This window comes from Trematomus bernacchii, unplaced genomic scaffold (assembly GCF_902827165.1).
Source record: "Trematomus bernacchii unplaced genomic scaffold, fTreBer1.1, whole genome shotgun sequence".
Lineage (NCBI taxonomy): Eukaryota > Metazoa > Chordata > Actinopteri > Perciformes > Nototheniidae > Trematomus > Trematomus bernacchii.
The window spans coordinates 4,015,067-4,085,898 of record NW_022987573.1 but is presented as its reverse complement, the minus strand read 5'-3'; the positions used below and the strand labels follow the sequence as shown (position 1 = coordinate 4,085,898).

The window sequence follows — 70,832 nt, the reverse complement described above, 5'->3', positions numbered from 1 at the left end:
AAATAACTGGGTTCTTCCTGTGGAGGATTGGCATTCAAATGCAGACTGCTCCTCATGCTCGTGCCCCCAAGATATCACGCCAATTATTTGTCTCTGTGGGAGCAAACTATTTGTGGAAGACCTTCTTAAAATAAGATTGGGGAGTCACAGCCGCTCTACATCCTTTCTGGTTCCTGACTGGACAGTTTATGTGGGCACGTGTCACCTCTCACTGTGACCCCGCAGGCCCATCTAACTACGGCTGTGGGAAGGTAGTGACGTGGCAGAAACTGTACAAGAACAGGCTTTTGGTTTCGTTCACACCCCTGCAGAGAGAATTCAGTCCCACTGTGCAGCTCTGCATCTTCATTTTACAGAGTTAACAGATCTGTTCAAACTGCCCACGGCTCTGTCACACATGCATCCCAACATTTCCTCCGTCACGAATACAAACACACACACACACACACAATTGTTATTTTCTGTAATGGATGCCACAAATAACAAATGGAAAGACTATTCTGTTCTCATTGTATCATTAAACCATAATTATAATACGCTCCGAGTTTTATACGGAAGCCCTTCACAGCCATAGTTTCAACATTTTATCACCTGTTTTCCCATGATAACTAGATCATGACTTTAATTATTGTCATTTCCATTAACTTACAAATATTGTTTTCCAGAGATAATGGGATAAAAGCAATGATTCAAACATTTATTTCCTCCGTTTACACAAGTTAATTTGAGTTGTTTTCCCAAGATTACAAGGTTTATAATGCCATTACCCTGAATTAAAAAACGTTTTCCAGAGAATACAGGATATTGTCTTTTAGGGCAACTACTTCAAACTTATGAAGCATTGCACCTTCTGCTGATCTTGATTTCTATCTTTGTAATCTCCAGAGTTTTTCATTATCTTGGGAAGATAACATTTTACATTTTGAGATATGTTGTGATCTCGATAAATTGAATAAAATTAACTCATCATAAGGGGAAAATTAAGGAAATAAAATGTGTGAACCACTTCTGTAGCTACATTCTCTGGTTTATCCTTTTGTTTTCCATCTCTTTTCAAGACCTTACATTTTTTGAACCTATATTCACTTGCTAATTACAGTAGGTGACTAATTGGACAACCCTCTCTGTGGCTTTGAGTGTGTCATCAGGTTTCACACTGCAATTCAGATGATTTACTTTAATATGAGCAAAACATATACAGCTGAATAGTCTAATATAAAATTGAACATGTGCAGAAAATATGTGCTAGTTAGAGGCTTACTGTTACTACACTCTCAATATAGAAAAGTGAATCCACTTCACACATATGTAATGTAACATTGTGAGCAGAGGCTAGCAAAGACAGTCTGCAATGCACAGAGGCAGTGGGATGTCAGGGGCAGCTGACAAGAGGATGTTAGGTGGGCGAGTGGCATTTCATCATACAATTCATGTACAGTAATCAATGACCACTCACCAGTGAAGGGAAGAGGGCCCGGAGAGAGAGTGAGAGTGCCAGTGGGCATGTCAGATAAAAGCCCTGAAGGAGAAAAACAGGGAACTGGAGGAGGTTGCGTTGAATCTAGCAGGGGGTACGATGGAGGAAAAGTGGGGACGTGTGAAAAAGCACAAACTGTGGGAAAGATTGTGAGATTAAAGTAAGCAGATGATTATGTAAGCAATTACTTGACAGGGGGAGACGCACATAAAAGGCCAGGGAGATGTGCTGATTGAAAAAGCTGAAGAGCTTGCACCTCCTCTCGGCTGTATAATCCATCTCTCGGTGATCGCTCTTCAGATGATCAAAGAAACAGGCATTTCCTACCCTAATTAAATATCTTTTGTGATGACAAAAAAGATGTTCTTTGTCTTTTACATGATGTGTTTTCTTATTTATTAACCTGTCAATGTTCTTCTATGAAAAACTAAAAACCAACACTGTTCAGGATGCATGAGTGAATGTTGTACCTATTACTAGAGCATGCTGGCTTATTGGGGCAAATCTGGTGAGGAAAAAACAAACACCATTAGCCTTGTAGGCCTGGCACCATTCGGGCAGCACTGCAGATGGCTTTGAGAAACAAGCTCCAACATCTACTGCCTGGATTCATGCTCGAGATAAAAAAACAAACAAACAGGAAGTGCTGAGACAAACTGCTTTCAGAGCTGAGCTCAATTTCTCCCTTCGAGGAGGCAATTTATCGAACGCAGAGTGAATTTAAACCCATGAAACAGAGCCAGACGTGATTCATGAGTCACACGTGTAAACAACAGTGTGTAAACCACGCTGCGTGGGACATCAGTTCTGCTAGAGAATTGGATTTATACAAGATTAACGATTCACAGGAATAGAAGATTAGTTACATTCAATAACGAGCTATTCTGACCATTGACTAATTGTATTGTGGGTGCTCTGATGTGCACCAGATTAATGAACATGTGCTGAGTTAGCTCAGACAGAATGCGCTGTCAACCAGACCATGAACACATGGTCGTAGGGCTATACTGTTCCATCTCTTCTTCTTTTATTAAGTAGCCTAGTCTAATTATGGTAACACCAGGTTTTGGAGGTTTTAACTGGGCTTGGATTCTATTCTGCTAATTTAAAATAAACACCAGCCGACAATTTAAATCCTCATTTATCCCATAAATCATGTGGCAAAACAACAACAGCCTACACAGAAAACAGGGCAATCCATCATGAAGCGGAAAGTCATCAATCATTTTCTTTTATTTATTAATAATACTGAAGCTCATTATTTTCAGGTCAAGAGGTGATTTCCTGAAGTCTTCCTTCCGGCCACAGTGATACTAAATCAGCAGTTTTCTAGTACCACCAGGGCGTAGAAGCCTAAAGGTGAAAACCACAGACCAATTTAGCTTTTATTTTAAAAACTCCCTGGATTTGATTGAATTCAACATACCATTTACAGCAAAGGCCAACTTGGGCAGCTCTGCTCTCGCTTAACCACATGAACTAATTACTGACCAACTGTCTACTTTCATCGTCAGACCTTTATAGCAAAACGCTGAAGCCTACATAAGCATCCGTCGACTGACTCAGACTGTACTGAGAGATTAACTACAGTAGGATGATTAATACTATTATTATAGCTGCCCTGCTTTGTAAAATGTAAATTTATAGTTCTGACTCATCCAGAACTCATCAACAGAAACATCACTGGGAGTAGGGAGGACTTTTTACAATAACTATTTCATTAAGAATTTTTTTCTGGGTCAAACAATACTTTTTATTCTGAAAAACAAGCTATGGATAGTGCTACTTGTTTAGCAAACAGAAAGAAAGGATGGAGGATTAAAAGGGGACTGCATCCAGCTTGATTTGGATTCCTGTCGCTCACAGAGTTATTGTGCCATCTGCTGGATTTACAGCAGTGTGTTATCAGTGGGGAGAGGGCTTCATAGGACACAACCAAAGAAAGAAAATGTCTTTATCTACCCTTGGTACAAAATATTAAAAGGTGAGAAGGAATTGCACAAGACAAATGTGATAAAAGAAACTGTCTAAAGTGAGTCTATATGGCTCTATTAATATAGCAAAACATAATGTATTACAGTAGGCTTAATGATAAGACTAACATACTGTAGAACAGAAACGTGTGGGATAAGCATAGGGGTATAACATGTGTTGGGTTGATATAAAAGAAATAACATTACTATAACTACTTATAATTATTATTATTATATGAAATAGTGTAACGTATTGTAGTATAGTTCAGCAGTATAAAAACATATCAATTAGGTTTTGGTCTATAGTATAAACAGCGTGACAACATTTACTTAAAACTTACCTATTTTATTTTTTCAAACATTTAACACAGCCACAGTGTAGTGGCAGTTCATTTGCATCCACATGGACAGCGCTCCGGGGGCGGGGTTGACCCCGGGAGAGGGGCGGGGCAGTTGAGAGGTCAAAGTTGAATTAATTTTGTCTTTTGTGCCAAGCAGAAGAGTGGAGTCCGATCGAACAGCGGCGTCTCTTCCCTCTTCCCCGGATCCTTTTAAAACTCCCTCCCGAACCTCTCCCCTTCCACCCTTGCCACCCTACCCACCCCCTGAACACTCTTCAAGGGACGGATCGGGTAAGTCCTGCAGAAATACGCGTCTTTGTGTCGGTTTGCTCCCGGAGTGAAGGACGGGGATAACTCGGCGCGTTGCCTCGGTACGCTCCGTAGGCCGCGGGATCAGGCTAATTCCTGGATCAGGCGATGCTAGCGACCTGAATGGAAAATAACAGAACCGTGTTTAACTGTATTGCCAATCCTGAGTTAATTGCTAGCCAGTGTATTTTCTAGTGTCTTATTATAGATATGGTGGCCAAATATTCACACAGTTTTTCCTTGTGTATGTTGGTAGTTCGATAGAAATGCTAACGTAGCATTCATTGCTTGCGCGACTAGATGTGATGCTCTTTCTAAAATAGCATCTGCGATGTTATCCTATGAGCCTTAATTTAACTGCTAATGCACACTCGACAAAAAGTAACCATAACATAAAGAGCACGTTATGGTCTTGCATTTCGGTATTTAAACATGTACCTATAAGCTATGTCGCTAAAGCAGTTTTTACGCCAGGTAATAGACACTCCCTCATGGAGACAGTGGGTCATTGTGCTAATGTGAATGAGTGGACCCCGGCCAGTCTAACGTGAATTACTGGACTGAAAAGCCTCATTCTTTTAACATGACTACATAACGTTGTTTAAATACAACACTAGATCAAATCAACACGATGCTGTCTGCATTCATAGTTACATTGACCTGCACTGACAGCAGCTTTTTTAGTAAACAAGGCTTTTTTTCTGTTGTGATGTCCTCATAGTTTCCTGTCACTACATTTGTCCCTGATAGTCACATTTTCCGCTCTATTGCAGACATTCAACCAGTGACCAAAGACCAGCTTTGTGGCCAGTTTAATCGTGGATTCAGCAGCAGAAATGGACTCAAGCCTGGTTGAAGGAGGACTTAATGTCACCTTAACCATCAGGCTACTCATGCATGGGAAGGTGAGTGTGACTACATGCAGTGTTTGAAAATAAGCACAAACATCGCTTTTCCTTGTGCCAGGCACAGAGGCTTTAACACATATTTTTGTTCTCTTTTGTAGGAGGTTGGTAGCATCATTGGCAAGGTAAGTTGTTTTTTTACTGCCAGAAGGATTGCTATCTACATCTTGGCCCTCAGTGTTTTGTAAATATTGTGTATTTGTGCATTCTTCACAGAAAGGAGAGTCTGTTAAGAAGATGAGAGAGGAGGTAAGATATGTTTTGTCTTTATTGTACATATGTGAGTGAACAAGAAGAAGCATGTCCATACTGTTAGTGAATTTGACTCATGCATCATATGATATCCCTGGGTCTGAAGATATTTCCTGTTTTCTTCCCTTTTCCACAGAGTGGTGCTCGCATCAACATCTCAGAGGGGAACTGTCCGGAGAGGATCATAACTCTCGCGGGACCAACCACCTCCATTTTTAAAGCCTTCTCCATGATCATTGAGAAACTGGAGGAGGTAAGATTTACCCGCTTCATCTGATTTCAGACATGTTTTAGCAACTAAATTGACACGTTCAAGTTTTCTTAATCGTCTTGTCGTGTCACTGTTCATTCCAGGACATCAGCACCTCAATGACTAACAGTACAGCCACCAGCAAACCCCCGGTCACCATGCGCCTCGTCGTGCCTGCAAGCCAGTGTGGCTCCCTCATCGGCAAGGGTGGCTGCAAGATCAAGGAAATCAGAGAGGTTTGTCCTCATATTTAATTTTTTGTTCTATATCCAGTGTCTAATCCCTGATTTGTCCTAACATTTGTGGTTTGTTGTGTCTTTGCAGTCTGCAGGAGCTCAGGTACAAGTAGCAGGGGACATGTTGCCCAACTCAACAGAGCGTGCCATCACAGTTGCAGGGACCCCCCAGTCCATTATCGAGTGTGTCAAGCAGATCTGCGTTGTCATGCTTGAGGTACAGACACTATTTATTATGATGCCGCTTTCACTCTGTTTGAAATATGTTGTTATTCAGGGTACACACAAAGTCGTTTGAAAATGCTGGATTTTTTTAAGGTCAGGATTTTCATGAGATAAGAACTTAATTGAGACCTGGGCACCATGGCAGCTCACCTTTATAGACCCACGATGAGTTCTTACTGCAGTGGTCTCGGTTCGAATCCAACTACTTTTAAATATATCTGTTTTATCCAATGAAGCCAAAATGCAATAAACTTAATTCCTCCCCAACATGAAAGTAAAATGAATTTGCCTGCAAATCAAATGTCCCACTTGGAACAATACTTGATTTTCCACATAATCTGGTGTTTCATATACGCAACCACTTACATAAGTGACTCTTTTAATAGATGAAATCTCCTCACGTCTCACACCAGACACAGAGCTAGCTAATCATTAAATAATCATGATCACACCCGTCAATCCGTTGCTATAAATAGCTGTGTAAATAAGTGAAAATGTACAATGACTGATGACTAAAAGAAACTGATTTTTCCCAGTTACATCTGTAGTTACAATTTAGATTTGAGCTTCTGGGGTCTTTGTTGTTTAGGTACCTTGAAAGTGCTTGAGTTTCTTACAAAGCTGTATGGATACTTCTGATGGTTTATTATATTCTTTGATACCTTTTTGATGTGACTTCAATAGTTAATGGTGATATTTCTGTGTTCTTAGTCTCCCCCAAAGGGAGTGACCATCCCGTACAGACCCAAACCCTCAGGCTCTCCTGTCATCTTTGCAGGTGGTCAGGTAAACAACACTTCTTTGTACTCTACATCTGTTGTGTGTGTGCTATTTTTGTCCCTGTAGTGTCTGCTGTTTCGGGGGAAAATATTCTCACTTTTTACTGAAGCACTTCTGGTCGGAGGAATTTGATTATCCTCAGGCTATCATCATAGTGTTTTATGCACTGTCCGTAGCATACCTGGCTCTGTTCTTGTAGCACACCAAGGACAGAGGACTGATTTGAGCACACTGTGACACTGCCACACCCTCCTAAGAGCTGTTCTCTCCTTGCAGGCATACGCTGTCCAAGGGCAGCACGCCATTCCTCAGCCTGATGTAAGTGAAGGGCCCTCTGTAAGTGATCCAATATATTTGAATCTTCGGTCCTCAGGAGCCATGCCACCTTCTTACTTCATCCCACTGACTCTTCATTTTCCAACTCCCATTGCCTGATATCCATTTAACAATTTCAAACATTATTTAACTTTTTAACAACAAAACCTTTTTTTTACCCTTTTTAGGCTAAATCATGAGCTCCATGTTCCATTTCATATTTCTTCTCATCCTCACTACAACCACTTAATTTCAAGATTTCTACTTTGTAATCACTTCTTGATTGTCGCTCATGTTTCGTTTTGTTTGCTCTCCGTGTCCTCCCCTCCTTTGTTTCCACAGCTCACCAAACTTCACCAGCTGGCCATGCAGCAGAGCCCCTTCCCCATTGCACATAGCAACCAGGGCTTCCAAGGTAGGTAGACAGATTGAAAGAGGAAATTGGATTAATATAGATTTGTAACAATCCACCCAGTCAACACTTTCTTTGCATTTCTCCAGCTGGGATGGACGCCTCTGCACAAACTGGCTCTCATGAGCTGACCATTCCAAACGATGTAAGTCTCATTTACTCGGTTTGCAGAAAAACATGGCGCCACTTTTAAGTAGCTTGTTTTGTATCGTTCCTCTTTTTAAAAGTGCTTATTGTTCCTACGTTTTTCTTCTTCTCCCTCAGCTCATTGGCTGCATTATTGGCCGTCAGGGCGCAAAGATCAATGAGATCCGTCAGATGTCAGGGGCTCAGATCAAGATTGCCAACCCTGTGGAGGGCTCCACTGACAGGCAGGTCACCATCACAGGCTCCCACGCCAGCATCAGCCTGGCCGAGTACCTGATCAATGCCAGGTAAGAGGCGTTATGCGACGGCAACACCTCCTCACAGAGCAGCACTAATACAGAAACAGGCAGACTGCTTACTGTGTATCAGAAACTGAAACACTCTAGACATCACCATGTTTTACTGGGGGGCTATAACCAAGAAGAAACTGAGATTACACTTTGTAACAACTCGCCTTTCCGATGTGTAATCAATAGGGGTTGCAAAATTCCGGGAATTTTCAAAGATGGAAACTTTCCATGGGAATAAACTGGGAATTTTCTAAATTGAAGGTTGGCTCTTCATAAGGAACTTAAATATAGTTGGGGAAAGTATATTTTAGCATAATCTTGACTAAAACAAACAGATGCCATTCAAGTACACTTGAATATCCATGCCATTCCTCAATCACATGCACATAGCACACTGCTTACTGCAGTGACCACCAACTGGCGGCCCGCGGGCCACATCCGGCCCGCACGACGGGGGTGACTGTGGCGTTGGCGGAGTGGTTAGTGCGTTCGCCCTCCACTCATATTTTTTTTTACGTCTTGTGAGTAATGTGCAATACCGGAGTCCAACAGAGAGGCAGGAGCTGCGGGACCTTAGCCTAGAAGTAATCCTTCATTAGCGTGAAGAGTCTGCTAAGCTTTATGCGCTCCGCAGAACCTGAGCGTGCTCCACTAGCACCCCCCCCCCCCCGGTCAACAACTTCAACATTCTGGGCTATTTAAAAATCGCTGGCCCGCGATGTCTATTGGATACATTTTGGCCCTTGGACAAATGTAGTTGGTGATCCCTGGCTTACTGCATGGCTATTGAGACTACACCCCCTACAGGCACTGTGCATTCCTCCATCACATGCAGATGATTTCTAGAAGACTGGATCACACTTTTGAGCCCAAAGCACATTTTTGAATGAATGGTGTTGGGGGGGGATGAGTAATATTTAACTCAACATTCATGTTTTTGTTCTTCAGTGAAACAAATGATTGTTCGATAAAATTATTAAAACTTGTTCTGTTCTACTTACAAATACATCTGTTGAAATGTCATGTTTTTGAATTGTATCATTTTGCATGGATGTTTTCTTATGACAAAACAATGTTTATATGTATGCTTGGACACAATTCGATTACATTCCCGTTAATTCCCATTATTCCCATGGAAAGTTTCCAATATGGAATATTTCCAAAATTCCCCAGCTTAACTTCCTATGGAAATGTTCCGCCCCTTTGCAACCCTAGTAATCAATAATCACATCTTTTTATACCATCTTGTTTTTTTACATCTTATTTTAAAATGTTAACACAGCACTTTTATTGTTGTTTTCTGTCTTGCATGCCTTTTTTAAATCTCTCTAAATTGCACTAATCTGTATGAAAGGGGCTTTAAAATGTAAGGGTTATTGGTTAATCACGGGATTAGAGTGGAAATATTGAATGTGTTTATTATTGCCAGAGCATTAGCGAGGACGGGCGGTCCCATTTGGACGGGATAAAAATGTCAGGAGGAAGTGAATAATACAATATTTTCCATGCTCGTGATTTTTCTCTACTTTTGTTATTGCCAAATTGCAAAGGGTAGCTTTTGAAAAGAGAGGATATCCTGCAGAAAATTCAAATAAATTACTATTTAGAATCAAATATGAAGGAATTTAACGCTTCTTGTTCTGTGTTGTGCTCCTCAGGCTCTCTTCTGAAGCTACTGGACTCGCAGCCAACTGACCGGAGGATCTTCATCAGCACCTAACGTAACCCCTCCCCCTACTTTTTACCAAGAGGTCCCTTATTGAACTTAATGCAAAAACCAAGTACTATAAACTCACTGTTTTCTCCTCTTTTTGGTTAGACACCTACTCAGTTGTAATTACCCCATCATCATGATATTGGTATTTTATTTATTTATTATGTTTTTAAATCCCCTTTGCATATAGTTTTTAAAGACTTCCGTTGTATTTTTTCCTCTTATTTTACTGTATATCTGTATGACCTTCTTGATATAGGTAAAACGTTTTGGAAAAATCTGGAAAGGCATAAATAATGTTTTTCTTATGTCAGATTTTTCTTAGAAAATGTACAAAAAATGAAGAAAAAAAGACACACCATAACATTATAGATGGACTGTTCTCTCCCTTTTTAAATATCTATTTATTTTTATTTAATACACAGCTCCGTGTAAGAGTAGAATTCATTGATATTTGCCATCTTCTATTTGAAGCTGTACTTCCTGATGAGGCATTGTGGGTTTAACGGGTTTCAGTGGGTGTGAATGATCTCCAGGTGAAGATGTATGCAGGAAAAACGTAGAAGGTAATTTATCCCTCGTTGAGGGCGGGTTCAAACGAGAATTTTAAGCTAAGTTTTGTCTCACCTCTAATTTGCTGAGTAATTGTTTTGTGTCATTCCTGTGTTTCCATCCGTTTGATTTCTCGATCAGGACTTTTGAGCATTGTTGTGTATTGGATTCTGATAAGGGTGGGTGGGCCTTGGTCACCAGGTGTGGGCCTGAATGAGAGGAAAATATTTTCTTTTCTCTGAAATTACTAAGACCATAGTAATGACGATGATGATGATGATGATAATAATAACATTGAAATGTTTGTTTTAAATAGAGAAAATATTTTTTTTAACTGCAGGGCTGGGGAATGCTGCAAGGGGCAAAACTACAAGACAAATTTGTCTTTATAAGTATATTATGCTGAGGTATTAAATTATGATTAACTAGAAGGAGAATTATAGAATTAACACTAGTTTCCTGCTATCTTTTTTGCCTGGGTCAGATTTTATTTTTTATTATTCTTTGCAGGATGAAGAAACTCACGTTTTTGTGCACGTTTTCAAACTATTGTAGATCTGGTTGCAATTCAATTGTTGAAGAAATGAAATGCAGAAATAAAAAAAAGATGTGAAATGCTTAAACAATCCGTTTTTTCATTTATATGTTGGGATGTTTACTTACTTCGAAAGATAGCTGACACCTTCATTACCCTGTTATCAAGCTCAAGATATATTAATAATCCAGCATGGCTTCTTCCCGTGGGGGATTTCATTTTTTATAAACAACCCGGTGTAAAAGATAAGTTAAGAAAAGACACAGGAACCTTTTGGACATGCGAATCATTGGAAATATCGTTTATTTCTCATTCAGCTGTCTTATGTGATGCAACAGCACAAACTCTAGTATACTGTAGATAAACATCACACAACTTCTTTTTTTTAACCAATACATTATTTATTGTTGCTCATATTTTGCCTTTGATATAATTCCTATGTTACAGGTACAATGTGCAATGCTGTATAAAAACAAAACATTTCTATTTAAACCCAAAGGATACTTACTTACGACTAGTAACCACCACAGAAGTGCTCTATTCCTTATCTGGCTACCTCCGCATCTTAAAGGGTAACGGGAACATCATGAACTACAAGAATCCTTTTGGTTCTTTACTTAAAGGGGAACTCCACAGATTTTACACACTTAAAGTTGTTTAATGCCTTTTTCTTTTATACAACTCTGAAGACTACCATTTCGAAAATGAAAAGTATTCTGGAGGTGTGGAGTTAGAAATGGGTGACTTCATTAGAGCTCTGTAGCCAGCGCTTCATCTCTATCGGAGGGCGACCTTAGCTGCTACTTGCAAAACACAAATCAAAACTCTGGCACAATGGGACTCCCAAAGAATTGATGTTTTGACCTGAAGGGTTCCTTACATCCCACTGTGGCTGTGTGACCATGACTGTTTTGATCCTGATTCTGTTGATATAGGCTTGCATTGAGTTTTCTCCTCCTGGATAAATTAGCAAAACAGTAACCTAACCTTTTCCATTCATCAAATTGTCGCCTTAACCCCAGGATTAAACCTACACAACCTTTAGATCTCAAGCCTAATAGTAAGGTCAAACATGGATGACATTTTTTGCTCCTTTTATAACGCCATGGCTAAACTTTCCTGTAGATTTTTAAATGATAACACTTTTGCTGCTGTACATTTCTCCAATTGAACAACCCTAAGTTGTATTGGAAAATATGCACGACTAAATAGTGCTGTAATATATATATCAGCTTTATGTCCAACAAGATGCATCTTTTAAGAGGGGCGTCTGTAGTCAGATAAATGTATCTTAAAATGGGCCCAAATGGGATTTAAAGTGACTCTCAATTTCCATGTGCATAGGTGGGAGACCAAATATAACTATTATAGAAACGCATGAACCAAAAATAACCTGTTCTCAGATTGTATGTGTGCATTAGACATTTTTCCGGAAAACTCAACTAACGTGAACTCAGAGCTCGGACAGAGAAGTTTTCTACCAATTCTTTAGGGAGTCCCCAAACAACTGCTCTTGGCCGAGATGCATTGTGGGTAATGTAGACGCCAGAAGTAATAATGTGTTGAATAAAGCAGACAATATCTCTGGTCCTGCCGTACTGATTTTGACCTCTTGATCGCTTTTTTTCTTGAACTGTTCTTCGTTAGGCTGACAATGTTACAGGAGTGCAATGCTAAATCGGAGGGGTCTCCTTTACTGAAGCACTAGCACCAGTGTTTGTTGCTTAGATAGTACCTTGGTTACCAATGCTAGTGTATTTCATTACATGAACACACCCTACTAAGAAACAATCAAATAGCCGACAATTTGAGAAACCGGTGAAGCAACACCGGTAATGGCAAAAGTGCATTTTTTTGTGACACAAATGTTCTCCATCCCATCACTAAGATAAGCTTAATAAAAAAACCTCAACCATGTATTTTATGTATTTATAACTCAGTAGTACGAGGGTTAAAAAAAATAATATATTACCTACTGAGAATCCTAATTATGCATCATGATCGACATCGTGGTGAGATTTTCATTCCTTTTTTTTTTCTTGAGTGCTGACATTTATTAACAAAACAAAAGCTCAAGTAATACTTTCAGGATTAAAAAAGTGTAAACTTTCACAAAATATAAAACGGACACATTCAAACCATAAATTATAAACACGTAGTCATGCATTTGTTCACAGGGCTGCATACCATTTAGTCTTACATTTCTATCTTACAAATAAAATAAAGTTAGATATTTCTCATGTGGTATGTAATGGATATTTACATTATTATTCATTAGTATTTGATGCATTAGTGTGTGGAGTATCATGGAGGATGCTCCCAGAGTGAGGATTAGAGTGTTTAAAGGACAACGAGTGTGGTTTCTTGTGCGTGCGTGTGCGTCAGTGGTTGGGTTTCTGCTGAACCGGAGCAGTGGCTAAGGTTACTTCTGTAACTATTTTGCCTAAAACAAAAACCCTACTGAACTTCAATGACATTTATCGGATGTCACAAGCTGCCAAAATATCGGATGTCAGGTTATGACAAATGTCCTATGCCATCCAACAAACTTATGAGACGCCATAAGTCGACTTGTCATAGTCTGAGTGGTGAAGTAGGTGTGATTCCTCATGACAACAGTAATGTACTGCATCACTAGGAGCTGGAGGTCTTTGCTAGCATCCAGCTATCTATGGAGGAGCTGTGTGTGGTGCCTGTGGAGACCCCTGGTAGGGCAGAGGGGGCTGCACCCACGCTCCAGCGCCGGGGGGGCGGCTGGGCTCTCCGCTGCCCGGCTGGTCCAGCTCTGCACTGTCGCAGTCAGAGTCATCACACAGGGCCCGGCTCTGGAGAGAGAGAGAGGGCATGTCATGCAGGAGATGTGTAAAGCAGAATTCAAACCATCTACTTGTGTAAAAATAATCAACAATGCTACGTTAAAAGTACAGGTCCTGCATTTAGCAGAATTGTTTCTTTCGAGCTGGTTGAGGGTTATCTTCTTTATCTACTTTACATACAGTCAGGTAGTTTTCTCCTGTGGTTCCCAACATAGGGGTCGCAAGATAAATCTGGGGGTTGTCAAATAATGAATGTTTTTTAAAACAAAAAGAGGAGACATCGTAGGTAAGTAAAAAATGTTTGACTTTTCTCCAGTTTTTCCTTTTTATAATAGATTTGTAAAAAAACATACGAAAATAATCATCATAAGCACCGCTTTAAATATTGTGTTTACAAAGAGACATTTTATTATTTTATTTGAAAAAGTAATTTAGCATGAATCAAGCCTTTAAAAAAAATGACTTATCGATTAAAGAAATCTTGTTTGATTAACACAAAAACAACCTTTAGTCAACTGACCTACAAAGAAAGGCCAGCCTTAGTAATGTATATCTTTACGTCTCAAACTGTACTTTAAATGTAACCATCTGAGAACTTATAGACAATTCAAATCGGAGAAAGGGTCCAAACCAGAAACCATTACTGTTTTGTAAGGTGTCAAAGGCCAAAGTACACATTTGCCCCAAGGTTAAAATTAAGTATACTTTTTTAGCATTTTCGACCACTGGCTTTTGGAGTATGTTCTTTTACACCAGTCTCAGAGGACGACACAGAAACATGCAACTCCCCATGGTGGAGCTTCTTTACCTCATTAGGATTCCCCCCGGCGTCCAGCGGAGCTTTGGCCGGTCCCAGCGCTCCGTCTCTCTCCGACAGGCCGTCAGCGTTGTCCGCCGGGATCTCTGAGCCCTGAGAGAGGAGGTCGTCGCTGCGATCGTCCAACCTGTCGTCTGTGTTGGTGCTAACCACGTCGGGGGTACCGCTGTGCGAGGGGTCCGTAGTGTGGCCCTCCTCGCCATCCGACACCGACAGGTTCTCTGAGCTGAAGGTGGACACCGACTGGCCCTTGGTGATGCTAGTCGGACGTCTGGAGATATTCAAAACAAAGGGAAACACACAGAGGTTAAACACATGGCAAGCGAGCTAATAATAGTCAGGTTTGAGCATTGACTTTGTGGTGTTTATTGGTTATTATCAGAAATATGTTAAAGATTTAAGAATCACAGATTTGATGATGTGTTAGAATGATGCGAATAAGAAATCATTCTTGTCCTTGGAATAAATCTTAAACTCCGTCAGAGAGGAAAGATTGCTTGAGGACATTTTCCAGTGACGAAGGACAGCAAGTTACTCACCGTCTCCGTGGTAACTCAACTTCACTGTCAACTTCCCCCTCCTCCTCCTCGGATGACACTCCACGCCTCTGTCGGAAACAGGAAATAGGAACAATTGAAAATGACCAAAGTATAACCAGAGGAACACTGAGGGAGTGACCAGCTGGGCGGCTCTGTACCTGTTTGCGTGAGATAGCTGCTCTGTACAGAATGGCTGAGGGAGTGAGGTGCTGACTCCCAATCCCCCCTGATGCTCCACGGGGTAGCCTCACAGCCCCAGCCCCCTCCTCTTTATCCTCCCCATCATGACGTGGAGATCCCAGAGACCCCCTCGCTGCTCCCGCCCCCCTCCCACACGGAGAGTCTGGGCTGCTGGAGAAGGGGAACGACGCTGCGTCCTCGCTCGGCGTGTCGCTGCGTGGAGGCGTTTCTGTGAGATCATCCAGACCGGCGGCCCCTGCCACGGAGCCCCCTAACCCCGCAGAGGCACTGACGCTCCCCCCTCTCTCCAGCCCCCCCACAGAGGGCTCCCCTTTCCCCTGCCCCTCCGCCTGGAGCGTGGTGCAGATGAGGTCGGGGCTGGAGGAGGAGAGCTGCCTCTGCTGCGCTGCAGACGGCTCCAGCAGCTGCTTGGTGGTGTTGGTGCTGCCACTGTTAGCCTGGGCAGTCGCGTCCCTATTAGACTGATTTGCCTTCAGTCCAGCCAGGTCCCCGCTGCTGCCCTTCCCCGGCTTGCGATGGCGGGTCTTTACCCTCCGAGAGCGGCTGGGAGAAGTGGAGCTTCTGTTGGGGCACGCCGGGATGGTGACTTGCATCACAGAGGAGTCCATTTTGGGAATGATTACCTCACACTTGAGAATGTCTGGCCTGAAAGAGTAAGAGGGATTAGTCAACAGCTACATTCCACAAGCGTGATGAATATTCATGTCAGCATCAATGTTTTATTAAATAAGCACTGGAATAAGATCTCACACCTCTTTCCCGAGGGCAGTTTCTGCGGGACGTTTCGCTTCTTGATGAGTTTGTCCATGGTGTTGGAGGAGCTGCTCTGCCTGGAGCTGTGATGCTTGAACAAACCTGGATACTTTTTATCCAAAGACTGCTCTCTCCTGGAAATAAATACCAAAAGACAACAAGCTCTTAACACACTGTGGCTTATTCATCCGTAAAGAATGTATACTCTGTGTTCAAGGGTTTATTTGTACTTCTGCAACTCCTTCTCTTTGAGCTCCAGCTGCAGCATGACGGCGCTCAGCTCCATGTAAAGGTTGTTAGCCCTCTCCAGTTTTCTCTCATAGTGCTCACGAATGTCCAAAGCATGCCTGAGAAGACAAGAGGCTGCTGCTGTCATTGTGCATCCGCATGAGAGACTCCAAATGCTCCACAATAGACATGCACTCAAGGCCATTCTCTCATCCACGTGGGCAGACAAAAGGAATGACACCGAGAAATGGGACACAGTGAAAGTGGCCTTATGCATGTTAGCTAGTCAAATGTACCATCATCCACTGGTTACAACTACATATGTAAGATTTGAGAGTAAAAAAAAAAAGCAGACCTGAGCTCCTCTCTGCGTCGGTTGATCAGTTCCTCATCGAGTCGGTGGATACAAGTACCCTCAGATTTAATCTTCTCAAAGTGCTGTTTCACCTCCTCTCGCCATTCAGCCTGATGAGAGCACAGATCTGTTAACCTTGCCTCGTATCACCATAACGGACTTTAAAACCTCTTCTCTACTGCACGTTGTACACGTCTTATCAATGCTTAAGCCTGTCTGGGTCCATGTGTACATCTGTATATTCAAGTTATTGATGTGTTTTTTGTGTTGAGGCTTGAAAGAAGCAACCGTACCTGAGACTTGAAGTACGTCTCTTGTGGAGTGGACAGCACATCCGCTGCCGCTATATCAAGATGAAGAAGGATCTGACGGAACGAGGGCCTGTTCCTGGGCTTACAGTTCCTGCAAATCCCAGACAGGAAAGACAGCTGTGTACATCTACAATGCACTGCAAAATCAATAAAGTCCTTACACCACAGACTAACTACTGCAACTACTCTCAAACGTTGCTTTTACTTCTCTAATATCCTCGATTTCGGCTCTCTTGTCCTCTCTTCTCTGCTCATTATTTGTTTTTTCCTTGTCCTCCATTCCAAGGCATTACTCACCAGCACTGTCTGAGGAGGATCTTGAAGCCGTCGGGGCAGCTCTCAGGTATGGGCAGCTGCAGGCTGTTGTTCCCCACTCCCCAGATGATGGCAGATGAGTCCACATCTCTGTAAGGGACCTCTCCAGTCAGCATCTCCCACAGCACCACTCCAAAGGACCTTAAAGAGGACATATTATGCTCATTTTCAGGTTCATTTGAGGCAGGCGGGGGGGGGGGGGGGGGTGCTGGTGTTCTAGCCATGTGCCTGCACAAAAACGTATACAACACACTACAGGAAAGGGAACACCCTAAAAAGCACTATGTGATCCCTTTAAAGGTAGTTCAAGTTAATTCCGAAAGTCTCATTAAGGTCAATATCTTTTTAACAGAAGAGATAGAACTATGGTCATAACTTTTATCACGCCTATTTTATCTATAATGCATCATAAAAAAAACGAAATAATGCATTATAATCTACTTATAGCACTGTCTTATCATAGTTCAAGCAATCAAATATTAATAATGCTTTTAACACGAATCACAACACACCTACAGCATTTTTTTATCAAGTATCATTATTCTTCATAATTGCTCCTTAATCACAAAAATACATGTGCGTGTTATAATTGATAATGTTTTTTCTAATGCATTATAATGTGATAATACGTTACTCTAAGTGTTAATTTGGTGCCTTAAGTGAAGTCTATGTATAGACATAGGTGTCATGACAGTAATCACAAATATGTACATACAAATTCACAACAACACTAAAAAAAACAGAAGGCCCCATATCGACACAGGAACTGCTCCCGTACTGTAGTGCAGCATATTATAGATAATTGCTAAATTGCTGCATCAAGTCAAGAGAAAAGTGCTGATGTTTTTGTGAGAGAGAAACAACGTCCCTGGTAATCACACTCACCAGATGTCCACCTTCTCCGACACCGGCTCATTCCGAATGACTTCAGGCGCCATCCAAGCTACGGTGCCGGCGAACGACATCTTGGTGCTTTTGTCCCTGAGCTCCCTCGAGGTGCCGAAGTCAGAGATCTTCACCAGGTCATCGTGTGTGATCAGCATGCTGCAAACGTGGGAATACATGTCCTTTTACATGGCAATAACTAGAAATCAGTTCATTGTATTAGTCTATTTAACGAGGACATTGCACATGAATAAACATTGCTGTAAATACTTCAGAGTTAAGATAAGATAAGATGTACCTTATGAAGAGGCTATTTTTCCGACAACAAAAAACATGCGTACAGTACAGACAGACCGAGGACAGCATAGTGCAATTTACTTGTTTTACAGAGCCATATTTCACCAGCCATTAACTGATTGTGGCTTTCTCAAATAGTTTCTGAGATGGAGTTTGATTTAAGTTTATCTTTAAACAAAGAATGCAAATTGTCTCAAATGTGTTATGCAATCCTGTCTTGCTGCGCCTCTTGTAAATCTATATGCAGTTGTTTTCATGTTGACAAACTGTCACTATATGAACCATAAGGTCTTGTGTTGGCTGATTGAGACTTACTTGGGGGACTTGAGGTCTCGGTGGATGATTTTGTGGAGGTGCAGGTAGTTCATGCCACCTGCTATGCCCATGGACCAGTCCACCATGAGGGAGGGGGCGACTTTCCGGCCTGCCCTCAGCACCTCGTACAGCTGGCCTTGGGCGCAGTACTCCATCAAGATACAGTAACAAGGAGCCTGGGTGCACACGCCCCTGTAGGAAAACATGGCAGTCAGATCACATGGCCCAGGTGAACAGAGAAAGATGTGTATGCAGCTCAAAGATACTGTAGGATATCATGTGTTTCTTCCTCACTTGAAAGTGATGATGTTGGGGTGCTTGAGTTTGCGGAGGTGTTTGATCTCGGTCTCTTTAATGTCTCGCACTTTCTTTACAGCCACGTCGTCTCCGTGGAACTTGCCGAGGAAGACGGCCCCCTGCGCACCGCTGCCCACCCACTGCAGGTCGGAGATCTCCTCAAAGGGAACTTCCCAGGACTCTAAACTCAGACCAATAAGTCCACAAAAAAATGCAATAAATACATGGAGGAGGCATGTAGTGTTATACAGTATTATCACAGGCATTGCAAGAGATAATTGTTTAGCAGCATCCTTTGAGTAATTACCTATTTCATATCCATCAGACATTACAAAGCCTCTAAATGTCAATATGCACTCCTGGCAGAGAGGTGGCTCGCTGAGCAAATGTTAGCTCCATGCTACACATAAGAATGGGCTGGCAGGACACAATGACATCATATGAAGTGCCTGCCATGTTCAAACAAATGCTACACTGATAACTTCTTCAGTAGAATATTACATTTCTGTCCAAAGATGAGGGAACATTTGAGGGAGAAACAATCCACTCATAGTCTAATCTTTCTCTGTCATCTGTCACACTGACGTGAGTTAAACGACTGTGAGTACGGTCGCTGAAGAGAGATGGGCAGAATAAGGACGACAGGCAGATCAATTCTTCATGAGGTCCACTGAAGTGTCGAGATCTGGAGAGCAGCTACGGCGGGGGCAGATGCACAGGATGCCCCCCCCCATCCGGCCAGCTGTGAAAACTCACTGTAGCTGCTACTGTGAATGACCCCCACTCCTCTAGTGAAAATAAAGTGTATTCACTCAAGTACTGCGCTAAAGTACACATTGTATGTTCTCTTACTTCAGTATTTGTTTTTTTGGCTACCTTACACTTTTATTCCACTACATTTTGGATCTAAATATTGTAGTTTTTACGCCACTTCATTGTTATTACAGCTTGATAGTTACTTTAAGATTAGATTTATATTTAAAAAAACATATGATGAGCTTAGACAATATTGTTTAATTAAACAAATGCCTCTTAAACTCTCGAGCTTGTGTCCACAGGTTGTTCCACCACACACAATCCAATGTTAGGCCATCCGATATTTAACAAAACAGAAAGGGAAAGATCAGAAAAGGTTCCCATGAATTTTCTCACAACCCCTTCACCTTATCTTGCCCAACCCCTTAGGTTGGAACACACTAGATAAAACTACAAGTTGATAAAGTAGATCAATGATGTCCTCCTGTACCAGCTAATCATGCATGGATGCATCAACAACAATCTAATGTGTGCTTGTTTTTTGCAGAACGAGTCCCTTTACTTTCAATACTTGAAGTACATTTTACGAACATTACATCTGTGCGGCAGGATTATAAATGAAGAATTTTCACAAGTGATGGAGTATTTTTAATTATATTTTGGTACTTTTACTTAAATAGCATAATGTAATACTTTTCCCATGACTGTGGAGTACAAGCTTCATCTAGAGATTATATACTTATTGTCTAGGGTGTATCTATGTCTATAAAAACCCTACAATGATACATATAGTTAATGAAAGATCAGTTTCATGCTCTGAATTGGAACTATGTTAAATTGCAATATTAAATATCAAATAAATGTTAAATCTAAATAGTCTTTGTTGCATGGCATACGGGTCAGAGAGCTCAGAAGTGTATCACTTGCTGTCACATACCTTCATGGCTGTGTTTGTGTTCAGTGGAGTAGGCCTTTCCAATCATGGTCCAGACCGGCTTAAGGCAGCCAAACAGTCCCTCCAAAAAACCTCCGCTTCCTGATTGCAGCCGAATGTTATCCGACTGGCTCCGAACAGCCCCAGCCTCTGGACTGTGGCCCGCCTCCGCCCCCCCGCCACACTGGCAGGCCTCATGTTCATGTAGTTTTAGCACGCTGTTGTCAAAGTAGGCTGAGGGTCCATCACTGGGGGTGGGGCTGCTGCCGCCCGGAGCCCCCGGTCCACCGGTGTCGATGGACAGCAGGTTGCGGATGACACACTGTGTGGGCGTCAGGTCCGTTTCGGGGGTGCAGGCAGGGGTGTCTCCATCGATTCTTCGATAGGGGGGCTCTGAGATGGGGGTGCTGAAGCCTGACAGGGAGGGGGAAGGGGCGCGGGGCTCATGGATACAGGTCCCACTCATTAGGGGTATCCCCAACACGGCAGGTTAGGGTGGAGGATGGAAAGATGAGACGTTCGCCTGGAGGAGAAGATTTATGATAACATTAGGATGATTTATAGTATATAGTTTAAGTTTTCCATGTAATTTTATACTTCTACTCCACTACATCTGGCAAAAATGTTACTTTATACTCCACCCCTTTGATTTTACATTATGAGTCACTTGAAGATTCAGATCAACAATACAAAATGTAGTCAACAAATACGCATTATTAGAGGTTAAGCTAACACTTTTTAAAACCTCTGTGACATTCACAAGCTACCTGGAATCATATGTAAAAAAAAAAAAATTAAGTATATATTATTCTGAAATAGGCCTACTGTAAGTATGATTACTTTTGCTATTAGTATTTAAGGGCATTTGACTTGTATTTAACTTAAGTAAGAGATCTTCATCCCCAATTAATAATTGTCAGTATAATCATATGTTATATTCAAGTTTGTGAATGCTGACTGCTTATTAGATTTAAAACTGTCGATTATTGTCAGCTCCACAATGCAGCTGGAGCTGGCCAGTGCTGCTGCTCCCTTCACTTCTACTGTCTCCTTTGATCTTTTAAGAAATGACTGGCATTTGCACTAACTTTACTTTTATTCAAACCATGCAAAGCAATCAATGAGTGGAGTCGTGCAGTGAGTTGGGCATCCAGCCAGTCCCCCAGTTTAACCACATCCAGATTCTGTCTGAATCCTGCAGTAAAACCTCTTTCTCTGTGAATGGAAAAGCCATCATGCCCAGTGGAGCCATCAACCAGAGTGGAGTAGGAGGTTTATGAATGAATCTACCAGAGGAGGTTGTGCAGCACACAGTCCATCACCTGTGATTTAACATCAGTATCTGACAACATCTGAGCAAAGCTATACTCTGCAGCTCCATATATCGTGCATCAAGTAAAGAGCATTGTGTGCATCTGAGGAATATGACGAATTGCATAACCACCTCAGTGTGGATGTGTACGTACGTCCCGTGCGTGAGTGCCTGCAAGTGTCTGAGAGAGCGACAAGGAGAGAGAGAGCACATGTACCCAATTCACTCTCACACCAGCTCCATTTCTTGTACTGCACCACTGCACGAGAAGAGCCATGACGACTGAGCGAAATGAAAGTGTGGAAAAAATGGGCAATAAACAACCAGCAGGCCTGTGCAAAGGAGCAGTACTCTCTCTCTCTCACACACACACACACACACACACACACACACACACACACACACACACACACACACACACACACACACACACACACACACACACACACACACACACACACACACACACACACACACACACACACACACACACACACACACACACACACACACACACACACACACACACACCCACACACACACACCACACACACCACCAACGCAGGAAGATCAATCTTTAAATAACCGAGGATGTGATGATGACACTCAGCAGCATCATAACCAACGTGCATGAGCCCGATGCCTACTAGTCCATGCCAAGTGAAACTGCCGCAGCGTCTCAGCGTTTACTCAACGTTGGCACCAACACAAATATTTCGCAATGTGGGCTTTCTTGCTGCACAAATATGATTTTCTAGCTACCATAGACGATGATTCCTTTCTTGGCAGCATCGGTTCAGTGGTGCAGTGTGAGCGGCGTGAACGCTACCGCACCGAGCATCATAACTTAACGTCCTGTGATCCATGATTTCTTATTACACCAGCATTTAACCGTATAGTATGACATTCCCATACCTTTCTGCCTGCTTGATGTCGCGTTGTCAAGTGAAGGGGTGGGCTCGGCTTTCTATTTGTCGGTGTTAATGAGCAGATTGTTGTTTTTCCTCTGCGCGCTGGCTGTTGTATCTCCAGTCCCTGTATCCACGCGTTTCACACAACCGGGATGGATCCCACCGGGCAAATTGTGTTATCAATAACCGAGGACCCATGCAACGTGAGGCGCGCTGGGTTTTTGGGGGGGAGGGAGCTGTCTCTTTCCCAGTGCTGAATTGACGTCACGGAAATGCAAGTTGCGCCGCGAGGGGGCGCTCCCACCACCCTCTGCAAACACACGTGCGCGCACAAACACAGACACAGAAACACACATGCACGCGGCTTCAGTTTTCCATCATAACATCCATTATTTTAATTTGAGCGTTAACCAGTATGATGCTATTTGTTTACACTTAATAACGCTACCTTTATTTAAATTGGCTATCTATATTGTTCTGTAATTGCTCTACATGAATTATTGAACATTGTTTTGTATCTTATTATGTGCCTGTTTTAGTATTGTGTTGTTTCCACCTGATTTGTTCATTCTTTTGTTTTGCAACGAGACCAGGGGAACACAATTGTTCCCCTATTTACTGTACTGCACTCTGTATAGATGGATGATAATACAGTCACTTATCTGATCTGATCTTATCTCTTATCTTACAATGTGTCAGCCAGCATCCACCCTGCTGTTGCTGCTGATGTGTCCTTGAGCAACACACACTGGATCCCTGCCAGCTCGCTCCAGGGAGGCTGGAGTGCAACTGTCTATTTGCTTTGCCCTTCACTGGTGAAGAGGAGGGAAATGCCCATTAAAAACCCTGTAACGCTAAAACATCCCCTGCTCAAATTATAATATTACAGTTTTTAAATGAACACATTTTTATAAATATAATCTCTCACTGTGAAAATAAATCCTACTTGCTAAGTAATCTGTACGTAATAAGCCTAACTACTGTACAGTCCATGAATGTGCTTTCAGTGTTTTTTTGCACCATTTGTATAGTTTACACAACAGACATTTTCCATTTTATTTAATTGTTGGTCATTTGTGCTTTTTACAGTAGTTTATATCATATTCACATACGTTTATGTCTATTTTTTCCAAATACTTGTGTACATGGCAGACTTGTCTGTTCCTTACCTTTATTTATCCAGGTTTGTTTCCCTTGTTCCCAGCAGTTTTGTCTATTTTATGTACAAAGAACTCTTAAAGCATTGCCATAAATGTCTAATATACGTAAACATAGTTGGTCAAGCTGATTTTGATAATGACAGCATTATTATTATGTTTATTTAATCACAAATCATATGCCTAATTTAGTTTAGCTAATGTGGACAAGTTAATACACGGTTTACATGGAGGAAATACATTACCGGAAACATTTGTGTTGATTAAAATTATTTTTCAGTTAAGTAAAGGGACTGTTTGTGTCATCTCAACTCTTTAAAAAAAACCTTTGGTGTGTGTTTTGGGAAAGTGCAGATGTCATGTCGCTCTGTGTCCTGAAGAGGGCAGCATAGCGTCGCTCTGTAGCCGAACTCCGCGCTGTTTGTCCCTCTCGCTTGCTGTAGTCCACACGGCGCGATTACCTGAAAAAGCAACCTAAAAAAGTGTCACAACAACTCAGCATGCACTTTTATCTTGTTGTTTGGAAACACAAAGGACTATAATTGACCACACTACGCAGGACACAATACAAGGTAACTTCTAGCACATATAAAACGAAGAGCTACGGTTTCTGTTGTCATAACGAGGCCGATATCAAACTAGTTAGGTTAGCTTGAGCCAGCTAGCTAACTTTAACTGTTAGTGTAAGGTAGCTAGCTATTTGTTTGCCACTGTCTACTGTTAAGAATGGAAAATATCATCCACTTTTCTGTGTTTACCTGACTGACCCATGGTGTGTTTCCAGTGGTTTCCCCGTGTTGAAGATGTGCTCTCTGGCGCTGTTCCCCGCTCCTCTGCCCGCCGGACAGAGCACTCTGTGCGAGTCCAACAACGAGCTGCTGTCCGGAGGAGGCTCCACGGAAGACCGACTCAAACAGGTCGGATTCAGAGCCTGTGTATGAATATGAATTAATAACGTTAAAAGACATGATGTAGTCTGATTCAAAGCTGTTGGTGTCACTTCACAGACCTTTTAGATATACCATAACCTGAGACATTCACTCATGTACTGTAGGAAGGTTAGTTCACAGCTGAGCCCTTGCTCCTAACCACAGGCTTTCACTCAGGGACCATCATTACATGTTCCTATGAATTACACAACACCAATGCTATTTTCAATACTGTACTTAAACAAAATATGAATGTGACTTATGTGAACCTTTTTGAATAATGATACGAGAGGAATTGAAGATAGAAGATTTTTTCAATAGCTTCCATGTCATGTGATCCAGTCACTCGAGACCGATACCAGATATCATTACTACCCTTTATTTAATTAATATGTTGGTGATAATACAACATACATTATTATTATTATTATTATTATTATTATTATTGAATATTTTTGAAATATTCCACGTCATGTGACATAGTGATGTCCAATTTATTCCAAATATTTTAAGGATAAATAACCTTTTTCTCACAGCATTGGGCACATTTAGATTAGTTATACACAGTACACATTGAAGAGTTGCATGCATGTGATGATATTCTCTCACCTGTCACTGCTTGTGTTTTCGTACTTGCCTGGTAAAAGCTTCATGGTTGTGTGTCTTCTGCAGGAGTCGAGTCCTCTGAGTTTGTATTTTCCCCGAGAGTCTCTGAAGCTCCACTGTCGCACAGAAAGCAGCAGCAAGGCAGCCTTCCTGGACCACTCTGAAACACTGTGGATGAGGAGCGCAGCAGCATGGTACACACACACACACACACACACACACACATACACACACATACACACATACACATACACATACACATACACACACACACACACGATGAAGCCCACAATTATATGCGTGCAAAGTAAGTACACATAACGTATTAAACAACATCTAGTCAAATTGGATCAAACTCCTTTCTTCACACTTTAACAACATACAAAAATATCTGAGCCAGTATTACAACACTGTTTTGCATAAAATCATATAACACTGTATGCTGTAATATCAACATTTTGTCTCATCTTTTACAGACTAAGGTTATTTATGCTTCTTATTTGTCCATTTCAGGCGGGATGGTGGTTTCACAGGGCTACTGGATGAAATTACCAACTCAAATACAGAAGGTACGCCAACATATTCTGATTATTTGAACACTTAATGAAGAGACCCGTCATACCCACTGATGTTTATACATGCCCTCTCCTGTATCTTGTGTCCTTGCAGTGCCTAAATGGATGTCAGTGAGTTCTGGCTTCACGCTGGCGTTGATCCGATGGTTCTCCTCCTTCCACGGCTCCCTGTTTCCTCATCTCACAGTGAGTTATATGTTCTTCACACTTAATTAACAGATAGTTGTTGTGATGCATTTACTGAACATCTTTTCACCTGTCGTTCGCTGTGTAGATGAGCAGTGAGGACATGCTGGCTGAGTTTTCACAAGTGCTCAACTGGTAAGTGTTAAATTGTTTTATCTGTAGTTTAATTTTGCTCTCAAAGGGCAAATAAAGGATTCTATTTATTATGAACAAGTGGTGAGCAGACATACTGGCGACACAGTTTAACTTTAACTGGAATAATTATTTGATTCATATTTGTGAATCATCAGAACATTTATCCTCCACAATTGTGACAATTATAATTTGAAGTAATTTCTTCAAGGTTTCAGGTTTTTAAATGTGAAAATCTCTTGTTTTTGCTTGTATTACATGAAAGCTAACTGAATATCTTTGGGTATTTTAACTGTTGCTTGATTGAAACAAGTTGCCTTCTTGCTTCACCAGGTCGGACTGTGTGGTGCGAGCCTTCGCCTGGCACCCCCACGCAGATAAGTTTGCTCTAGCCCTGCTGGACGACTCCATTAAGATCTACAACCCCAAAAGGTAGTGTCGACGCTGCATATCTGTGATAAAAAAATATATGCAGTGTAGATTATTTGCTGATCAAAGCTCTAAAAAGCAACAATGAAATATGTACACAAATGCAGCTTTATTAGTCCAAAAATAGTAGAGTATTAGTAAACTGTATAAACATGCAGGGCAACAGGCAGCGCCATTAAGAATTTACTAGCCAAGCAGATAAATAATAATTAAGGTAATTTCCATGTCTAGGAAGGTTGAACAAATACATTTGGCCTTAAAGCGAAGCCATTTTGTCATGTCCCAGTAGGGAGTGCAAACCTCTGCCAAGGCTGTAACCAATAATGCATGTATCCCCCCCCACCCCCCATGATTCAAATCCTCTCTATAATTGAATGACTTCCTCCTTGGCCGATGCTACACTCTGTCAGCAAGTTTCATGAAAATCAGGCCAGCGGTTTTATTGTAATTCTGCAACAAACAGCCACAAACAGAACCTCCTTGGCATGGTTAATAAAGCTGTGTGTCGTCAGGACATCTACAAACACAGAATCTGATTTTATGTCCGCCTCCTTGAAAAGCATCGTTCTTATGTTGCTCTGTCATTCTGTGACACTATTCCCCTTACTCTCTCTTGTCCTCGTGTCTCTCAGTGCCACCACCCCCACGCTGAAGCACCGTCTGCAGAAGAGTGTCGCAGCGGTTCAGTGGAAGCCTCTGTGTGCGTCGGCGCTCGCTGTCGCCTGTCAGAACTGTTTACTGGTGTGGCACGTCGACCCCTGCTCCCTGTCCACCAGGTGTGTGAAGTGAAGATGTGTTTAGGGGTTGCTTTTGACCGGTTAGAGGAGACTTGGATTATACTGCACAAGTTAAACTGATTTATTTTAAATTAAGGGCAGCACAATTAAAGAATTGTTATCGAAATTGCAATATGGACTAGTTGGTAAAGGCAAATATGTGAAAATGTCATCCAGAATGAAATATTGTGGGCTAACAACGGTGTTCACCAGACTTAATTCAAAAGTCCTTGTTTGGTACAGATCCTCTCAAAACATTGCACCATGACTTAATCATTATATATTTTTAATGATAAAGTGAATTCTATTTAATAAATTATCATTCTCTCTAATATCGTAAATCAAGTTGCAATTGCTATGCCAACATATATAATGCCAACTAGTGATTTACTCCAAATTATGCTGCCCTATTTTTGATGTTTTCTCTTGTTAACAATTCTATTCACCAAGCGTTAAATCATTTGTTTCCTCATTCAAGTTGACATGGAGTGAAAAATGTATTCTAAATTGATTTTAGGGCTGAAATATTTCTTTAATAATTATTCATTTTATTGTCTATGCTGGTTATTAAACACCGGTACAGACAAAAAAATATTTTCTTCGTTGAACCTCACTGTGTATCCCTGTGCTCCTCTTCCTCTCCAGGCCTTCCTCCGGCTGCGCTCAGGTTCTGTCTCAGCCCGGTCACTCTCCCATCACGTCCATCTCCTGGTCGCCGAGCGGCTCTCTGCTGGTGTCCGCCTCCCCCATGGACACCGCCATGATGGTACGAGGCAATCCATTTATTCTTAAATCGAATTAATCTCACATTCATTGGTTCACAAAGTGTGTGTGTGCTGTGTTGTGTATCTTCAGGTTTGGGACGTGGCTGCAGAGAGCTGTGTGCCTCTTCAGCGTGTCGGAGGGGGGGGGGGTCACCTTCCTGTCCTGGTCCCCTGACGGCAGCCATGTTCTGGCCTCCACGCCCTCAGCCCTGTTCAGGTCAGAGACTTCAGGGATTCAAACGTTTCAAAAACATTTTCTAATCTTACCCTCATTTTAGAGCTACATTAGATACAGTATGTAAAGCTGCCAATGAAGATGTGAAATGCCTTGTGTATTATAATAAAGACTGGCTCTCATGAATATGTTTAAGGTTGTGAGGGATTAGTGGAATAGTCTGAGTGTAACAGGTATTATAAGATAATAACAGGGTTCTTACGGTCATTAAAAACCGGGAGAGGTCATTGAAATTCAAAATGCTAATTCCAGGCCCTGGGAAAGTTATGGAAAACAATATCTTTCCCAAAGTTTTGGAAAAGTCATGGAAATGTAACCAAAGTTGCATCAAATATAATTTATATTGTATCTAATCGCCGAAATAGTAATACTATAATGATAATAAATACTGTATAGTAATGAAACGTAAAATGGCATTTAACTGTCGAGGTATTTTGCTGGTGAGAGATTTTAGTTGCTTTAGCGTGTAGAAGCTAGTAAGCCTACTATTTGATTTGTTTTAGATAGGCACAACATGTTTCATATGCAGACCTTATTTTCCTGTTCCATGTTAAAATAAACCATTTTCAGTGGTACCGCTGAGAAAGAGTAAATATTTTGGTCATGGAAAATTAGGTAAAGGTCATGGAGAAGTCATTGAAAATCATTGGTGAAAAAGTGTATGAACCCTGTAATAAGTGGGCAGTCATTTGAGTTTTTACACTTCGATAATTATCGTGTCTTTCTTCAGGGTTTGGGAAACCAGGATGTGGACCTGTGAGCGATGGCCATGTGTGAAAGGACGCTGCCAGGTAAAACCTGTCTCTCTTTTAAAGTTATTGTAAGTTGGTAGATGTGCAGAATAATGGGCCACTGCTCGCTCTAGAAGGAGAATGTTATTAGTTTTAGCAGTGAAGAACAACCTTAAAAACAGGGTGTTGTAAACAAGAAGGTTGTGTAACTTTATGTTTGTTGTGGAAGCAATGTTACTTCTTTAATAGTCATTGTTAACAGAAATATAATTGAATTTGATCCTTCAGAGAAAAGTTAAAATATTGTTTGTTTATGCTTTTTAATTTTTTTTTTTTTAAGTAAAAATGGTTTAGTTAAATATCAGAACCAACAGTTCAGTTTAAAAAATCTATCTAAATGCTACCAGTGTATCTATTAATACAAAAAACGTATTTTTTTGTTTGTTTTGGTTAGTCTGGCTGTTGGAGTCCAGACGGGAGTCGCCTTCTCTTCACCGTACAGGGGGAGGCGGTCATCTACGCTCTGACCTTCACTGACTCTCCAGGTCATCTCTCTGCTTAACACAAAATATGCAGATGTTTTCTTTTAAAGTTGAAGAAAAAAGTGATTAGTAAAAGTACCAGAAAGAGTTTTGATAAGTTGACTAAAGTTGACCAGTATGATGTCGTTGTTATTCAGCAGGCGTTTCTTCATGCACATCCAAAGGTCCGCAGGCAGCATCGGTGGTGGCCGACCTATCAGAGACGACCTTTAACACGGCAGATGGAGACATCATGTAAGAGCTTTTCATTAAAAACTGATGAGCAGGGCTTCTTAAATCAAATAGAGAAAACAGAAAGACCTTTTGAAGCACAAATAATGATTTTCACAAAGCTTTGATGAGCAGAAATCAGCAGCATTATTCAGAGCATCTTGACTTCCTCTCTGCATGTTACACAACAATCACTCGCTCACCTCTGTCTGATTTGTCTGCCAGTGTTGGAGGAGAGATCCAGTCTTTAGCGTGGGACTCAACAGGAGAGAGGCTGGCGGTGCTTCTCAAGGGTCTGTCTCGCTTTTCTTCTGTTTAATCACGATGAACTCTATCAGTATAATTTATATTTTACATTTTAATAACTCATCTCCATATTTTATCTTTTCTCAGGAGATCCACAAGCAGCAGACCGGCCTGCAGTCATAGCCGTGTTCAAGACGAGAACCAACCCCGTCTTTGAGCTTCTGCCTTGGTTTGTACTCTTATGTGTGGTTGCATTTCATATTTGTGGAGCGCTAAAGTTCTACATATGACAGGGTAGTATTACTAGCTGTACTGAATTTGTAAACGTTTCTCTGTTCTAGTGGTTTTGTTCAAGGGGAGGCCGGCGCTGAGGCCAGACTCATTCAGTTCAGTCCCAACTTCCAGCACGGAGCTCTGCTCACTGTGGTAGGTCTAAACGTTAACATTTTCATACACTTGATAACGTTTAATAATGTGGTGATTTTGGTCCTATATAGGGTTTTCAATTGGTATTAAATTGCATCTTATGTGGTATTGAAAAGTCTCACATTTGATGAACCTTGCAGAAACATACATGAATGATATTGGCTTTTCCAAAGTAACCTTTCTGTCTGTCCTCAGTGTTGGTCCAGTGGAAGAATCACCCACGTGCCTTTCTACTTCCTGAGCACTGGGGTCCCACACTTTGGGCTGGGTGGCAGCCCGTCCCTGCCCCGGCCTCAGGAGAGACCTGCAGACTTCAACCAGTCGCTCTTCACAGAACTCGCCTCTTAACTGTCCCTCACCCACCGTCACACACTCACTCAAGTCATTTTTGTTATCATGGATTGTTAATAAATATGTACATTTCTGCTGAACTGACATGTTTTGCTTCCTTATTTCTCAAAACATTTGAACCAAACATTCAGTTGAAAAAATAATAAAGCCTAACATATCTGCAGTGTCCAATTCAAAATTGATTGTAGTCTTTTAGTTGTGTCGGTAGTGAGTTTAAACAAGAAATGTGACATAACAAAGTATTCTCAAAGCAGACGGTAATAAACTAATCTGGTCACCTCTCCCTCATTGCAATGCAGATAAGATATGTAGGAGCAGCTTGAAGGAAAGATAAGAATATGTTGTGGGTGGTGGCAAAAAGGCTCCAAAAAATCTTAGCTAATCTTCTTTGTTCTTGAACTTTCCAAAGTTGTACTTTTGAATTTCCCAATTTTACACATTGTATAATTTTTTGTTGGCAATGGTGAAGTGTTTTTAATTTGGTATACTAACTGCTAAGACGATATACTTTGACAATTATAGAGGAAGTTTATACTGTATAGAATTATGCCGTATGGACTTGGTAGACAGCACCTTTATATTTTAGGCATTCTTCTTCCCAGTCATCACCTGGTGCCTATACGATTTCCCACAATGCAACTCTTCTACCATCAGTTTTGTGTAGCAGCTACTGTGATATCTTCCAGCAGAGATGATCTGCTATGGACGTCTGGTAAGCTCACTTATAACTCATCAGTGGAGTTGTCCCTTAAATGTCCATTAATCTTGGTTTTTTTCCGCAGTCCTAATAATAATTGTCATTGATTTTATTGTCATCACAATCTGAATTACTAGCATGTTTTTGTGTGTCCTGATTTTGATCTGCATGTGTATGAAATGTTACGTTTGAGAAGCTAATTGTGCTTTATATTATTGAATAAGAATATGTCGCTTTGAAGGCTTAAGTCAAGCTTCTATTACTCCGAACCGACCGGAGAAGAAGCTGGCCACAGTATGAGACGCAGTAACTCAGAATCATAATTACTCTACAAAATACTTGATTTCAGTCAACAAAATGATCTTTATTTATGCCTATTAGTTCAGACACACAGGAGCCATCTGCACCCAGCCCCACCCTGACACAGCAGAACAAATACAGTACTTCTGTTCCTGTTGTTATTAGACTCTCATATTAAACACACACAGTCTTAAACTTTCACACACTCACACACACACTCTCCACTCACAGTCAAGAGTAACTGACCTCATGAAGTATAACAGGAAAAAAAACATTTGAGCACAATTGTTCTGTTGAAAGTAGAAATACGTCCCCACGCTATTTCTGTTTTTATTCAAAACACAATTAAAAATCAACTGCATTCTTAATTCGGTTTTCCTTTTATTTTCCAATTTACATCCATTAGAAGTGTAACAAAACAAAAATGATCATAATAAAATTAATAAAAAAATGTACACGCCCTCACACACACACAGAGACAACCCACCCTGGTTTGTTTTTGAGCGACCCTCCTCTAAGCCCCCTTTGAGGCTTTCCAGAGGAGGCTTTCCAAAGTTGCCCATGTCTCGCCTTCTTTACCCGACTGCACCCCTCCTGCAGGGTGGAGTGTGAGTGTGTGGTGTGAGGCTAGTGGGAATAAGGGTTTGTGAGGGGGGGGGGGGGGGGGGGGGCGTTGGGCGGAGACTGAATTAAAGAACTCATAGCACCTTCTGAAGAGAGAGCAACCCAAAGCATAAATGGCCTTTTAGCCCCAGATCCCAGATTTAAACATTTTCACTTTGTTTTTCAGAGTGAGGTAGCTTTAAACAATCCGGATGGCTACAGTAAAAGAAAAAAAAAAACTCAACTTCTTTAAAAAAAAAATGTGGGGGGGGGGGGATGATAACTGGGCCTTCCTCTGATGGGCAGTCGAGGGGTATCATGGAAACATACATCCCAAAGGTGACCTCACTTTCCAAAAAGTGTTGGTGTGCATATAGACACATGTACACACATAATGTGGAAATATATATAAGACCATCTGGTTGTTTATAAACACAGACTTTTACAACAATAGAACCAAGGATTTATAATACACAGTAAAGGGTTAACTCCTGCTCACGATGGAGAGGCGTGGAGAACCTGGATTTGATTTTACTGATTTTATTTTTGGTCTACACTGATTCAAAATGCCGTATTTGTGTGTCAGGAGGGCAACAGGGAGGGAGGTGGAGTAGGACTGGGACAGAGGCTGTGCGGCTGTTCTGTAGTGGAAAGGGGGCTTCTCTTACTTACAAAGTAAACCCGTCCAGTCCTACCTCAACTCTGCCCATTCAGGTTAGACAATAAATAAGTGACATCAAGTCATGTTTCTGTTCTCCATAACTTGTTCGCTTGGTCCCTCTTCCTCCTGGCTCTGACTCGACCCCGTCAACAGTAGGCCATGGGAAACATGACTGGATCTCAGGAAGCGGGTTGACGGGTTGATGCTGGTGTGGTGTACGGATATTGCCGGTGCCCTTCAGTGCTAACTTCCAGGGAGTACAACTTGGAGAGCACTTTGTTCGTTGTGAGAGAAAAAGTATCAATTTTCTTTTATAAATTTCCAGTCTTCTTTATTGTGGAAGTGTGTGTGTTAATGTTCATGGTTTGAGTTTATTTATTTCCTGCGTTCTTTTTGGGGGGCCATTGTGATATTCCACTTTACAAGAAGCAGACTGCGCCTACTTCCACTCCGAACTCCTGATCCGCTCCTCCGATGTCCATGGGAGCAATGTCCACGAATGGCAGACGGGAGGTTTTCTGTGTTTTGTACTCGATGACGGTCTTGGCCCACCGGTCTGTGTGTCTCTGTTGGGCGGAAATAGAAAAATGGGTTAAGAGAAGTGTTATGGTACAACAAAAATCATTTAAATGTAAAAGCTAGCTACTAAAGTCGAGCTTCCTCTGTCTCTATTTTGCTGCAGTCTGCGCTCACCTTGCAGCCATCCTCCATCACGGTGTAAGTGAAGCGACTGGTGCCCTCGGCGCGGATCTCCACATCGTTGGAGCCCTGCAGCTTCAGAGCCTTCTTCAGGTTGCCAGAGGCCTGGTCCATGTAGGCCACGCTGTTCTTGCAGTGGTAGGTGAGGTTCTGGGTTGCCTCAGTGGACAGGAGCCTCAGGAAGGTCAGCTGAATGCTGCCAGTGTTGGCAACAGGGCCGTCATCAGCGTAGCTGAACTGTAAGATGAAGATTTAGGGATGTCATTAGCACGTTTAGGATCGTTTTTACTATTAAGATCAGTTATACCGAGATTGTAAGTTTACTCACGTGGAATCCTCCATTCATGGTCTCTCCGAACCAGACGTGTTTGCGGTCATTGCTCTTGCTTGTCCACCAGTTCTTCTTTGGCACCTCGGCGATGCTTGGTTTCACGCAGGTCTCTCCAGTCTCCATGTTGCAGAACACCTTGATGGCATCAGCAATGCTGCCCATGTTGGGGTCCACCCAGTAGGTACCTGGAGAGATGAAATCATGAGGTTTAAACGATTGAAGTCTAGAAATAGAGGGCAAGCTTATTGAATGCTTTCCAATCGTAATCTTTCCCCACGGCTGACTTACCGCTCTTCCACTCGGGGTGGCACAGCTTCAGGTCTCTGCAGGTGCGGCCGGGGTTCTTCTGGGTGCCGTCGGGGCTGCGCATGTTCTCGATCTGGTTGTTGAGGGACTTCAGAGTGGAATCCACCTCAACGTCGTGCTGCCTCAGGGAGCTGGAGGCCTCATCGGCCCTCATGTACCTCAGAGGATCGGGGGACTTCTCAGTCTGACCCAGACCGGCGAAGGCAGACATGTCGATGCCGGGGCCGGGAGGACCGGGGGGGCCTGGGGGTCCAGAGTTTCCGGGAGGACCCTGAAGGTTGGAAAGCAGGACATTGATCAGGGAATCAGTTACAGACTGTAGCAAGGCTTGTGGTGATTATGGATTCTTTTATTATTTTGTGGACATACAGCAGGGCCGCTTTCTCCAGAACGTCCACGAGGTCCAGGGGGTCCGATGGGGCCGGGCGTTCCATTTGATCCGTCTTTGCCAGCAGGTCCAGATGGTCCACCAGGTCCCTACAGAAACAGGAAGTGTTCAGGTTAAAGCCAGTAGAAGCTAGCATGTCTGAAATATTGCTCCATTTTCTAAACTGCAGTATATTTCAGAACCATTTGCGGTCTGATTAAGAAAATAAATCTGATTAAGCTATTCAAATGGGCCAGCAGTTCTTCTCTATTACCCCAATCACCCCAGACCCTTTGCCTTATTATGCATGAAGATTATTTGTACGGTGACATTTCTCTTCATTTCCCTTATCAGGCAGCGCTTAGCTAATCGAGGATAGATATTGAAGTCCATTTCAGATCTCAGCAGGAGTGGTTTCACAAATCACCGTCCCTCTGCCCCTCTGCCTCTGTCCTTGCAGAGAGTAATTACAAAATGCCTCGGCTGCCCATCTTATCACAGCGCCGGGTAATTAAAGCACGTGGCCTTTCCTGTCCCAGGCTTCTTCAAGTGATTGGAGAATTACAAAAAGACTAACCTGTGCCCTTCATTACCATCACATATCTCGGGTGTTAAAGCTGCAGGATAGAAATGGAAAAATAGCTTTTTCTCCTCTTTTGCTCTTTGCTTTACTCAGTTTTCTTACCTTAGCTCCGTTTGGTCCGGCAGGTCCAGCGGATCCAGAGTCTCCGTTGGGGCCCTGTTAGGACGGGGACAATAAGATGAGACAGTAGAACAGACAGAGGAAGGGAAGTGACATCAAAAAGAGATTTGGATTATACTTACAGGAGGTCCAGGAAGACCCTGCAGTCCAGTGAATCCACGGTGACCCTTCTGTCCTCTCTCTCCAGTCTCACCAGACTCTCCCTTGTCTCCACGGGGTCCTTGGGGTCCCTGGAGTGAAGATTGAACAAGTATTTAAATGCATGGCTGCACATGTGTAGCACTTTGAATGACCTGAATCTGATCTTAAGTCACATAATGGTTTTGTAGTTGGAGATGAAGATACTCACAGCCATTCCTCGGGCTCCTGCGGGTCCAGATGGTCCTGCAGGTCCTTGAGCGCCCTGAAGGAAGAGACAACAGAGTGGTTAAGTCAAGTAAGAGGACATACACACACATATTGTAGTCTCTGGAATATCTGTGTACTTTATTATTATATTCTAAAGGTATTATTGCAAGTCAATGGTGACATTAGGGTTTTTACCACCTAAGCCAAATAAATGGCAAATGTATTTGACCTCATCTAATGGTTGTATTTCACAGAGGTGGTACCCTGTGAACTTATTTAATTTCTTTAGGCTTTTATGTTGATGTGTATTTATTGTCGGATATAGCTTTTCCAACTTTTGTACAAATATATGGTTATAGTAATCGTCCAAAAGGAATTTAGATGCATATTTTGTATTATAACCTATCATTAACGCCTAATCTTCAGAAAACGATTGAAACAATTGCATATGTATACGGTGTTTGCTACATATTATGTGTTGGAATCCTATGGTACCTCATGTTTAATGATTTTCATGTGACAAATTCTCTAAAAAGTTTATTATAAAGTGAAAATGAATAGTGCCTGTGTAGTATGTAGTATGTTGTATGTTGTGTTACTTACACCCTCTCCTCTGTCTCCCTGCTTTCCGAGGGGTCCGACAGGTCCGGTGGATCCGGGGGCTCCAGTAGCTCCAGGGGCGCCAGCGGGGCCGGTGTTTCCTCTCTCTCCCTACAGGAGGACACAAGGTTAGGACTTACAACTGGTTCTGCAAACCAGCAGGTCTAAAAAAAAACACTTGTCAGACTGTGTGATTTGTTGTCAGATTTTTGTGAGGCTCTCACCTTGATTCCAGCAGATCCATCTCTACCAGGGGGTCCATCTGATCCAGCGGTACCCTGAGATACAGAAACATGTTTGTAATGACATGGCAGGAATGTGATTCAATAACTAAAGATGACAGCATTATTTTCTGAGTATATTGTAATTCCTGTTCCTACATTTCTTTGTTGGTGTCATTGTGTAGTGCTCACCTCTCGTCCAGTCTCTCCAGAAGGTCCACTCAGTCCTGGGGGTCCCACAGGTCCAGGGGGTCCACGGTCGCCAGCAGCACCAGTAGATCCTTGTTTACCAGGCTCTCCCTAAACACAGAGTAAGTTTAGTTTGAAGAACTTTCAAATGTCAAAATAGATTTTATAAGGACAACGTGTTGCTTCAAGCACTTACAGAAGGTCCAGGGAGACCAGCGAAACCTCTCTCTCCACGCTGACCAGGCAGACCTACGATACCACGAGATCCACCCAGACCCATAGATCCTGAAGGTCCATCGGGACCCTAATAGTGAGGAAATAGAAGATGTGAGTCATAACATGTCTTTATTTAGCTGTACTCAGGGTTATTTCTGCATATCCACTGTGATCTATGGCTAGGCAATATGGCTGAAATCCTTAACAGTTTTCAATGAAATGCATTCAGGCCTCGCCTATATCTCAATATAAACAATAAAGAAAAATACATACATTACTTTTTTATATAATTTTAACAATCTCAATTATAATATTGCCCAGCCCTACTGCATGTTCTCTTAAACTTCAGTTTTTGGGTTGAATTCAAACTCACAGGAGGTCCATCCTCTCCAGCCTCTCCTTTCTCTCCATGTGATCCTGGGGGTCCACGGAGCCCACCGTCTCCCTGTCTTCCTGTGAGGCCGGCATCACCACGAACGCCCTTAGGTCCGTCTTTACCAGCAGGCCCAGAAGGACCAGCAGCACCGGGGTTACCCTGCGATGGACAGAGAGAATATCAGTGGGTGAGATCGGAAATACACTCCAAGTCATTTTAGATTGACCCAGTAAATCCATTTCCTCCTCAAAGGTGTTATTGATGAAACACTCACATTGGGACCAGGAGTTCCAACTCTACCAGCAGCACCGGGGAAACCAGTAGCACCCTGAAAAAGAGGACAAGAGTTCAGTAAACACACCCAACCTGTCACTATCATCATCAATTCTTAAGGTTTGTTGGATGTTATCAGATAGCCAGGAATTATTCTGCAATATAAATCATGGTCTAAGGCCTTATATCTCTCTGTATGCGAGTAATAACAATGAACCTTTTTGATTTTGTGACTGCAGATTTGAGATACTTTACCATTTAAAATAATAGCACAAAATCTTATAGGCTTTTTAAGATGTCACAGACGATGATATTTTACTTGTTGTCTACTTAAATTTGTTTCACACTTTGGTCAACCCCAGTTATTATAACATAATGAGTTGTGACAAAGAAACTTGATTTAATGGATTATCAACATATCTGAATAATGGCTTTTCAATTAACTTCGAAATAGTTTCAGTTTCAGTAACTTACAGCAGCTCCCTGAGCACCACGCATTCCTTTAGGTCCAGACACACCAGTGGGTCCCTGAAAAAGAGGAACAACAATGAATATTGATGTTACACTCCAATGATTGTAAAGTACTGCACAGATCCAGAAATATGAGGTAAAGACATTATTTAACTTATTTATTAAGATTAGAGGTACTCACCACAGGTCCAGGGGCTCCAGAGGGTCCCTGAGGTCCGGGAGCACCGCCATCTCCTTTCTGTCCAGACTCTCCAAGCTCTCCCTTAGCACCAGGCTGACCATCTGAACCCTGGATATTTTAAATAGAACAGTTATATTGACTATTTCTGTATTTCAATGATTGTATCTGAACAATAACAGCTGTGGTGACTTTACTTACAGGAGGTCCAGCGAAACCAGCAGGGCCAGGAGGACCGCCCTCTCCACGGTCACCCTGCAGGAAGAAGAGACGTCAGCATGGGGTCATATTTATGCTATACTATTATATTTAATATAAGAAGTTATAGAAGGAACAATGAAATTATAAACTAAGCTAGATAAGATCAATATGAATCTATACACCTTTTTTTACTCACATATGTTACAACCTTTGAGTGACAGTAAGTGTCCTCAACTTCATCTCCTTTGCTGTTGTAAACTATGTATGGTAATGTCTTTATAGAGGAAAGCAGAGCCTCAGTCCTTTGCACCCCCCCTAAGGAGCAGCAGCATGATGCTCAGAGGATGCTATTCAATTTGAGACTTGAATGAAAAGACCAAACAAATCTGCTGCAGTTTATTTGGAAATGTAATCATTTTAATTCCCCTCACAATGTAAAAGAGAGTATGGCATGTTTCTGTTCAATTGAGAAACTTTTAACAGCTTTTTTTTCTTACTCAATAGCTCAGAAAGCCTTTTTTGTCTAGAGCTCCTTCAGATTGGAATAATGACTAATAAATCATCTCTTTCCTGTCTTCTTATTACGGGATCAGTTGTGTAAGTTCATAATAACACGTCGATTATTATGTTTTCTAACTTTATTACTTAATGCTGTCACTGATAAATATATTTTCTATAATCTTTAAATGAATGATCCACTGTATGCTCTGCTTGGAGTTGGTTTTGTGTGTGAGTGTTTTTATTTGTCACTAAGGTATCGACTAATTTCCTATTACCACTTTTAGTCTTACTCTGCTAATATCGTATTAAATATGTTAAGGATCGGCTCAAATGTAAAGTTGTTTCCTCCAGTCTTTCTCCAACATGATTGAGCAAGGTAGATTATTTTGGTAGAACATTCTTCATTAGTAAGATGTCAGTTTCAGACGCAGAGGTACTTACAGGAGCACCACGAGCACCGCCAGCACCATTAGGTCCTGAAGCTCCAGTCTCACCCTGGAAAGTAGAGAACCAGTCAGTCAATCCAAACCAAACAAATCAAATCAATTGATATTATTTCCCTTGAAATATCAAAGGGTCAAACTGTTATTCTCACCTTGGCGCCGTTGGGTCCGGATGGGCCAGGAGGACCAATGGGACCGGTCAAACCCTGAGGGAGATAAGAGCGTTAATACAAGAGAATAGAGGGTTTAAAAGAAGCTTGACTTTGAGATCAAGGATTTATTTTGTACTCACTCTACCACCGTCCTTTCCAGCAGCTCCCTCAGGTCCCTTCTGTCCGTTGTCACCCTGTTGGACAAAGAAGAAAGCTTGATGTTAATATGTTTCAGGGTATAACATGAGCTCCAAGACATAATCAATAATATAATGTTATAAGATAAGAGCATTGTGACAATGATCTGCTACTCACTCTGTCTCCCTTGGCTCCAGTGATGCCACCAGTTCCTCTCTCTCCGGGCATACCCTGCAGGCCGGGGGGTCCCTGAGATCCAGCAGAACCAGATGGTCCAATGGCTCCCTGAAGAACAAATAGATGATAGTGTCAGTGAAATAACTTTAAAACTTGCCTATAAGCTAATAAAGTGTGGACATAATGGTGTGATGTCAAATCTTTCCAGCTTCACATTGAACATAGTGAATAATTCAAATAGCCATGGAAGAGCTGCTCTAGTTTAAACTGGTAGATATGTTGCTATACCTGATAGACAACAAGTACAACTATTAGAATCTAAAGTCTCCACTGACCTTGGGTCCGTCACTTCCAGCTGTACCAGGAATTCCACGAGGTCCCTGCAGACCCTGAGCTCCAGCACCTCCTCTCTCTCCTGGGAAACCACGCTCACCCTGTCAGGAGACAAAAAGAAACTCAATCAACACGAGGATATGAAAATGGCTGCAGATGCTCAGGTAGGAGGTATGAGGTATGAGGTATGAGGAGTGCTTGTTGGGTCATAAGTTGTACCAAGATGGTGATGTTAAAATCAAATTATGTATATGATGCGATATGCTCATGTATAAACAGTATGTGACAGTATGTGTATTACTCTTTACTTTCAAATGAATGTAATGGAGGTTTAACATGGAAACTCACTCTGGGTCCAGAAACACCATTAGCTCCGGCCTCTCCAGGAACTCCCTGCAAACAGAAAGAAACAGCTTTAGTTTTTGAAATCATTGCACACATTTACAATACTCTCTCATAAACGTATGCTGAACTCTCATTGTTATTGTCAGTATAAAAAGACAAGACAAGTCATCTTATACCAAGAGAGAATCTTAGTTATTGATTAACTGGAACAGCTGTGTGGACATTGAGTATTTAGTATTAAATATGTTAGATTAGATTAAGGTGATAAAGATATGGGAAACTTTTTTTCAGCATAGACAGAATATTTGAAGGGTAAATGCGTTTTTACAGCATCCCCTTCACAAAAATCACACAAGTAAATGAGACAGGTTCAAATAACTAACATTACAAGTCCAAATCTATATACATTGACTAAAAAAGACTAATTAAATAAGAAAAATAATAATATAAATAACTGAGAATAGACACTATAACATTAACTAAACTGTAACTTTAAAACACTATAAGAAGATTTGATTCACAGTGCAGGGTTGATGAGTTGATGAGTTGATGAGTTTGTCAGATCTTCAGATGAAACTAATCTCAAGCAACCTTTTTCTTTTCTAAATGTCACTCACCTGGTCTCCGGGCTTTCCACCCTCTCCTGGGGCACCACTGGGTCCAGGCAGACCCTGTAGAACAACAGCAAAGAGAGTTATTATATGATATCTGTACATGTAGACTGGGTCACTATCCAGTGCTGGACAAAGTCATCAGACACTGCCAGCAGTACAGGCACACTGTACAAATATTACAATGAAAACTTCTGCACCTAAAACCTTATTAAAGTCAGATGTATGTATTTAATATTAGAGAAATGTACCCAAAGTGAGAAAGGAAAAAGTAGTCATTGTGAAAAACAGTGTTTCACTATATATGATGTTCCAGTATTAATATTTTTTTTGCTGCGTTAAAGTGTATGTTACTGCTGTGGATGTTTGGTCGTGCTAATTTAAACTGCTTTGTCGGGTAGTTTAGTCTGCCGCAATGCACCATATTTTAGAAGATCATCATATATTTGTAGCGTTGCTGTCCTGGGAGAGTCATTTATTGATTAAAAAGTCAACTGTCCCTGAGTTCAGCTTTGTATTTCTTGTTTTCAGCTGATCCAAGAGGCTTTTTCTCAACTTATAAGTAAAGAAACAATCATCCTTAACATCATAGAGTTATCTATGAGTAACAACCAGATTTAAAATCACCGAATTTGGAGATATATGGCTTTCACTGGACAGGAAGTGTATACAAATCTTTGAAAGTAACTAAAGCCGTCGGACAAATGGAGCTAAAGTAAAATGTCTGCCTCTGAGATGTAGTGCAGTATGAAGTATGAAGGTGCATACAATTGAAATAATCAAGTACTGTGAGCAAATGTACTTAATACATTCCAACACTGTTTTGACCTGGTCTGTACAGCACTTTATAATGTCCAAAGTTTGAAGTCATATTGAAAATAAATCACACTAATATGATATTGTTTTTGTTTGATTTCCAGAGTGTTGTATCTGGGATATTTAACTCACCTGGAATCCATTGGGTCCAGGCTGTCCTTGCTCTCCTCTCTCTCCAGCGGGTCCCTATAATGAACCAAAACACAGGTGATCAGTCAAAGAAGAGACGGTTAAAAGTGTTATCTTATCTCACATCATGTGATTACACTGAAGTACTCACAGCAGGGCCGGAAGGTCCAGCAGATCCAGTCTCACCATCTTTTCCAGAAAGACCCTGTTCAGAGAGAAGTATTTCATTTATGAAAAGTGATCCGGAGATAGAAAATGATGAATCCATTTGGGAGGATTTGATAGAAGGTAAAGTAATAATGGTGAAAATGTACTCACTCTCAGTCCAGGACGACCAACAAGACCTTTCTCTCCTGTCTTTCCAGCTACACCCTGATGAAGAGAAATCACGGTTAATAAACGGTCTTGCTGCAAGGTAAGCAACATGGGTAGGAGTACTGGTGATCTAGCCATAGATGTATTATTACTCCTGCTCTGCTCTTATTAACTCACTCCGGCTCCCTTTGGTCCGGGGAATCCCATCACGCCGGGCTGTCCACGGGCTCCCAGAGGGCCGGGGGGTCCGGGGCGACCGTCATCTCCATTAGATCCCTGTGAAAGTAAAAGGTAAGAAATCAGTACTGAAACTCAGATATCACAATAATGTCATTGATCATCATGTATGTTAAATCTAAGATAGTTATACTAGGGTACACAGTACATGTATTTGTAATAAAGAAGAAAGGCAATGCCACACAATGTACAAAAGCTTTTCAAGATTGTTAAGTTTGAAATCATATGCACAGAAATAGGCCTTTAAAAGCTGCAGTATTTGGGCCAAACTATGTTTACAGGAAACCTTTAAGTCCTCCATCTTTAGATCCAGAAGAATATATACTTTTATATTCTCCTTCTCACACAGGTGTAACATTTATTCATCTTTATTCCCCATATACCCACGTAATACAGGTTACACACCTATGTGTGCTTCTACCCTCAATCTTTTAGCAGTTCAAATGTTTAATTATCTTAAATGTTTCCACCCTTCACTCAATAGAAAGACAGCTATATACATTTGATCTAAGGGAGCTAACAATGTGTACCCTTAACATCAAGAAGGGGTGTATACAACCTTAGAGTAGTCATACAAAGTCTGCTAGTATTGGGGTTTATACCTGCAATAGTTATCATATTTGAAAATTGCTGTCTTGTTTAAATGTTTCTCAGAAAAACCTTTTTAGTGTCAAATGATTTATATGTATTATATCTCGTTCTAATTCATTTCAACGTGTCTAGTTATGAAAGTAAACAACATTTTCACTTTAAAGTGCACTATGCAAATATATATGAATCATAATGCAAGCATATGTAGCTGTTTTGTCTTGGATCTTGTTAAATGAAACCCTGCCACCTTCAATAGGCATGACAGGATTATTATTGGATGGATGATGTACTCACAGGGGCTCCAACTTTGCCTTGAGGTCCAGCATCTCCGGGGCGACCAGTAAGACCCTGTGAAAGGTACAGAGATCTTTAGCATCATGCATCAGATGGGACAAATCTCAGCTAAATCATATAAAACGTATACAACATGAAATCAACACTGTCTGTCAGTTCTTCTGACTCACTCTGGCTCCGGGCAGACCAGCCTCTCCTGTGCGTCCGGGGTCTCCGCCGCTACCTTTGGGCCCAGCAGCACCAGGAACACCTCGCTCACCAAGGGCGCCCTGAAGAAGAAATCAGGCAAGTCAATAACAATCAGGTAGAGATGTATCAGCTAGTTGTATAAACCATAGCAGCATCCTTCTGGCGCTGCAGCTCTCTGGTTCAGGACCCACCTTAGCTCCAGCAAGACCATCCTGTCCTGGGAAACCACGGTTACCGGGAGCTCCCTGGAAACAATCAGAGATACATTTGATTAGATTGTGAATACAATAATTCATAATGTGACTTTCTACCGATGCTGATGACTTACTCTCTCTCCTGGGGGTCCGAGGGGTCCGGCTGTTCCGGGCTCTCCTCTTGCTCCTCTCTTTCCTTCTTCACCAGCGGGTCCAGGGCCACCTAGGGGACCAATAGGGCCCTGTGGAAATGTAGATATGTAAGTAAAACTTCAATGTAGTCTTTTTTCTTTTGAATAGGCTTCACTGTGGTTAAGGTCTAAATAAATCAATGAAGTTAAGTAGGAACAACTCACAAGCTCTCCTTTGGGTCCAGCCTCTCCTTTGAATCCAGGAAGACCAGGGTCTCCCTAAACATGGCAAGAAAGAAGACAACTGTAAATAATCACAACAAAAAGAAGTAGTAAGATTTTGCAGTTTTAGCTTCATTTCTGAGTGACTTACAGACTGTCCCTTTGGTCCCAGAGATCCTGTAGCGCCCTGAGGTCCGGGGGGGCCACGGGGGCCGGGGAAACCAGGAGCACCAGCAATACCAGCACCACCCTTCAGAGAAGAAAGAAACAAAAAAATGTCATTCAAATATAATTCAAAGATTAGCAATACATATTAGATCAGCAATACATATAAATAAACATCAACAATCGTAACTAAATGATTAATAAAATGTGCAGCTGTAGTACTTATAATATGTAACTAGTCAGAAACATGTATTCAATTGTGTATGGCTACAGTTGATGTATTTTGCAGCTAATACTGCACAGACGTGTTCTTGTTTATCAAGAACAGGAAGATGTATGAACTCAGGATATATATATCATTCGTTGAGATTCTGTCTCCCTCTGTTTTACGACACAGCTTGGTTTCACTGAATTAGTATAAAGAATAAAGTAAACAGTCATACATAAATTGCTACAAAACAATGGATGACTTTTTAACCAAAAACTTACAGCAGATCCTTTAGATCCAGGAATACCATCAGTACCAGGGTTACCCTACAAAGACAGAGAAAAGGCAGCGTGTCAACATGAAATCATTCATTAATAACACATTGTCAGAACAGTGCTGCTGAATGTACTGAATAAAAATGAAACTTACAGATGCACCAGAGGGTCCAGGAGATCCGGGGGTGCCGGCCTCTCCGCGAGGTCCCTGTGCTCCTTCAGATCCACGGCCTCCAGTAGGACCAGCTTCTCCCTGACAGGACACAATAACTTCATCAATAACAGGTAGAAAAGTGTTTATTCTACATTTCATTTGGCTCGTAATCCATGTGGCTGAAGATAATGGTGGGATTAGCACCTGTTCTTTCCATTTCAAAAATGTTCCCATACATATTTATGAAAAATGAAGTAATGCAACTGAATATGACTAAAGAATGTTTTTATTGTCTGTTGATTATTATGTGTTTTCTTGTACTTGTACTTGTACTTTTGTGTACTTGTGACTTCAGATGAAAATGTGCTAATTACAAAATCTCGCATAAATCATCTCTTATCTTTTCGAGGTGAATGTATTTTTATGCTTGTTACATAAAGACACAATAATATTTATAATAATGACATGTGTATAAATGCATCCTTGTCTTTCTTGGTGAGTAGTTTGTAAAATATACTAGAGAAGTGTATTATTTGTGTACGAGTAACAGTGGCTACAAGAACCAGACAACAAAGGTCATGGGTTTTTATTATTGAATGTAACCTGACTGAATAAATAGAGATCAACTGTAGGGTTCACTAAGTGATGGTGCAGAAGTGACCCTCACAAGGCTTTGTTGATTTATTTGACTATATCAGTTCTGCTTCAGGAAAACAATTATTTATTTGAATGTGATCTGCACAAACCTTAGATCCTGGGGATCCTGGGAAACCGGGAGCTCCAGCAGGACCAAGAGGTCCCTGTAGACAAAGAAAACATATGCAGGTTAGGATTCATGTCTCATCTCTTTGTTGCTGTGTCATTCAAGGCAAGAATATCAATCAAATGAATGCAAAGCGGGAACTTTGATACTCACAGGAGGACCAGCAGGACCGGGCAGACCATCATTACCACGGGCACCCTGTGGAGTGAAGAGACAGCATAATCAGATGAGTACTTCAAAAATGAAGAAACCATGAAATGATTGTTGTATATAAACATATGGACGCTCTTGTGAGTTAAGGCAGTTTGTGACTCACAGCAGACCCAGCAGCTCCAGAGCGACCCCTCTCACCGGGCAGACCACGGGGTCCCTGCAGAGGAAGATAAGATCCGTCAGTTCATCTTCATCATCATAGAACATATAGCTTCAATGTATAAACCTATTACTTATCCTTAACATCCTATTCTGTTCTTCTTTAATGTCTAAAATAATATGACAGAGCAGAGAAAGCAGTGGAGACTCACCATGGGTCCGGAGGCGCCGTTCTCTCCAGCAGAACCAGACTCTCCCTGATGGGGGAACAAGATTAGAAGTTTAGAACAAGTGATTGGAAAACATGGAAGGAACTGCACACCAATTTGATTTGATATATGCTTTAGAGTTAGAAGTACTCAAATCTTTTGCTTAAGTAAAACTAGTAAAACAGTGTAGAAGAACTTTGCTCCAAGTACAAGTCTGGCTTTTATATGATCAACGGTAAAAGTAAAGTAAGTATAAGCATGAAAATAAACGTATAACACCTAATGTAAAAGTACTTATGAGGCAGAATGTCCCAGTTTAGAATCATATGCTTTACATAATATTACTGGCTAATTATGCATTAACTGGCTATTAGTGATGCATCACTTTAATGTTGCAGATGGTAAAGGTGGAGCTACCTTCACCTACTTCATAAACTGATTGGTAGCTTTAACTATAATAATACATCATAATATATTGGTTGATTTCTATGTTGAAATATTTATCTTAATCTGCAAAGTAACTTGTTTTTCAGTTTTACCAATTAATGTATAGTAAGAAGTACATTTGATTCTGAAATGTAATGAAGTACCTGGTGTTTGTACCTAATGAATTAAGTAGATGCACTTAGTTAGAGTCCATCACTAGTCGTATTTCCTCTATGTGTTATCTTACCTTGGCTCCAGCGGCTCCAGTTTCTCCCTTAGCTCCATCCAGACCAGGATGACCCTGCAGAGGAACACAACTCATCAGGACTCACACTACATCACTCAGTCCTCCGGTGCCATCATTAGAAAAGTGTTTCATATTGCATCAGTAAGGTGGAAACACTCACTCTGTGTCCTTTGATTCCGGGAAGTCCAGGAGTTCCAGGGAATCCACGAGCTCCCTGAAATACAAAATCACAAAATATTAACATGAGGAATACTCAACCGCATCACTATGTTCTTCTCTTGACTTTAACGTGTGGTGTAATCGTGGAGTTAAGTCACCTGAGGCCCTGCAGGTCCACGCTCACCAGCTTTGCCAGGTTTGCCAGCATCACCCTAGAAACAAACAGGAAGTGGAATTATGATTTGTTGAAGCAGTGTTCAGCAGCTGCTAATAAAGTGTGGCTGCTCTGCATTTTACTGTGGAGTTTCTGAAGTTATCATGCTCACCAGTATTGTGAGGGGAGAGTGCCCCCTTGTGGTGCATTTGGTTTAAAGTGTAGGGAGTTTATGAAGAGTTGTGAATGTGTTGGGTTGACTCAAACATCATTGTGAAACTAAACTAAGGCAATATACTGAAATAGTTGCATTGTTTTTTAGGAGATACAAAAATAAGTTTTCACTTTTCTTTAAGAAATGTTTTACTCGTCAGTTGGCCTTGACCTTTGACCAAAGCCTGGTGTAGGTTTTGCTCTTATGTTTTAATGATACTGTTGGTTTATGATGAAGCCTTACATCGCTTCCAGGTTTGCCAGAAGGTCCAGATGGTCCACGTGGTCCCAATGCGCCCTGTTATGAAAACAAAATATGAATCATTAGTGACCGTTATTGAATTGTTACGCAGAATATGAGACAGACTTTTGAGCTGCAAAATGCAAAACACTGTCTTCATACTGTCCAACTTTCTATAGAATATATTTGCTTTATTGGCAGGACATTTGAAGTAAATACAAAATGAAATCATTAAACTATATAAAAGGTATATATACGTAATGGGGGATAATATCTTATATTCTGTAGATAACAACATCATATCTACTGTTAATGAATTAAAATCAAGAGTGATGAGACTTAACATACCGCTGACATTATAAATATCAGCATATTTCCCTTTTTGAGTGTAGTGTAACCTTCAAAATGTGAGCGCTACAGTATGAAATCAGTCTGTTGGGCAGATGCATTCTGGGATATGTGTGGATACTTACAGCTGGTCCGGGCTCTCCAGTCTCTCCAGGGGATCCTTGGAAACCTTGTGGGCCCTATATGTGCAAATGACAAAGCAAAGTATTAGGGATTTATTCATTTATGACAACAACAGTATCTGTTTGATGTGAATGATCGATCACATAATGATGTACTGCTGTAATTCATCTACTTACAGGAGCTCCACTTGGTCCGGGGGGACCACGAGGACCCATAGGACCCTGAAGGAGGGACACAACACATACAGAGAAAGGTTATACACCGCAAATAGTAACAAATCAACCAAATAGGTAGTTTAAAATCTCTGTTAAAACCGACTGAACCACAAGGTGGCAGCAAGGCAATCATCTTCTACTTCCACGTTTGAGCTGTTAGACAAGCTAAGTGTATGTAATGAGGTTTCATCATTGTGTAAGATGGACTAAAGCCACAAAAAGTGATTTAAAGAAATTTGGATATCAGTCTCAATATATATTTGTTATTTTCAATCCAAAAACATAGACTTTCACTCCTCTGTGAGACATATATTAACTGTAGGCAGTAGGCTTACCATTGGTCCCTGCATCACACCCATCTGAGCGCCTCCAGACTTCTCATCAAAACCTCCAGCCATCTGAGCAGCAAAGTTCTGTAAAACACCACAAACAGATAGAGACGGTTAATGTTGTTTATCCTGCCTGAGCTGCCTCAGCTAAGTGGGCCATTACACACTGCAGCAACTCAAAGACATTCACTGAATTCATGACTTATAAGGGGTTCAGTAGTCATGAAGGTAGAATATATTTGTCAGCTCCTGCTAAAGAACAGCACCATTTCACCCTTCATATTTCTGCTCACTCTGCAAGAATACTGCAGTCCATTTAGGACATTATTTCTGTAGTGTGCCTTCACATTCCTCTCTCTTTCTCTTATTTAGAGAATAAATACATAATTGATTGACTAATTTGGGCCTGTATGCATGTGTTTATCAACTCAAATAGGCAAATGGAAGTCTCAAAGCACAACAATTCAGTTCAAATCACCAGGTTCTTCGTAGAGAAAACCATGGATTTGGATATGGTTAAGATGGATACTGATCATGTGATTTATATCTCAAATGTGGCCTTAGGTGATATCTTATTTTGTATTGTTCCACTGTTTTAAATGTTTAGCTAATCATTACTGTTATTTGATGCAGGATTTGGGGCTAAATATGGCTATATGGTTTGGTAACTTCCTGTTTTATGCCATGTGTTACAGAAGAACCCTTTCAGACTCACCCCTCCAAGTCCTGGTGTTCCAGGTGTGCCGGCGGGTCCGGGGTTTCCGGGGATGCCGGGCTCGCCATCTCTTCCACGAGGTCCTGCATTTCCCTAGGGAAAAAGAGAGAGGGTTATTTTCTCTGAGTTCATTAGGAGAACTAAAGGGGATTCAGTTCAGAAATCCTGTTTAACTGTTGCATGATGGTCAGTCAGTTGTTCTTAGAAAATGAGTAGTAATAACACTTCAATCTCCAACTATACTGAACTCTGTAAGGTCAATTATTGTTGCTTGTGCCAATATTAAGCAGACTGATGCTGGAGTCTCACATTAATATGAGACATTGTTCAGGATGATGTATTAAGTTGATTGGTGGAGGGGTGATTTGGGGATAAAGTGTCTTTTCTCTTACCATATCACCCTTAGCGCCAGCTTCTCCGCGTGATCCCTGCTCACCTGAGGGGCCCTGTGAATTAAAGATATTTGTCTTAGTAAGATTCCCAAGATGGATGAATTCAGAGCAAGAATCTCATTATTGTCTACCAATAAACAACAACATTGAACAATGTTTGGATAAGTGTAGAATGAACATAATAAACAGTAAAAGTCCCCTCAGATTATGCATTTAATCAATAAAGTGATATTTACCATTGGGCCCGGTGGTCCTTTTGGTCCTACAACCTGCACACAGAGATAAAAAGCTTTTGTCAGTGACACTTTATTACAAGACCTTTCTTTTGTGTTGTGTATTTGGTGTTTCTGAGAAGCTAAAATTAGAAAAGAACATTCCAGCTTTGTAGGAGGTGGACACTAAGACCCAATCTGATGAGGATTTCGTGTGACAGGACAAAAGAAAAAAAGTAATCACCTCCTTTTAACCTCTAATTTGGACTACTTTGTCCACCTGACATGTGCACTGGCAACACAGTTGCTGAGAAGACCTAAGAGGATTTGATTGGGTTCATTGTGTCCAAGGAATGCACTGTTTTTCCTCAAGTAATACAAAGTTCAATGAGGGATTGTTGGACATTTTAGTTAGCCTCTTATCAGCAATGAATTGCCCCTCTAATGATCAAAAATGTTTGAAACTCCAGAAAAAGTGGGATAATCCAAAGAATTACTACGCTATTGATAATAACTATAAGTCTGGAGAAAAATGTCCAATTCTTAAGAAACATGTGCTTTGTTTCTGTGATTATTGTGGACATGATTGAGCCCAGTGTTGAACATTTAATGGGCCAGAATAAGGAAAACAAAAGTGTGTAATTATTGCAAAGATGACTTTGTTTGACAATCTTTTCTCTTAGGAAATGAACACTCATATTGATATTTGGTACAAAGCAGTTTAGTGTGGATGTGTAAAGCAATATAACTTCAGTATAATGAACTGCTGAGGATTCATACTTACATCGGCAATATCTCCTGGTTCTCCTTTTTGGCCCTGAAAGATAACATAAAGAGTCAGTGGACTGACACACTTTACAAAGAAACGTTACTTAAACTTAATAAACAATGATATTATTTGGATGTTTTTATACTGTTCCTTCTGAGTGAATAATATCTATATTTTCCCATCACCCATTGCCTCACCTGAGCGCCGAGTGTCTCTGATGTTGCAGATGGATGTTTGAAGGAGGGGAAGGAAGAACAAAACATTACAAATGTACAAGTAAGTAAAAATAATTCAGACATTTCACTGATTAAAGACCTAGTTTGTGATTCTTAGAAAAGGGGACCTGAAAGGAAAATCTAGTGATGCTAAGTGATCAAAGTCAATTCACCAAACCCAAAGAACCCATCTGCATATATTATTGGCAAGATAACATTTGAAAAGGAATGAAGCAAAAGCAAGCATGGACTAAGAAAGTATTTAGTATTTGTATCATTAAAGCAAAAATATGAATGTAAGTTAAGATCATAAGCAAGCAAAGCTTAGCTTATTGGATAAAGCATGGCAGCCAGTGCCAGTAAGTTTATTCTCCAAAGATGTATATAATGTTTATTTATACAACATTTGAGGAGAATAAATGTATGCCTAAGTGATCTTAAGTTGTATGCTACTCCTGATGGCCTGGGCTATCAATTACCGAGCAGGAACTCAGATGTATACAAAAGATGTTTTTCTGATAAGATTTCTATTGTTTTTTAAATAATACACCTGTACATATATGTGTCTCTTTAAGTGTATATCTTGTTAAATATATCATTCATGTCTGCCTCTTAGGCCACCAGAGGGATGCAGAGGCCTTGAACCTTCGACAGGTTCACCTGTACAGTCAGGACATGAGGCCTCAAACATAAAAGGTAAGAAAAACATTGTATTGTAGAAGAGCTTCATATAAATACTTGAGTTAAAGCTCAATGTGAACATAGGCTTCATCTTAGTCATGAGTTAAAATGAGCAGAAGCATCTCCACAGGTTCAGGTGAGAACCAGACAGCACATCCCAGGATGCACCCTGTTCCACATGAAAAAGACTTTCATCAGGAACGAGAGGATCCTGATAATGATGCTTGTCTGGTCTCCATCCAAACCAAGCATGTAGAGGGCAGCTTTTGAAAAGGGAACATCATTACTGCTAATTCCAAAGTAAACTGCTTTAGAGCAGCCCACACTATTAAAATGACATTTAGAGGCTTTAATGAGCTACTGCTGCAGCCTTGAGAAAGCAGAGTATTTGGACTCTGAAGCTGTTCCCCATTCAAAAGCATTGGCCAGGCAAGTGTGAGATAAATGCAAGCTAAAAGAGTAATTTATTTATGGGTATGTGAATAAATAAATTACAACCAATGGGGGCACTGGCATCAGCAGGGCAGATGGGACAGCACTCTCCAGATGGGATGAGAGGGTTGGCACATTCTTTGATCTCCTCGCAGATTATCTCATCACACAGAACCGCTCCGCTGTCGCACACACAGATACGACACGGCTCGGGCTTCCACACATCCTTATCATTATACTGCTGGCCGTCCTGGATGCAGCCACCTGCCTCCTCTGTGTGGCCAGCAGGGGGCAGCATGGCAGGTAAACAGAGGGGGGACAGAGATTAAGGTTAAAGAGAGAATTAGAAAGGGAAAGGTTTTTTTTTTTAGATACAGTGTTGGTCAAGATGTTATAAAAAAAGGTGGAGAAGTAATTGGATGAAAGGGGGTCAAGGGGCACGGCAAGGAAGTAGGATGAGTGAACGCAGCATGGAGGAGGAGTGGTCAGCGGAGGAAGAAGAATGATATCCTGTATCAATTCAAGCTTTTCATGAATTAGTGCACAAAAAGAGATATTAAAACATCTTAATGTAATTGCATGGTGTTAATGAACAGGAAGTAATTGGCTTTGTTTCTTGTGATGCTGATGAACAGGTGCTGGTTCAAACCCCCAAAATATACCAATCATTAGCTGTGTGGAATATTATTGAAAACGTTCTAAAATAACTCATGAAGCGTGCAAGAAAAAGCTTCCAAGTTATCATAAAGAGAACTTTATAGCAGCATAAAAAGTAATGTCAACAAGAGCCACAGTTAACAGTTGTGTCTGAGGTATTTCACGTGGCTGGCGGAGTATATTTAACCTGCAGGCCCGCTCTTATGAATGAACCTCTCTTACAGGCATACTGTGCCCAATTGACAAGCTTCTGCCTTAAGTAAACACTGGGTCCTTCTAAGTTTCTCCATCTGGATCCCATAGCTGTGTCAAGCGCCAGTGCAAACACTTTGGAGAATTAAGAATGGGTGATTTGTTTGGTGTTCACAGCTTAGGGCTGGGCCTACTTACTGCTGTTGTTTGTTTTTTAAGCATATTGGTGAAAGAGATGCTTAGCACTCACATGTCACGAGTTGGTCAGAAATGAGTTTGGCTACTTACAGCTTAAAATCTTTGCCTGTTACCTTACCACCTTTTTCAGTTACAATATGTAGGTTAATGTAATGCTGATTATTGCTGTAAAAGAGGCAATTAGGAGCCGGACAATGTTGCTATAAATACAACCAAGTGTCCATCATCTGTTGACTCCCTGCTGTGAACCCTGTCCTCCCGTCCTGCTCCCCTTTGAGCCTGCTAGCCTGGGGTCAGGCTGTCTGACCCTGTCACTTCACATCAAGAAACCCCCTGAATCTGCTCCAGCCAAACCCTGTGGGTGAGGTTTACTCATTTCTACATGTCTTAAAAACAGTTGAACTTACAAATAATTTCAATAAAAATCCTGATTTGAATGACAATCTACAAACAAGTGTTTCTGCTTCATAATGGTAGAAAATAGTGATCCAAAGGCTTTGAGGCATCAATAAGTTTACATTTGCAGTATGTGCTGCTCAAAGCTTTGACTACTTAATGAGCAAACACAGCAGGAGAGGCTGAGCAGCAGGACTCAGGTGAGACAAGCGGACACTTGTTCTCCTGGTCCTCCATCACACACTGATGTGCCTTGACAGCCTCACCATTCCTAGAGAGAGAAACTTACTTACTTAGAAAGACCATTGATAGCCTGTTTGCCTCCACACCATCAGAACATGTTTACAATGAAGTAACTGTTAATAGCATGTAATGATGGCATTGGCAACAAAAACAAAACAGTTGTGCTCCTGCTCTTCATTTGACATCACAAGACTGACTTTGCACTATTCTTCTTGTCATAGGAGACTTCTGAAGCAATGGACACATCAGGTAGAGAACATTTGGAAGGCAACAACAAGTCAGACAAATCATCACAGACACAATCCACATTTCTTTGCAAATAAAAAGAAACAAGTCAAGAAAAGTAGTGCAACTTACGGTCAGCCTCTTCCTGACATCTGACGACGGCTAGTAAAACAAATTGGGATGCTACAAGTAGCAGAACAGTCCTTGAATCCACAAAGCCAAACATGTCTAAATATTAGACACGAAGTAGCTAGGGTAAGAAGTGAAGCGATGGATGAAGACCCGGGTTTTCAGTCAGTGGTGTATAAAGTGTGCTCCCAAAGACTTATAGCACCATGCAGTCAAACCCTCCAAAACTCTATCCAACGCGGGGCCCAAGCTGGCACTTTGCACCCACCGCGTAAGGGCAAGCAACGCGGTTTTATGTCCACTGTGCCTTGTACGGTACTTCGTATATTCCAAAATACCAGTCCTTCCCCCAGACCCCCTGTCAGGCTGAAACCTGAACCTCATCTCCCTCCCCTCAATCCAGCAGCATCTAAACTCCCAGGGTACTCCTTTTTTTTTTTCTTTTTTTCAACTCAAGCCTTCCTCTCCTGACCTGCTTGGCCTGGCCTATAGCCGGCAGATGCACCTTCCCTTTCTCATCAGGAAGGGAGCGACAGGCTGCACAGGTCAACTCTACCACATGCCACGCTGACAGTGAATTCAAAACCTAGAAGCTGACTGAAAAATGAATTTTAGAGCAAATGTTATGTTTTACAATGACCCAATAATGATAAAAGTAATAGCTTTTTGTAAAAGACTAAAGTACACAACATTATATCTATTGGAAAATCATATTTACAGTATTATGGTGTACACATACATGAAAAGAAGAAAATATGTTATTGTTCTTGATCATCTGAAAACTGATTACAGACAAATTATAGTATTTTCTTCTGAGAATAAGCAGATATATTGACAACCATAATACTTTGAAGAAAAATCTACTCCTTTAAATCTGGTCTTTCTACTCCACTGTCATACTTCTCTAAAAGCATAGCTAGAAAATATTTATAAGAAGGTAAAGAAAGACTTCTAACTGTCACAAATGTAAAAAAAAAATACTTGCAAAGTTGATTCTTTTCCTTGTAAAATATATGGTATATTGTAAAAGACACAAAATGATTGTGAGATTAAAGATAGCTTTCTTCAAACTGCTTTGTTACGAAACTGTTCATTAGCTGGACATTATGGCTTTCAAGTTTTCCCTGACTGTTAGAAATCTTTCTACCCGAATCTCTTTGATATAAAAGTTCTTAAATACTTAACAAAGCCATTATTTATTTTTTTGAATAATGAGGTGCCGTGTGCGGTTAAACTCTCAGTTGGTTATGCGAACTCCACAGCGGGGTCGTTTGTTCGGTCTAGTCTCTTGGATTACGGATTAATCCACAGACTTTAGACAACCTTAAAGTGTTGCGCTGACCAATCAACAGTGCAGTTATGTCATGTTCACATGGCAGTCAAACTTTCTGAGAGCCTTGTCTGTTTGGACAAAGACCATTGACAGGAGGTTGTGAGATCCACTTAAAAGAACAATCCAACTGGGGCTCAAATTGAAGGAAATTCCTGTGAAGATAAAAGCAACATCCTCTGAATTCAGCAGTTAAATATAATATCCATGCTTTGATATAACTTTTAAATAACCATAATGTCTTATTCCGTTGACTATTCACCTTCATAGAAACATTCCTGGCAAAATAGCACATATATGCAAGAGTTATCTATTGTGAAGCTGAGCCAGAAGGGTGATGAAACGTGCATGTGATCTTTATCATGTACCCTTTCTCCAGATTGCCCAGGTGAAAGAGCTTGAAAGGGGGTCTTTGTGATGAGGAGAGGCACAGTAATTCCAGGGTCACGACCTCCTGGAGAGCGCCCCTCATTCCACATACAGGAAAGAAAGATTTGAACCACCCTCTTAGCTCTTGTTTGCCAGAACTGTTTGTTATTTTGGATTTATGTGTGGAAGAAGTTAATAGAAAACTGATGATCGGCTCCAATCTCATTTAAGACCCACTGACACATCTACTTTTTTTATTTTCATCTCACTTCCTTACTGTCCTAGACTATTAAGATCATTATAGCCCAGGTCAGCACTATCCTAGTTTCAAAGGATTTACTGGGTTTAGTCATATAAAGTTAGACAAATAGTGATTATGCTGATGGATCCAGGAACGAAAACATTTCAGGAATTTAAAGAGCCAGCTGAATAAATAATGTGGGGTCTTTAGACAATAGCGGGGGTATACAGTGCCACACTGTGTCTAGTTTGCTGTCCCAGGTCAAGTCACTGTTGCTGTGTCACGGAAATAAAAGTGAAGGAGCAGTACAGTTCTGCTGTAAGGGGCTCTAACTTGGGATAGACTGAGAGGCTGTTATAATACAGATGTTGACATAGGTAGGCTTGAACTGCTCCTCTTGGAAAAAAGGCAAGACTTTAGTAGAGAGAAATTGTAAAAAAAAATAGCTTAGAAAACAAACCCTTAAATCACAGATATGGAATAATGTAAAAGCAGACTATAAATATCAGTTCATTATGTCTGATCAAAATAAACGCACTAAAGGAAAAGAATAAATAAAGACAAACCTGGAGATGCTTAGAAAATACTGCCACCATTTATAGATATATCCTACATTTATTTTTACTGTTATGTATAAATAATATGGCCAGCCCAAACCAGATTACACCATTATTTAGACAAATAGACCATAAACCAGATTGGCCACAGAAATTGCAAATAATACTAAACAAGTAAACCATTCTGACGTTTTTTATAAGCTTTTGAATCAAAGATAGCCCAATCCTGTCATTGTGCAGGGGATTTAGACATTGCATTCATTATTGATATTCTTAGCTCATCATACTAAGGGAAAGAATGGGAATCATCCTTAACTTTCCTAATCACATAACTCACACAACCTGTTCTCCACCTGGATGTTTTTAAATCTGCCAACTTCCTACAAGTGCAGAGAGATTTAATGATCTGGTAACAAGAGCTCCGTTCAGAGCTGTGGAGCAATCATTGAACATTCATCTGCCGCTGATCTTTCTAAAACGTTGTCACTGAAAACGTGAAAGACTACAGGTCTGTATCGAGGTACAGCAGGAATACTGAGTTCATTTCAGCTCTACACATCCCTGTTCTCCGTTTCTCCGACTGTATGCTGCCTTCTGCCGTCTCCCGGCCCACACAATAGGCCTCTGTGTGCACGGGCCGCGGAATGCTGCGAGATGGCAGGGCAGTGGGATAGCTGCATGGTGAGGATGGGGGTTGGTGGGTGAGGAAGGGTGTGGAGGCTCGGAGGATGAAGAAGGAGGGGCGGGTTTGAGGGTAGGGGAAGGGGAAGAGATGGCAGTGACAGAAGGAGGGTGGTGTTGGGGGAGAAACTGACCTTTCTCCACTGTACGGGTGCACAGAGGCTCCAGGGGTCTAGAGGGTGTCTAGGTTTCGGCACAGTGACTGCAGCAGAGAGGAGGCTGGTGGACACACGAACTGGTGATGGGAGGAGGGGTCAGCCCCACCTGGGGGAGAGGAGAGGACAGACGGGCCTTTAGGACTGACAGCAACTCACATTGGAGTCTAACTTGTTAAAACTGTCTGTGTCTAAATAAATGTTCAGGCTGTAATTAAACATCAGATGAAATGCCAACAGGACGCTATACGAGCCTTGATGCTGAAATAACATCATTGCTGTTGTGACTAGAGAACAAAAGCTTCCTTTAAATGATAAAAAACACCATTTGATGAAATTGAGAACAAACAGGAAAAACAAACAGAGAACATTTGAATACTGTGCTTTGATTACCAATGCAACAAGGCTAAATAGCTGAGTCAGCACCCCCATGAGGCTCTAATGCTCACTACACCGCCAAAATGAAACTGCCTCTTTTATGAATAAAATGCAAATCAATTAATGAATCTTTATTCAGCACATTTCATACAAAGACTAGCCACACATGAAAAACAAAAGCAAACCAAAGACCGCTTTGCAATAGGATCATAACCATATTGAATACAGCCTGCATTATTATCTTAACTAGACACCTGGACACCTACGATTTTCATTGTCATAACTATACTGTATGCACAAAGGACAATAAAAGCCTTGCATCTTGAATTTGGTGACACAAATCCGACTGTGTGGGTCTGGCCAGTGGCCCCTTTCCTTTTCTGGACCACACCCTTCTACGAACTCGGATTCTGTTTCAAATACAAATCTAAGTTTCATGTATAAATATTGCATTGTTGCAATGCTACCTGTCCACACACAAACAGCAATATATGTCATACCTTTTATTTTAGAAATGTCCACAGAGTTGGAGGTAGAGTACCTTAAATCATAAAGCAGACTGTTTCAGGCATAAGAGCCAGAGAGAGACATCTCTCCACCTTTTTGTTAAGATCCTTGAGGATACTAGGGGCCAGCAACAGAGGATCCTGCTATAGGTACATCTTAAAAGCCAGTCTGAGAGAGAAGGCTGTGCCACAAGATTCAGTGATTCAACCTTAAAACCGTTAGGAAACCAATGCAATGATTTTAAAATATATTAGCAAATTCTCTATTTTTGTCTTATTGCTGGGGCAGAAAATGTAAAGTGTGACCTGGGGGCATTGCCAGAGGAAAACGGTTATTACAGTAGTGTATATAAAAAGAGTTTCTGCCATTTTAGGACATCTCAGCTCAACTCCTGAAGGAAATATCTGTCCATTCAGCTACTAAATGCTCCACTATGTTCAGCAGCTAGTCTGCTATTTGCTGAGCAGGTATAGAGTATAGTGGGGTTTTAGAGCTTTTCACTGGGAACAGCTGTCTGCTTCTATGAGAGCGGTGACAGTGAACCCAAACAGTAGTTTTGCTGTCCGTTTGCAGCTTGAGACTAAACTTACTTTAAAGCTCCGAAATCATCTGAATCTGCAGCTAGTTTCAGAGATGAAGAAAATTCACACTGTAATGATACATTAGATGTATGGTCCTGTCCGTACGGAGGATTCGAGAAATGTACCAAAGCAAATGAGAAAACCTATGAAAATAATTATTTAACTCCTTTTTGTCATTTTGGAATTTGTTCATTAGCTGTGAAAGTAGAATTCATCATCTGGGGGTTATAATATTCCTTAGATAAGGAAATCTGGCAAAGTGCAAAGTGCAGAACCAACACTTTGGAGTGTCAATGTGGCTAATGTAACTCAATTTGAAAAGACAACTGGAGTGAAAATCGGACATAATGGCATCATACTGTAGGTGAATGGATTGATAGATAGTTAGAATGTTTATATGCTCTCTCTCTCTTACTCTCTGTGTGTGTGTGTGTGTGTGTGTGTGTGTGTGTGTGTGTGTGTGTGTGTGTGTGTGTGCGTGCGTGCGTGCGTGCGTGCGTGCGTGCGTGCGTGCGTGCGTGCGTGCGTGCGTGCGTGCGTGCGTGCGTGCGTGCGTGCGTGCGTGCGTGTGGGTGTGTGTGGGTGGGGTTGGGTGTGTGTGTGGGTGGGTGAGGTTCACTTTAGAGAAGAGATTGGAATTCCTTTCTCTCTGGGTGGCGCAAGGATAATGGCCCTTACTCTTTCATTTGAAAGATACATTAAACAGTGCATTTAATCTCCACAAGCATTTAACTGGTTTCTCATAAGCAGCTTAGTTTCACAATGTACCCTAATTGGTTTTAAATTGTTTTCATGCAGGAAGTCTTACATAGGACAGTGGAGCCGAAACTAGGTTGACTCTAACTAAAAATGGATTGGATTTAGGTGTCTACTGTCTATGTGGTTTTAAACCATTCAGTCCAACATGAGATGTGTGTGGTAGCCTGAGTAGTGTTTCAAGGCCCAGAGGGGCTTTGGGAAGTTGAAAAAATAAGCAACAATCCTATGAAAATGGCAGGGTAATTGGTGTCATGTGAATAAGAAAAAGGTCCGAGTGGCTTGAGTTGCTGAAGAACTAATAAATATCTCTTAAAATGTTTATTACCACACATTTTGTAGCATAAACTGGTCTAAATTAACTTAGAATAACGAGGGACAGCCTTTTTCTTTGGCCATCTCTTTTGAAGGCCCTTACCAGTCTGGTACATGAATTCAGCAGATTTGTATCAGATTCATCCCAATGCTGTTTCAATCACATTTCAGCAACTACTACACCTTTCTTTCCCCAAAACTGGCTGTCCAAAGTGCTCTCTAAGCCAGTGCTTTATCCAGACCTCCAGATTACTGAGCCTGAATCAAAGCGCCAGACCCGGTATGTTTCTTTTCCTGTGTGAGGTGGAGGGGGGAAGAGGTTAAGTTTGTGCAGGCTTGGTGAGTGCAGCGAGGGGGGCTTTCTCACACAAGATGGAGGATGAAGGGACAAAGGTGGCATTCATTGGCCCAGGAATGGAAAACATTTTCGTCTGAAAACAGAGAAGCTACAACCGGCAGAGGTAGAGAGGCCATGGGTTAGCATGGACCCCTTTGGAGAAGTCACACGCCTAGAAATGCAGAGAGACCACCAGAGCCTACGAGGCCTCGTTTATTTGGTAATTGAGATAATACCATATCAGCCTCTAAAGTCTGATTGGAAACTAATCCTGCAGTCAGCAGGAATTTTAAAGGTAGAATGTGAATGTTTAGCAGGTGTGCTTTAAACCTGAACATCATCTGGTGATAGATTGCCTTCATTAGAACTGCCTCGAAAACAGTAGGACGACAATTCAAATAGCTTTAAAAGTTAGATAAATAGCAAAAATAAAGTGTTTATAATCTAAAGTAATGGGTCTCTACTTTTTAGAGCCGAGACCCTGAATAATAATCTGGCTGGTGTTTGCAACAACAATTTCCCTGCACATACATCTATAGATTTTTTAGTGCTTAAATATATATGATTACAGTAAACCATAAATCTAAGCCATGCACCTGCTTGACCCCGAGGTTGAGAACCACTATTTAAAGAGCAAGACAATATTTGACAATGACTGACAAATATTAGATCATAAATAGGCACAATTCAAATAGCTAAGAGCTTTTAATATAGAGTGCCGATCTACTGTCGGATTCTTGCCTCAGTTTACATTTCTTGATCCTCTGTTTTTGGGAAGTGATACCCTATAACCTGTTTATCTTGTGTTAAAAATGCTCCATCACAGTCAGCCACTGTCTTACTGAGGAGCTTCTCACACAGCAGCGGACTGACATCAAAGACAGGAAGTCAGGCCTCAGTCTCAAGAGATCTCATATGATACAAACAGTTGTGTTTGAAGAACCAGGAAACCTGCCAAAAACCTCTATGGAGAGGAAGGATCTCAGACACAGGACTGTAATGTGTCCTCTCAACGGAATAGAGACTGACCTGAGCATTGGGTCCTGCTGGAGTGAGTACGCCACCTAGAGGACAACATAGTAAAGTTTCAGTGTGTCAGTTTGGGAAACTCACCATGGGGTGTCGCCACATAACAGCATTCGAAATGACTCTCTCGTGTGAACATGATTTTTACCTATATTACATTATTTACAAGACAACAAACATGTTTTCCCAGTCCATGTTGAAATGTAAATAACCTGACCTTAAGTTAATGGCAGATTAAGCTGACACACTTTATCATAAAGTATTTTACAATCAAAGAAAAAAGGTATGACACCAACAAATGACTCACAGTCGATTGAATGTCACTGACAAAAACTCATGAAATATTAATTATTTTTCATATTTTTATTGTTGGTGCTTTGTTCTGCAAAGCTACATAATTAGCATCACAAAAAGTTATAAGAAAAAATAAATAACAGTAAACATCAACACAAGTCCTTTGAAATGACTTTTCCTTTGATAGGAGTTAAATAAACTCATTTGCTGGCGTACGTCCACTTTTTCAAGGTCAGTTTATGTTGAATGCTGCAATGTTTGGAAAATAAACCTTGATGTGGACATTTGAACTTTTCCCATCCCCTTTTATTTCATTTAACCCTTGTGTGGTGTTCATATTTTTGTTATTCAGCCAGTGTTCGTGGGTCTGGTGGACCCGCTGCCTTTCTGGGTTTCAATTCAACACAATCAAACTATTTTATGTTAAAATACTCAACAGATGTTTACTTCATCCTAATTACAAGCAATATAAACAGCATATCTCATCCTCTTCTTCAAAGTCACTGTCAGACTCAGAATTCTCAGAAATGTGATCCTCACATTCTGAAACCTCTTCCTCCTCCTCTACATCATCATCAAATGGTTCTCTCTCTTCCAAAATCATTTGCAAGGCCCTCTGAGCAGAGAATCTTTTGGCCATCTTGATCAGTTGTGATAAGGACCCAAACTGGCGAAGCTTTATTTATTGTGTTTCGCCCCAAATGTACAGCTGGGATAGAGTGTGAAAAAAATCAAGATTAAAAAACATAATGCGGGAATGTGAGAGCAGACAGGTGTCGGTGCTTAAATGTATCAACAATGTTGCAACCTTGTGCGGGAATGGCAGGGGCGGAAACACAAAAGTCTCACACATACAGTACACACACACGCGCGCACGCACGCGCGCACGCACGCGCGCACGCACGCACACACACACACACACACACACACACACACACACACACACACACACACACACACACACACACACACACACACACACACGGAAGGCCCAGACAGGTGCACAGGACCTACAATTTCCACACTTTTGTTAGCCGTGCAGTGGACCCGAACATCCTGGATGTAATGTAAATGTGTAGAGGGGGTGTATAGTGGGTGGTCATTGAAAATTTGTTCTGATATATGTTCTTCACAGAAAATGAGCCAAGGCCATTGAGTGTGAGTTTGTAAAAATAATTTATCATATCATTTTTCTTTAGCTAAATAATGAAAACGGGTCCCACATACATCTGAATTTTGGCCACAATTATCATAAAGGTTTATGTTGAAACTGCCATGAGTGACATTATTCATCTGACCTTTTGATTTGAATTTGGAACAAAATAGTCAGCAAGTTTTTTGAAAGTGAAATAAAGCTGTGTACCTCTAGGCCTAAACTAAAGACCAGACTAAACACAAGTAGGAATATAACTTTGTAAAATGTTTATACATATTATTTTCCTTCCTAAGCTAACGTAATAAGTCTTACCTAAGTCAAATATGCTCCATAACTTTCTAAACCGTCTCTGCCTATAATCAAACACCAGTTTGGCTTGAGTAGCTGCAGGTTATTGACCCCACCATGCTGCATGTGTCACAGCCCCGCCCCCGAGTCACAGCCTGTAGTTGAGCCAGTGTGTAGGACAGCAGCTGCTATTAAAGCAAAGGACAGAGGGCCATTGGTCACAAATATCTCTCTGGATAAGCTACTGGGAAGAGGAAAAAACACATCCTCTGAATTATTAAAGACTAAGCCCTACTTATCACACAATGCACTGCCTGAAAAGTCTGAGGACAGCTAACCCGGGAATCTTGCAGCTATTTAAAAATGCAGGGATCTCCAGCAGAGGTGGAGCTGACAACATTGTTTTGTCCCGGACCCAGCAACCTGTGCCTCTCCCCTGCTGGGCTGCAGCATCACACCACACCCACAGAGCCTTCCACCAGAAGGGCCCTGATGCGGACCCAGGACACCCCAAGTAGGTCACATAATGCTGTGTCTAAATGAATAAATCACCAATAATTCGCCAACATATATAATGAATAATTCCCCACAACATTTACATATTGAAATATAAGAAATACAAGATGTTTTAGCTAAGATCAGAACATTATATGACTTTCTGTTTTGTGTTTGTTCTGTTGTGATGTGATATGGATGACTTATTTATCCTATTGGATGAGTTGTTAAGTGATTTATTTAGAAGTTAGTGTTGGTTGTTGTGTTACTTAGTGGTTATGTTATGTTATGTATTATGTCCCATTGTAAGTAAGAATGTCATGGTAGTGTAATAATACCATTACCTATTATTGAAGAAGTAGCTAATGAGCATCCAAACAAACAATAAACCCGTGAAGGATCAAATATTCATGAGTGAACTGTCTGGTGAAGGCCTACTCACATGTCTGGCAATCCCATAATTCAAGCTTTTAGTCATTTCTACCATAACATCACACTTATAAAATAATTGTAGACTGAAATATTCCAAAATGAATATTTTTAGATAAATTGTTAGACTTTTTGTGTAAGATATATTGTGGAAAATTCTCTTACCAATATTCACTTTCTTGCTAGGATTGTAGAAGATCGATTCCACTCGTTTCTAAACATGAAGATACAGTCAGACGAAAGTTAGCTTAGCTTAGCAACAAGGCCAAAACAGTTAGCATGTTTCTGTCCAATGGTATGAAAAAAGGAAACGCCAACTGCTCTTCTGAAACTTACAAATTAGCCTTCTATAGTATTGATTGTTTATTCATTCACAAACTAAAGTTTAAAAAACATTGTTAATAACAAGTCTGTGTTTGGTTTATTGGGTTTGATATAGCTGGCTATATTTGTTAAATATTTAGCCAGAGGAAGGCTAACTATTCCCAATGGCTTCCAGTCTTTATGCTAAGCTAACTATATTGTGTCTCTAGCTAACGTTACATAACTCAAACACCAGAGTGTGTCTTCAAACTTGTTATTTATTATTGGTAAATAAGCAAACAACCATTTCCCCATTTTTTTATTATCATGGTAATTAAATTACATGTACACCCATAGGATTGTTGTGCTATTTGCTGTTAGTAGTTTACTTTTGTAATTGTATTTTTCTTTCTTTTTTCCTCCAACTCTTGCTATAATAAGTACAATTATTAACATACAAATTGTGAATAGTATTTCAAAGTAGGTTACATGTTTATATACTAGACCCAAACAATATGGAAGCCCGCATTTGTATAGGCCTACTGCACTAATGACTAAATGAATTTTGCTTATGATTGTTTTTTGTAAACATATTTAGACATGGCATAGAGGCCACAGCCTCTGTCATGATGCCAGTATTTTCACTACTGGCCATGTTATTGACGTAAAGGTTGACACACATCTCAGGGTTTTGTCTGAAAACATTGGAGCCAATGCAAATTCAAACATAACAAAAGGTGCAAACATGTTTATGTGTTTTTTGTGTTTGCAGAAGTAGGTTCATGTCCAGTATGGAGGACCTGCTTTTCTACACCATCACTGAAGGCAAGGAGACAATCCCACTGTCCCAGTTCATTTCTGTGAGTAAACAACACACTCACACTTTCTCAGTCACGCCCTGAACTGTTATGACTTTCCATGACATATGTGGCACTGCCTCAGTATTGTATTTCCGAAAAGCACCTATGACTTTGGTTAAATCAACCTTGGGGAATGATATAGGAGCCGGAAACAGGAATCCAGAGCATCTCCATCTGAATGCATGTTCAAGTCAAGAAGGTGTTTAGGGACTTTGTCATGTAATAGGACTAATTATAGGTGGTGATGTAATCGCCATTAGAGAACACCATGCATTTTTTAATTATCCTTTTTATAATGGGGGTTTCATTACAACACTATCTTAACATTTTGTACCTGCTGATGTGATAGATGGCTCATTAGATCAAGGGCATTTCACTTAAACAACAGAACCAAAGAGCTTAGTTAAGGCTTTCCCACTGAACAAAAAAAACACAAATACCCACTAACATCTGGATTAAAAAATGAAGTAACCACCATAACATTTTCACTGTTCATTAACCCTGATTTGGTGCCAGTATCTCCTGTACACACAATGTATTGAAGTTATGTAATGCTTTGTGAACCCATTAAAAGTGTATTCTTTCCTATATCTTATATACAAACATATTTCGGAAGATAACTAAGACATAGACTGCGAGGGTTTTTTGTGCGCTCTGATAACGTGCTAATGCATACCTCATTTAGTTTCATGTGGCATGACCTTTAAGACCGTCACATTAAAAAAAGGCAGACATGGACATCTGCTGACTTGGGTGTTATGACAACTCAGGAATTTTAAAATGGAACATGCATTCAGGAGAAGAGAGGTGTGTCAACACAAGTGGCTTGTTGTCGTGCAACGGATGACCTGGTGTGTTTGTAGAGGTGACTGGGAGAGGACTTAATGGTGAAAGTGTAAGTCAACATCAATGTTAGAAGATAACTGCAAAACCCTTCATCCTTACAAGTCACTTAGTGTTATAGTCTGCCTTGAATGTTTATATGTGTCCTGTTAAAACAGATACTATATATTATATACTATCACTTAATATTCAATCTCCAATACTTGTTCTTAAAGGCAGAGTTTGGGTTTATTCTCTCCATTGATGTAGAAATGGAGATATAACATGGGAAATCAGTGGTCTAGTATCAAGAGAATGACTCTGAATATCAGAACATTTTGGAAACAAGCTGATTTGTATTGAGATTGCAATTTCTTTTATCTTCCATTAATATATTTTCAAACTTACAAAGCAAGACAAAATGTATTTTCCAATCCTGCCTGATACACATGAAAGTGAATTGAATGGTAAGCCCTTTTAGTGAGCTTAGATAAAATATAAAATGTAAGTTGTATATCATTTAAATATAGTACCCTGACAAACTATGATTAAAAATGTAACTGCTGATTCATTATTGTCTTTATTTATCAAGTAATTGTTTGGTCCTACTTGGTTAAATTGCCTGTTCTATCTGACAACCCAAAAAAAAACAGGACCAATAACTGCAACATATTTATTCAACAAATAAGTGTTTTTGTATTTATATATAATTAACTGTTTATCAACCTTGTATCTGATGACATTTCTGACGATTGACTCATATATTAATTGATAGTTTCAATACATTTAGTTTCAGCTTTAAATGACTGTGTATGAAGAGTTAATATTATACAGATTTAGGCATATGAGGTACTTAGTTATTTCATCATGCTAACCAAGCTGTCATTTGAAAGGCCTGTCTGTGTCTGTTGTGTGTGGCTAAACAAAAACTGCTCACAAATCTTAACGTAAAATGTTCTTACACGTGCAGGCGAATGTATGCATACAAAACTATGAGGGCAGCACTACATTTAGAATTTCCTGTCCTTTAGCTAAAAATAACACAAAGACATTCAATAACAGCAAAAGCAGCCATGTGCTTGTCTGCCGTTAGCTCACTGAATCAGCCGAGGGTCGTGCACATGGCGTCCCCAAAATAGATGCACATGGTTGAGACAGTGGCAGGCTGCCTGACGTGTGACTTACGAGAAGGTTTCAAGTGATTCAGTCTACGTCTGTATTTACTTCTTATACCCAGGTGGGCACCCACAATCATTTGAAGTCACTATCCCTCACTATTCAAGTTCAAGGTTCAAGGCTATTGTGGGGGAAACTTCTGTGTAGCAATGCATTGGGAGTCACCGACTCAGGAAGGAGACACGGTGAGAGTTGGAGCTTTTGATGTCAAACACTGATGGGTTTATTCAGAGTATCGGCCGGAGGATTCACATCACAAGTCAAAGAGTCAGAGGTTCTGACTTCACGGTAGAGTTGCCACGTCAATTCTGAAGAGCCTCTCTCTATGCTAGACCTTTTAACTGGTTCACAGAGAGTAATCAACATCTCTGAAGGAGTAGACTAAACAGCTGGGAACACTGAGCCACCTGTGTCCGACACTCATGGCCTCAAAGATTTCACATCTTGGAGTCCACAAACACCGATAAAGAAGTGCCTCAGCGTTCTCACAACAAGTACCATTCGTGCCAGACAAGTTGACCGGTCACAAACTGGTAACAACAACACATATGGCACCAAGGCCTTTCCTTAAAGGAGATAACAGACGTCAGAGTAGATCATAAAAACGTCACAGAGCAAAAGGTTAGATATCTAGAAGAATTATTCCTTAACAGCTATTATTAGTCATACGTACATAGCTACAGTGTAGTTATGACGAGGAAAGTTTCAGGTCACAGGTTCCTCCAACAGTGTACCTCCACTTACCCTATGTACACATGTTCAACACACTGCTAATAGCCATTCAATTATCACTATTGTGCCTGATCCAAAGTGTTTGATGAATGCATAAACGATTCCAATGTTTTTATCCCTTGTCGCTCAAAACCATCTCTTCTCCCTCTTCTCCAGGCTTTAAGAAAAACAGGTTTGTTAACCTCTGACCCTCGCCTACGTGACTGTGTACGTCAAATGCGACAATCCTCACGTGACTCTGTCGGGCCGGTCATGATGGACAAGAAGCTCTTCAGAAGGTGAGAAAAGTTTTGTGTATTTATGGAAACGCAGTTATGCACACGGTTATTCACAGGGGGAGTGAAGAACTTTTACCTCCATGTCAAAAGTACACAGAGCACTCTCTATATTTGCTTTAATAAAACACTCAGTTTCTGTCACTGCTGCATAACCAGTTTAATGTATTATTTATTCCAATTGGTTTATCAAACCTGCATATGAATCTGAGAATATGATTACCTCTCCTTCAGGTAACCCAACAAATGTGAAAGACCACTTCTAGAGCCAATGTGTGGTTACTCTGTTCTGTATAAACACAGTGCAGAAAGGCAGATTCCTGGAAGTGTAAAGAGAACTGAATAGAGAGTGTGAGATGGGGTCATTCATTCATAGGAAAATGGCTCAGTGGCACATGAAACCCAAGTAGGAAATTACCTAGATAGCCAGGTGATATTTTTCAAGTACCTAAAAAGAAAAGCTAACTAGTGTTTGACGTTCATTAACTCGAAAAAATTGATTATTAACTGACATTTCTTCACCAATGTCCTGTTTGGCCTAATGGCATCATGTGACAGACATGGAAGTTGTAAATTCACAGGTTATGCCACTATGTCAGTTTGGGTCCGTGGAAGTGTATATATAAAGTGAGAATATCCTGTTACTCTTGTACTCCTATAAGTACAAGAGTAACAGGAGGAGTATTCAGTGATCAGCGCTATTTGAGTCCAAGAGACTGACAGAGACAGGCGTTTTACGGCTGACAGCTGCTACAGTACTAACCAAATTCTCACACACACTGGGCAGTCAAAGCAGTAAAGGGAGCAGAAAGAAGGGGGCATCATTCTGGTTGAGCCCCATGCTGTGGCTATTTCATTAGTACACTTAACAGATCTGTAAGCTCCATGCAGTCTGTTGCCAAATGGTGTCATTTGTAAGTGTAATACACTACGTCTCATCCTTTGGCTTGGAACAGCAGAGGGTAACACAGCCTGGTAGTCTTTGTCAAACTTAATTGGCTGTGTCTTTCTTTCTCTGCTTGTTTTCTTTGATTTGTAAGCTTATCCTCTTCTGAAGAACACTCAAGATCTCACTATATAAATAGGCTACTAGAAATAGAGAGAGCTTCAGTATATCCTTTTTTTTTTTTTAGGAATTGACCCATGTGAATAATGCAAGCTCTCTCTATTCTCCTCTCCCGGTGGCCTCACGCAAACATCACCCTGGATTAGTGAGTCCAGCGGGTCAGATATCTTTAGTTCAAACCAGCTGTGACAGAATGTATATGCCTTTCCTTGAAAGCGCTCAAAATTGCTGACGATGTATACAGTAGGTATGAAAATCTCTAATAACTATGAGGCTCTGCTGATATAGGCAGGAGTGGGTGCTTACTATTTTAGCTGGGTATCTATTGGTCTAAAGCAGGTCACTTTGAATCCATTGTGATGAAAAAGAAAATAATGAAAGCCCAGTGAGGAGTGGAGCATTTCAATTAGATACAAATTGATTGGAGTTTCAGTTATACAATCATTTTTCAGGCAAAACCAGTCTCCGTGAATAAGGCTGCAGTTTTTCAGTCCAAGAAACAAAACTTTTCTTGACAAATGTTTGGATAATATCCCAGAGAAAAAGTGTTGGCCACAACTCAAGAATCACTGCACCAATTATGAAAACATTTCACAGAAAATGTCTAAAAGGTATAAATTGACATCAAAAGGTCTAATGTGTGTGTGTGTGTGTGTGTGTGTGTGTGTGTGTGGTGTGTGTGTGTGTGTGTGTGTGTGTGTGTGTGTGTGTGTGTGTGTGTGTGTGTGTGTGTGTGTGTGTGTGTGTGTGTGTGTGTGTGTGTGTGTGTGTGTGTGTGTGTGTGTGTGTGTGTGTGTGTGTGTGTGTGTGTGTGCGCGTGTGCGTGTGCGTGCGCGTGTGCGTTCACCTTAAGTTGAACACTAAATTAGACATTAAACTTTCGTGCCCACCTTTATTGATAATCTTTTGGTGCTGCTTGATTAAAGACTTATCTGAAGCATCCATGTTTTAATGTTTGCACAAACATGCATATTTGAAGCCGTGTCCACTGTCATGGCTACAACTTTTCTTTTAACCCTGTTCCTCTGAAAGGCCCTTACGCTGTTTGGACAGAAATGTGTATTAACTGCAACTTTGTTGGTTGGCGGAGGCCTAAAG

The 70,832-nt window shown here is 40.9% G+C and overlaps 5 protein-coding genes across 7 annotated transcripts in view; 3 read left to right on the top strand and 2 right to left on the bottom strand.

Moving 5' to 3' along the window:
* The first annotated feature begins 3,933 nt into the window (after positions 1-3,933).
* Positions 3,934-10,804, top strand: LOC117479480 (poly(rC)-binding protein 2-like). 3 transcript variants are annotated; one of them, XM_034126444.1, is made up of 13 exons: positions 3,934-4,082; positions 4,874-5,005; positions 5,107-5,130; positions 5,222-5,254; positions 5,394-5,510; positions 5,612-5,743; positions 5,832-5,960; positions 6,680-6,754; positions 7,025-7,066; positions 7,406-7,478; positions 7,565-7,620; positions 7,740-7,909; positions 9,571-10,804. In XM_034126444.1, the coding sequence occupies exons 2-13, from the start codon at positions 4,937-4,939 to the stop codon at positions 9,605-9,607; spliced, it is 957 nt and encodes a 318-aa protein (XP_033982335.1). In that variant the 5' UTR covers positions 3,934-4,082; positions 4,874-4,936; the 3' UTR covers positions 9,608-10,804. The 3 variants fall into 3 exon arrangements, with proteins under 3 accessions (XP_033982335.1, XP_033982333.1, XP_033982334.1); XM_034126442.1 differs by having other exon boundaries at positions 7,025-7,084; XM_034126443.1 differs by having other exon boundaries at positions 7,025-7,084; positions 9,561-10,804.
* Positions 10,805-12,466: 1,662 nt separating this feature from the next.
* On the bottom strand, positions 12,467-22,857 carry map3k12 (mitogen-activated protein kinase kinase kinase 12). The gene is given in 14 exon segments (XM_034126441.1): positions 12,467-13,538; positions 14,338-14,617; positions 14,886-14,953; positions 15,044-15,731; positions 15,839-15,973; positions 16,070-16,186; positions 16,423-16,532; positions 16,716-16,824; positions 17,031-17,189; positions 17,934-18,092; positions 18,546-18,737; positions 18,840-19,028; positions 20,526-21,055; positions 22,760-22,857. Coding segments are annotated over 13 exon segments (2,835 nt in total). The 5' UTR covers positions 20,999-21,055; positions 22,760-22,857; the 3' UTR covers positions 12,467-13,382.
* Positions 22,858-24,355: 1,498 nt separating this feature from the next.
* aaas (achalasia, adrenocortical insufficiency, alacrimia) lies at positions 24,356-31,134 on the top strand. Its single transcript, XM_034126440.1, is given in 18 exon segments — positions 24,356-24,484; positions 24,697-24,829; positions 25,514-25,641; positions 25,961-26,016; positions 26,117-26,208; positions 26,297-26,343; positions 26,674-26,772; positions 27,402-27,545; positions 28,191-28,311; positions 28,401-28,448; positions 28,450-28,526; positions 29,275-29,335; positions 29,730-29,820; positions 29,955-30,051; positions 30,253-30,320; positions 30,421-30,502; positions 30,615-30,699; positions 30,895-31,134. Coding segments are annotated over 17 exon segments (1,563 nt in total). The 5' UTR covers positions 24,356-24,484; positions 24,697-24,715; the 3' UTR covers positions 31,048-31,134.
* A 952-nt stretch (positions 31,135-32,086) lies between these two features.
* col2a1a (collagen, type II, alpha 1a) lies at positions 32,087-54,804 on the bottom strand. The gene is made up of 54 exons (XM_034126321.1): positions 54,609-54,804; positions 52,632-52,838; positions 51,435-51,451; positions 51,253-51,285; positions 50,493-50,525; positions 50,257-50,310; positions 49,865-49,957; positions 49,156-49,233; positions 48,782-48,826; positions 48,608-48,661; positions 48,138-48,191; positions 47,685-47,738; positions 47,528-47,581; positions 47,368-47,421; positions 46,698-46,742; positions 46,490-46,543; positions 46,327-46,371; positions 46,157-46,210; positions 45,411-45,509; positions 45,263-45,307; positions 44,760-44,858; positions 44,612-44,665; positions 44,390-44,497; positions 44,253-44,306; positions 44,043-44,141; positions 43,873-43,926; positions 42,928-43,026; positions 42,754-42,807; positions 42,587-42,640; positions 42,439-42,492; positions 41,497-41,550; positions 40,883-40,927; positions 40,537-40,635; positions 40,202-40,309; positions 40,027-40,080; positions 39,887-39,940; positions 39,733-39,786; positions 38,791-38,844; positions 38,593-38,700; positions 38,415-38,468; positions 37,942-37,995; positions 37,665-37,826; positions 37,272-37,379; positions 37,079-37,186; positions 36,890-36,943; positions 36,669-36,776; positions 36,067-36,120; positions 35,840-35,947; positions 35,700-35,753; positions 35,017-35,124; positions 34,630-34,918; positions 34,339-34,526; positions 34,005-34,247; positions 32,087-33,877 (listed from the first exon to the last, which is right to left on the bottom strand). Exons 1-54 carry the CDS (start codon positions 54,700-54,702, stop codon positions 33,731-33,733), a joined length of 4,464 nt encoding a protein of 1,487 aa, XP_033982212.1. The 5' UTR covers positions 54,703-54,804; the 3' UTR covers positions 32,087-33,730.
* Positions 54,805-63,835: 9,031 nt separating this feature from the next.
* The window catches only part of LOC117479535 (glutaminase liver isoform, mitochondrial-like), a 13,209-nt gene continuing 6,212 nt past the window's right edge, over positions 63,836-70,832 (top strand). Inside the window, exons 1-3 of the mRNA XM_034126561.1 lie at positions 63,836-64,090; positions 65,576-65,663; positions 68,550-68,671. Of these exons, the coding sequence (XP_033982452.1) occupies positions 63,882-64,090; positions 65,576-65,663; positions 68,550-68,671 (419 nt within the window). The 5' untranslated portion in view covers positions 63,836-63,881. The remainder of the gene's footprint in view (positions 64,091-65,575; positions 65,664-68,549; positions 68,672-70,832) is intronic.

What these genes read in the sequence shown, in the direction of transcription:
- LOC117479480 (XM_034126442.1), top strand. Translation starts at nt 4,937, where the DNA reads ATGGACTCAAGCCTGGTTGAAGGAGGACTTAATGTCACCTTAACCATC. An exon ending in ATGTAAGTGAAGGGCCCTCT is followed by an intron (nt 7,085 to 7,405) that starts GTAAGTGATCCA and finishes TTGTTTCCACAG; the next exon opens with CTCACCAAACTTCACCAGCT. An exon ending in GAGTACCTGATCAATGCCAG is followed by an intron (nt 7,910 to 9,570) that starts GTAAGAGGCGTT and finishes TGTGCTCCTCAG; the next exon opens with GCTCTCTTCTGAAGCTACTG.
- col2a1a (XM_034126321.1), bottom strand. Translation starts at nt 54,702, where the DNA reads ATGTTTGGCTTTGTGGATTCAAGGACTGTTCTGCTACTTGTAGCATCC. An exon ending in AACCAGGAGATATTGCCGAT is followed by an intron (nt 50,526 to 51,252) that starts GTAAGTATGAAT and finishes CTCTGTGTGCAG; the next exon opens with GTTGTAGGACCAAAAGGACC. An exon ending in TTGGAACTCCTGGTCCCAAT is followed by an intron (nt 37,827 to 37,941) that starts GTGAGTGTTTCA and finishes TGTCCATCGCAG; the next exon opens with GGTAACCCCGGTGCTGCTGG.